We start from the raw sequence: 72,089 nt of genomic DNA on the forward strand, positions 1-72,089 counted from the left end.
AATAGTTTATTGAAATAACCTAAGCTGACGAGCAAAAGAAACATTACCAATCAACATTGTTTGTTTCTAAAAACAGAACAGGAAGATTCTTGTGTGGTCAAAAGACATGAATTAGCAACATCATTACAAGTTACGCCATGAATCAAGTTGGCCCAAAATGTACCCAACTGTAGTTTGAGATGCATCAGTCGTGAGGATGAAGGGTTTGTTTTGGTCGGGGTATGCAAGGATGGGGCTGTTGTGAGGGCTTGCTTTAGATTTTCGAATGCCTGTTGGCAACTGTTGGAGCATTCGGAAGACGCGTTTTTTCAGAAGGTTATATAGAGATGAGGCGATGTCAGAAGGGTTTGCTTCAAATTTGTGGTAATAAAATCTAAGAAATGACACACGTAATGGAACTTTTAGAAGGTGGGAACTGTGTGACTGAATCTGTGTTTGAAGGATCGACATGGAAGCCATCTTTGCTGAAGATATGCCCTAAGTTGGTGACTTGGTTTGTTCCAAAAACGATTCCATCCCAAAATACCATCGGGTGTAATGAAGGCCGACTTGTGTTTTGTATCTGCATGGAGTGGCAATTGCCAAAAGCCACTAGAACAATTAAGCACACTAAAAATATTGGCAAGGATGTTGCCCTCACCATCAACTGTATCTTCAAACGTGGTAGAGTGGAAAATATAGGCTTTGTAACTGCATTGAGATGTCTATAATCTACGACAAAGCGGTAAGAGCTATCACGTTTTTTAACCATGACCATGGAAGAGTGCCATTAAGAGCTGGAATGATATTGGCTTCTAACCCTTGCCGAACTAGGCTGGAATTTCTGGGCTTGATCGTAGCACCACCAGTGGCTATTACGAGTTAGGTCCCTCCTACGTCCCTTCTATTGACCAACCAGATTCTATCTCTCATATCACTGTAATTTGCTCCAAGCAAAATGGCGGCGCCCATTCAAAACGATGTGCTTGATATGATTGATAATCAAGATATTTATTGTAACAAAATGGGTCTTACCTGTGAAGTGTATAAAATCACTTGAGCATCTTGATTAAAAACATGAAAAGATTTGCAAAATAACCGTCGACTCCCAATTGACACTACACATGCTTTGCAAATCCTACAGTCGACCTAAATCTGCACGTTGAAATCCATGTTGTTTACGAACCGGATGTTCGTTACGCGGTTTTGATTGGACCATGCATTAGTTAGTCCAGTCAAAATGTAACTCCGGAATTCCAACCTAGTTCGGCAAGGGTGGAAACTGGACTTTTATAGTCAGTTAACGCCCTTGCCTCGAGAAGATGAATGGGTCTGGCGTCACCTGTTTCTATTTTGTGATGATTTAAGTGAGCGTGTCCTAATTCTGACCAATCTGAGGCAAAAACTGTGTACATTTTACTGTGTACTTGGACTTGTAATATTTTCTTAATGCTTTTGGGGACAAAAGCTCCATGACGTTAAGGGATATTGTTATGGTGCACAGCTAGTCGTGGCGTCGGCCAAGGCCATCGCCTCACCGATAACGTTGACGAAGAAGTAGTCTCAGTAATGGAAAAGAAGATGTGAGTACAAATATGTCAAGGTGACATAAAGGTACTATACAGCTATTTTCATTGTTCTGTTTCAAAATCACCTACATCTATCCAGTTATTATATTTTAGTGAACAGTGAGAACATTTTCACATTCTTTCCATAGGTTGAATTTGAAATGAGCCCCTTTTCTCTTTGTATGGCTAGCTTACACCAGTGAATTATACTTACCAATTATAAAAAAATAGAATACCCTCCCCACCTCCACCCCATATAAAAATATATATTCACTTTTGTCTTCATATGATATGATCCGATTTACCTGTATGCTTTGTATGCTTTATTGATTGATTCCTACTAGACAATGAAGTACAACCGCCCAACACGTGTCTTTCTGTACACAGATTACAGAAGAGGTCTCCACATCTTTCTCATTGTTGGACCAGTTATTGTGATACTCCTTACAGTAACTATACACAGACATAGCGTTGCCCCACTGTGTATGTATTGTGTGCACATATATCCATGTAACGTGGTGCTTACTTTGACTGCAACCTAGTGGGAACGACGCCAGCGGATGACCTAGAACTCTTGCCCAGTCAGATAACGCCGCCATGACAGCTACTGTCAGTCGTGTTCGAAAACTCGCGTGCGCTGGATACAGCACATCCGCCCGACAGGGCAGTATATGGTTACACAACGCTTGTCCGTTACCCCGTGACCAGAAACGTTTCGGGCTGACTTGTGCATATGCTGTTTCGAAATACCAGGTTTATTTCATAAATAAAGAATTGACTTTCACTTTGATTGAGTTCACTTAAGTGAGGGCTTAGTGTGGACCAAGTACAAGACGTCAAAATGACCGACGTGACGGAGGAGTGTTTCGAAATTGTCAATAAACGTCATTCGCCACCACTCGCCCCTTTCCGTAACCTGCAAGAAGACTCGTCCCCCTATCGATGAATGTTATGTGCGAAAATACGACAAACCAATCAGAATGCGCGTATGATTTCAAGTTCTTCGTCAAAGAATCCCTCAGAAATAATTTTTGATTTTACATATGTCTTCCATCTAAACACATACCAAAGACACAGTTAAATGTGTTCAATCATTCTATATAATCCCGCATGTCCAGATGTGCTTTAAATTGCATCTGAAGTATATACAATAAATAGGGAAATATAATGTGAACAATGAGTTGACAATTGTTTCAGGTATGCCCGTTTGCGCTAAGACGGAACCCGGTCGCAAAAATTGCCATGAGAGGGGCACGAGTCGCTTGTCGGCTTGTCCCGGAATAACACGAGTTGGTCACGAATGAATAAACGTGTGGCGATTAGGTGAGAGTCATAATTGACCGACTATTTTAATGTGTGGAATAGATGCTGAATTAAGTAAATTTATAGATCGCTGCAGAAAACTTTTGACCGTCACTCTGTCGAGGAACAGAATCAATAGTTTTAATGTCTCCGTTTTGATCACTAGGATGGAACTAGGATTCCGTCACGGGAATGTAGTCAAACACTCCGACTTTTTCTAGTATTGCAAGAAGCGGAGTTCAAGATTAAGTTCTCTTAAACAGAAACAAAGGTTACGTATTTATTCATGCTGGCGAATTCCCAGGGGTTTCCCCGGGAATGCGAAAGTAATCCGTTAGAGTTTACGTCATTTCAAAAAATGCAGTCTCGGGAGAAACGATAATGTTGTTCTTATGCTTATGAACCTCAGGTTCGCGGTCATGCGATCGGCCTCTTCTCCAGTGGGAAATCTGTAAATCGTGTAAACATCACAATAAAAGACATTATTTAAAGAAAATGGAAGAAATTTATAAAAACAAATTTTATAGTTATTCCAATTATGACATCGTCCCTTGTATGTTTTACTGGTGTTCGTCTGTGGTTACCTTTGGAATGCAATTGAATAGCTATTAATCAACTTGAGCAATGAGTAAGTTAAAATTCAACGTCGCATCGGCTTTATTTCAACCTTATAGCAACGAGCTTGGGTAATGTTTTTTTTTTTTGTAATTCAACACACTGTACATAAATAAGTCAGATGTGGCCATGTGGCCGAATGTGTTTTGTTGCAGTTACGACACATGTAACGGATATGCTAAAATTAATGTTTAGGCGGTTAGATAGATGGTTTAAGTTGAAACAATGCAAATGCCCAATAATTGTTTTTGCACGTAAGAATTGGATCGGCCGCGTTATCAAATGAATTCGAGTTATGGACAGTTGTAATGTTTATGCATCGAGGGATTGCCTGAGAGAGTGCGTGATATTTGCTTACGTCGCTTTGGCAATATTCCAGCAATATCAGGACGGGGGACGCCAATAATGGGCTTTACACATCGTATCCGTGAACCGACGAGAATTCTTGAACCAATATGTTCACAGATTCCCTATAACTTGCACCACCCTCGATGATTCACTCACTCACCCACTCACCCACCCACCCACCCACCCACTCACTCACTCACTCACTCACTCACTCACTCACTCATTCCCTATAACTTGCACCACCCTCGATGATTCACTCACTCACCCACTCACCCACCAACACACCCACTCACTCACTCGATCACTCACTCACTCACTCGCTCACTCACTCACTCACTCACTCACTCACTCACTCACTCACTCACTCACTCACTCACTCACTCACTCACTCACTCACTCACTCACTCATTCACTCACTCACTCACTCACTCACTCGTGTGAGTGTGCGGTAATGACACTGCTACGGTAACAAATGAATCATTGAAATCATATATCCAGAGTCAACAATTATTCTGATAATAGCTGGTTTAATGTACGGGGATTGATTGATACATTCTGGGCCTCACATTGAAGGAATTGCATAATCGGGAAATCTCTTCTTGCGGACATAATCACACAAGTCAGTAAAATAAGCATCTTCCCGAGGCAGTCCAGTTTGCACCCTTGCCGAACTAGGCTGGAATTCCTGAGCTCTATCGTAGCGCCACCAGTGGCTATTACGAGTTATGTCCCTTCTATGCCTCTCCTATAGACCAATCAGATTCCACCTCTCGTATCACTTGCATTTGCTTCAAACAAACCAGTGGCTCCAAGTCAATACGATCTGATCAATAATCAAAAAGATTTGGAAAATATCTAATAACAACGAGTTGGCGGTGCACATGTTTTGCAAATCCTGCAATCGGCCGAAAACTGCACGACAGTTTACGAACCGGATTTCGATTTCGTTGCGCGATTTTGATTGGACTTTGCATAAACTCGTTAGTCCAGCCAAAATGTAGCTCCATAATACCAGCCTACTTCGGCAAGGGTGGAAACTGGACTTTTATAGTCAGTTAACTCTCTCGCCTCGGGAAGATGTAAAATAAGCAGAGGTCTGCGACTTTTGGAAAATGAACGAACTTCAGGAACGTGCAGTGATCAAGTACTTGCAGAAAAAACACCAAAAGCCATCCATGAAGATAGGGATGCCCTATGCCATCAGAGAGTTTAAGCGTGGCAGGGAACCCCGCCAGGGAAGGCTTGCTGCAACACCAGATCGAGAATCTATTTGACCGACTTGCAAACCACTGAGCGTCATATTGTTAGTTCAGTAGGCATTTCTCAGGGGAGAGTATATTGTTCAATTATTACAGAAACTTTGGCAATGAAGAAAGTATCAGCTCGTTTGGTTCCAAAGCTTCTGACATTTGATCAAAAACGCACCAGGCACATGTCTCGTGATAATCCAGCACTATTTGATGCTGATCCAGGAATGTTCTTACAACGACTTGTGGCCATAGCTGAAACCTGGGTTTAACACTTCCAGCCTGAATCCAAACAGCAATGAAAACAGTGGCAGCATTTGACATCATCACGACGACCAAAGAAGCAAAGATCATCAGCTGGAAAGGTTATGACATCCTTGTTCTGGGATGCCAGGATGTCATCATGGTGGACTATCTTGCATCAGGTCAGACAGGAAGCGGAGGATATTATGCTGAACATCTGAGGCAAATACGGAATTGAAATTAAGACATGGGAAGCTAAGAACAGGTGCGCTTCTACCAGGACAAAGCGGCGAGGCCCAAATCAGTTACCATGGCTACAGCCCACCAGTGTGGCATTGAGCTCCTTCAGGGCCCGGGGTGGTCGGGTAGCCTGGTGGTTAAAGCGTTCGAAGACCCGGGTTCGATTCCCGACATGGGTACAATGTGTGAAGCCCATTTCTGGTGTCCCCTGCCGTGATATTTCTGGAATATTGCTAAAAGCGATGTAAAACCATACTCACTCACTCACTCACTCACTCCTTCACCGCCTACCTTATTTTCCTGATCTGGCTCCGTCAGACTTCCACGATGACGCCAAAGCAGTTATGGTGAACTTTTGGGACATCCAAGACTTCATCGAAACTCTGGTAAAATCCTTCCAACATCTTCTCGCAAAAGTGTATCAATGTGAAGATAGGTTATGTTGAGAAATAAATCATTTTAATGTCTAAAAGTCCATGTGGGGCCTAGAACACATCAATCATCCATCGTGTTACTGTTACAGTAATGTATGAGATTATGCTTATTTTTAATCAGGTATATAAACTAGTGTCCAAAAGAAACGATACCAACTTATTTTCAAAATTGTTTTTTACTAAGTGAATTGTCAAGTATGAAAACATGCCAATTCGTATTGCACATCCCAAACACAGCATAGTCGATAAAAAATACCGGGAACACGTGATCACTTGCGGGAGAAAACGTAAATTTCGTGAAAGTGACATTTCCCTCTCTAGCATGTTCTGCACGTGCAGAAAAACTGTATAAAACGGCTGTTCAGACACGTTGATATCACAGCAACAAAAAGAACACAAGATATGCCACGTTTGACAGCCATCGAGAGAGAGAGAGCCGTTGGAATGGTCCAACAAGGAGCGTCACACGTCGACGTCGCCAGTAGGTTGGGCTGCGCACGCATCACTATCACCAGGTTGATGCAGCGGTTACGTCAGACAGGTCAGACGTCAGACAGGCCCAGGAGTGGAAGACCACGAGTAACCACGCCCCATGAAGATCGTTACATCCGGGTATTACACCTGAGGAACCGCACCGTAACAGCGACGTCCACGGCGGCTACAGCACTGGGACACAGGATCAGTCGACAGACCGTCTACAGGAGACTACGGCAGTATGGTATCCGGCCACGTCATCCCTACCGCGGACCGCTCCTGACGCCTCGACACCGGAACAACAGACTGATCTGGGCCAGGCGAGTTCGACGTTGGCAACGGCGGGACTGGGCACGTGTTATGTTCTCTGATGAGAGCAGATTCCTCATCTTCAGAAACGATGGACGGCAGCTTGTATACCGACGATTTGGTGAACGTTTGGCGCCTAACTGTATCCAACAGGTCCGGCCGTTTGGAGGTGGAGGGTTAATGGCTTGGGGTGGCATATGTGGTGACGTCAAAACGATGCTTGTCGTAATTCGTGGAAACCTGAATGCACAACGTTATCTTGATGACATCCTACGGCCTGTTGTGGTGCTGCCCTTTATTCAGCAACAGCCTCGTGGACTCCTTTTCCAACATGACAATGCAAGGCCACACACAGCAAGATTGACACAGAACTTCCTTGCCAACGGCAACGTACAGGTTTTGCCATGTCCCGCATGTTCACCGGACATGAATCCCATCGAGCACTTATGGGACCACCTCGATCGGCAAATCCGACGTCGCCGTGTGCCTCCAGTCAACGTCCAGGACTTGGAACGATGTCTCCTCGAGGAATGGCAACGCATCACTCCCAACGTAATCAGACGTTTGACGTCATCAGTCCGTAGGCGTGTTCTGGCATGTATTGATGCTCACGGTGGACATACCCGCTTCTGACTTGACTTTGAGACGTGTGGTGTGACATTTCCCGTTGTTTCTGTGATCAGTGCTCTAACGAAATGTTCATTTTTCGACCCCACCCATCTTTAAAGGCTTGTCATATTGGTTGTACAGATTTTATTGAAATGAAATTTTTGTACAGATGTTGTGAAAGGATTTTTCAAAAGCATAACACCAATCCTAAACTTCTGCATTGTTTAGTTTTTCTTTTATGTCGTTGCAAACAGGTGGTATCGTTTCTTTTGGACACTTGTTTATATATATATACTCTTCAAAAAAAGAAACTTGACATAGATGTAAAACCCTTTTTGCCAAATATCTAAGATAATTACATTAAATGGGAACCAAATAAGTCAAACAGATTACAAGCTGGAGCAACTTAGCAAGAAGTGGCCAGGCACTTTGGCGTATCCAGACAGACAATCTCCGCACTGTGGACCCGATACAACAACACCAACAGAGTTGACGACAGACCAAGGTCAGGAAGACCAAGGGTGACAACCCAAGCACAAGATCGATACATCCGGCTGCGACACCTCCGAGACCGCACTACCACAGCCACGTCTACAACCACACAGATCCCTGGGGTACGCAGAATATCAGATCAAACGGTACGCAACAGACTGAGGGAAGCTGGACTTTTTGCACGAAGACCTATTCGACGTCATGTATTGACCCCACGTCATCTGGCGGACCGTCTGCTTTGGTGCCAACAGAGGGTTAGATGGGCACGTGCAAGGTGGAGAAATGTACTGATTACTGACGAGTCCCGTTTCCTACTCACACGTGTTGATGGGCGCGCACGTGTCTACAGACGTCGGGGTGAACGTTATGCCCCCAACTGTGTGCAGCAGGCTGTCCCATTTGGCGGCGGGAGTGTCATGGTATGGGCCGGATCTCATCACGGTGGTAGGACGCCTCTCATGCATGTGGCAGGTGCATTGACAGGTGTGCGTTACAGAGACTTGATCCTACAGCCTTACGTCCTTCCTAACGTAAACGTTCATGGCGGACAGTTCCAGCAGGACAACGCTCGACCGCATATTGCACGTGTTTGTCAGGACTTCTTACAGCACAACAACATCCAGACATTACCTTGGCCAGCCCGGTCACCAGATTTGTCCCCGATTGAACATCTGTGGGACGAGTTAGATCGACACGTACGCAGAAGGAATCCACCGCCCCAAACACTTCCGGCGCTTCTTGATGCACTTCAGCATGAATGGCAGCACATCCAACAGCATGTTATTGACAACTTGATTGCATCTATGGGTCGTCGGTGTCAAGCGGTGATTGATGAACGTGGTGGGCACAACCGATACTGACATATTCTGTACCCCTGTGACATTAACTGTATCGTGTACGTGTGTCTGTCTAGGTGACACGATTTATGTTTTGAACATTGTGTACATTGATCTTCAAACAGTGTAACAGTTTCAATTATGGTTTCTGTGTCCTATTTTGAAACAATCGCATTATATTACATCTTGAAAGTCAGTGTCAAGTTTCTTTTTTTGAAGAGTATTATATAATGACAACGGCCATATCAGGTCATCGTATCCCAATTGCCTAGATTGATACCCATGATGTCAATCACGGGATTGTCTGGTCCAGACTCGTCTATTTACAGACCGCCGTCATATAGCTGAAATATTGCTGTGAGCGGCGTTAAACAACAAAACAACCAATTATATCATGAGCTTCCGGACACACTCAGGCCCTTATATAACGTTTGTTTATAACATACTTCACTGGGATACAGGCAGGCAAGATAGTTTGTTTGAGTCTCACCTCCTTTTTACATATAAAACATTATCTCATAAAATTATCCACCCTTGGAGGTATCAGACGAAAAGAAGGTACACAACGTATTTTAAAACCCAATCATAACACCATATACTCACCTGTGACAGATATACAATATATCATGCCTGTTCAGACCATGCATGGACACTCTCCCCCGAAACGGGGAAATTCCCTAATGCAGTAACGGTTAACTATTTTAAACTCGGGCCTGTAATAACATACCTCTGTCATTGTTTGCGCATCAGTTTGCAAGTTAAACAGTCAGCAGACGCATCAATATTGATTAAAGTCTGATACGTGGTATTTTGGGTTTGATATATGTGCGTATTGTCAATGATAGCTCCGATTTATATACATTATATTTAAGTTTCAAATCTGGAGTCCATCACAGAGCATACAAGTTTCACTCTGATGGGGGGACACTTATAATTTAGTTCACTTTTATAAACAGTTAATTCTACTTAGTCACGTCATGGACAAACGAATTAAACTTTTTCTTCGACGGTAAGGAGGTTACATATTTCATCAACGACAACTGGATTTCCTTTGTGAAAATAATTTCTAAATAATGTTAAATCTTATACACGACCAACAAGTTGCAATAAACAGACAATAAAAGTTCAATGTTGTAGCCGACCTTGGCATCTGCACGAAGCTAGATTTATCTGAGTTTAAAATCTTCACAAAAGACCTGACACAAACACAATTACAAACTTAGGAATAAAAGCGACAAATCCACGCTACATTAATATATCCCTGCTAAAAGCAGAGTCTATTGTGCTATTCAGACGATATCATGAGTACGTGTTTATGAATCAAAATCGAATAGTGATATATGTTCGCGAAAAAGTGAGTGCATCCTGCCTCACCGGTGACACCCCCGATAAACACGTGCGAAGGCAAGTCATTCGTTCACCTGAAAATACAACAACGCGGGAATATATAGTACAAGTCAAAATAGGAAATAATTGCATGGGACATAGTTGTTATAACCGATGAACCGAAATAACTGAGAAATAATCGCCCCGGATGAAGATGCAATTAACTTTTGTGGCCTCACCCGGACGCCGAGGAACAGTCTAATAGTATATTTAAGGAGACATCTATAGCCGAGTAGAAAATACCCAATCAGTGTTGTGCTGTCCTTGTGTGGTTTAATTAACTAAATGTCTTATTGTTTCTGTTGTATGAAAGAAGCTTGTATCCTGGCGCGAGCCATTTTTCCTCTCATATCGCCGTGAACAGCCTTGATCGTGAAAATAGAGCCTGGTTTTATTAGATTTATGAAATGAGATAGCCCAATTAACAACAGCTATATGCGTGGAGTGACAGTAAATTTTAACCAGGGTAGCAAATTACGACTCTCTGAAATAGAAACAATTTTATCTGAAGAGAAAATGACTGAAAACCTATTTGATTAAAAAGGATTGAAAGATTGAAGTGAGATGAGAGGATGGTATTTTATCATTCTGTTTTGATCCTCGCATCATTCAAAACTAAAAAACCCCAGAGTTGCATCTGAATCTTTATTGCTGATGTTCAACTACCAGGTAATTAACCATCTCACAGGACAGCTTCCTCACTTCAAAACACGAGAGAGCAATTTCATTTCTTTGCGAAACAGAATGGTCCTGTATTGTTGTAAACTTAAATGAGTAGGTCATCATCCTTGTAGATACAGCCATACATAATGTAATCCTGAGGACATACAGTATGACTATATCCTGAGGACATACAGTATGACCATAGCCTGAGGACATACAGTATGACCGTATCATGAGGACATACAGTATGACCACATCCTGAGGACATACAGTATGACCATATCCTGAGGACATACAGTATGACCATATCCTGAGGACATACAGTATGACCATATCCTGAGGACATACAGCATGACCATATCCTGAGGACATACAGTATGACCATATCCTGAGGACATACAGCATGATCATATCCTGATGACATACAGTATGACCGTATCCTGAGGACATACAGTATGACCATATCCTGAGGACATACAGTATGACCCTATCCTGAGGACATACAGTATGACCATATCCTGAGAACATACAGCATGGCCATATCCTGAGGACATACAGTATGACCGTATCATGAGGACATACAGTAGTAACGTTGCTGTAAAAGGATGAAAAACAAACGTGGAAACTTAATCTGGTCAAAATATAAAACTGACGTTCTTCATGACGCAGGTGCTAAATACAACAGCATATTGGGATCTGTAGTGTGAACATATACCCACCTTATTTATGACTACACTGCTCATTTGACAAAAAAGCACCTGCTGCAAAACCCACGTTTACTCTCGATGTACACAAAACGCAGTGTCTGCAACATGAAAATATGATGTATGGATTTGTGTCACAAACATCAGTCATCCCCGATATATCTATACTACTTGGATTACAAGCTTGACGCACAGTGAATGACACCGTTCGTTTGATGAACATTTGGTCTGTCACACAAAGCAATGAATTATGTCCGTGGCAATCCCTTATGATTGAGAAATATATAATAGAAGTCATATATATAGAAGTGGTAATTACACGCGTTCCACCATATGTATTAAGGCAAATATAAACGGCGATATGGGTGGTTCCACTGCCATACGACAGCAATAATAATAATGATCATAAGAAAACAATAATAATATAAAGACTTAGTTAAAGCCACAAATACTTACACACCCTTTCATATTCTTTTGGTGTTGTTGATTGGACGAAACAAGAAATTCAGGGTATTGACAGCCTCATACGAAGAATCATGTCAGACAAGAGATCCCACCACCCTCGTTCTTCCTTCAATCGCTTATGTTTACCAATCCTAATGGGAGTGGTTTGATTAACGTGGAGGAGCTTCATGATAGAATTGTTTTGTGAACTTTTGCACACACTTATTTGTCTGATGATCCTCTTGTGAAGCATGTCAAGATGAAAACAAGGCCAACGCGATAACGACGACGATTATGACAATAATGACAATAATTCCTTACAAGTATTACCCTGTTGAACAGATGAATGAACTTGCAATTGATATTCTTAACTTCGGCTTATAGGTGAATTCATTCCCACCACCAGTGGCCTGAAGGTAAATGCTAACGATTAAACATTTACTGGCACTGCTACCACCCGACACCTTACAGATAATACTGTAGTGTCACGCTGGTATCCAAACCTTGGGCAAATATTAACAAGGGTATAGGTGATTTTAGACCTACCATCCGTTGCCTTGAAAACAAATATTGGTGGCACATGTTATTTCACAGTCAACACCAGGCGCCGTAAGGTTATATCAAGAGTGGTATTGGTGTTTTTACTGTTAATGCACTTCGCCATAAGGCAGACATTAACGGTGCTATTGGTGGTAGCTATTGCGCAACCTATTTATATCACGGTCAGATAATACTGCTTTTAAATGGCTTACATGTACTCTCAGATATCCCATCGCCAATCTCGGGATCATTCTGAAGGTTTGTTTGATACACAGTTTGTTGATTGAAGACCTTATCAAAATGTCTCTCAGTGCAGGGATAGGGCCTATTGTATAGCGCTCAATGGTGATTACAGAGAGATCGAAGATTGGAAATCTATGACCAAAATGAAAACTAGTCTATTCAGTGGCGCAGAATCAGCCGGCTCCAGCTAATGAAGGTGTTAGCCCCGTTCACATGCAGCCCTCGTCATGTACGCGCTCATGATGTGAATCGTGTCTACAGTAGAATGAAGCTGAAAACCTTTGATCATCATATTTGAAATGCTCGAGATTAATTATTGATACCTCACGAAACAGTGCTAAGATATAGACTCTTGACGAAGGCATCTCCGTGCACAAGCACGCAATTCCTGTTTGGGGCATGCGATTAATTTCAATAGTAAAGATTTAGTTTTACATATGATTTTACGCTCAGGTTCGAATGTTAATATGGAATTTTGCGTTGTTGGGAAAAAGCAATTTGTGGTATTGGATTCCGAGGCTAAAGGATCTCTGTACCATATTATGGAAAAAATAGACTATACAGAGAATCAGATGGTCTCACGAGCAAGCGTACCAACTAACAAACAAAAGATCATCTTCTGAACGAATCTGAGATAACCCCTAAGCTGATGATTTACTAGTATTTGATGTCTTGGAAGAATGAGTTTACGCTTATGGAGTCTCTAGTATGGTGTAAGAATGTTGTTCCCCATATACAGAAAGAGTGCATTTGTTTGCACTTATGTTGTTCCCAATATATAGGAAAAAATGCTTTTGCACAAATGGTGTCACCGATATACACGGAGAGTGCCTTTAAAGTGTTACTGATATACAGAAATAATTCTTTTGGTTTGATGGTGTCACCTATGTACAAGAAGAGTGTCTTTGCACTGGTGGTGTCACTGATATACAGGAAGAGTTTCTTGTAACTGATTGTGCCACTACTACACAGGAAGACAGCCTTGTAACTGACGGAGTCCCCGATATACAGAAAGTGTGCCGCCCTCTGATAATATCTCGGATTTATAAGAAGAGTGCCTTTGCACTGATGGCGTCAGCGATATATATATAGAAAGAGTGCCTTTGCACTGATGGCGTCAGCGATATATATAGAAAGAGTGCCTCTGCGCTGATAGTGTCACCGATTTATAAGAAGAGCGTCTTTGCAGTGATGGTATCACTTATATACAGGAAGAGTGCCTTTTAACTGATGGTGACACCAATTTACAGGAAAAGTGTCTATATACCAATATCGTCACCGATATACAAGAAGAGTGGCTCCACTGATGGTGTCACTGATTTACAGGAATAGCGTCTTTTCAGTGACGGTGTCACCGATTTACAGAAAAAGTGCCCTTTAACTGATTGTGTCACCGATATACAGAAAGAGGTCCTCTGCACTGATATTGTAACTGATTTACAGGAAGAGTGCCTTTAACTGATGGTCTCACCGATTTACAGGAATAGGGTCTTTTAATTGATGGTGTCACCGATTTACAGGAAGAGTGCCTTTCAACTGATGGTCTCACCGATTTACAGTAAGAGTGACTTTTTAACTCATGGTGTCACCGATTAACAGAACGAGTGCCTTTTAACTGATGGTGTCACCGATTTACAGCAAGAGTGTCTTTGCACTGATGGTGCCACTGATATACAAGAAGAATGTCTTGGCACTGATGGTGTCACCGATTTATAGAAAGAGTGCCTTTTAACTGATGGTGTCACCGATATACAGGAAGATCACCTTTTCACCGACGGTGTCACTTATGTACAGGAACACTTGCTTTACACTTATGTTCCACAGATACACAGGAAAAATACCTTGTACTAACGGTCCAAGGTGTAGAAAAAAATACATTTACGTGTCCTTGATATAAAGGAAGATTATCTAAGCTTTGGTTGTTCAAATGTTGGAGTTGGGAGTTTGTCTTCCAACACCGATGTCCTAGGCTGTTTCAAGCCATTGTACATCATGGCAGATGTCCAGGTTCCTGTCATGAAACTCATGATGTCCTTCATCACGGCGAGTGCATGTGGCCATTGATCGGTCTGGTATATCGACTCAAACGTGTAATCATATTTCATGCCCACCGAACGCTGTCGCAGATATTCAATAAACATACTATATTTTCCAGCAGTCAATAGCAACGGACCACAAGTGAGCACGGCTGTTATTAAGGGGAGTTGATCATAACTTTTTAAAACAAAATCAAAGTTGTACCGAAATCAATATAAAGTATGAGGACTTAACAAGAAGCTATTTACCACTCGTACTATTAAGTCATCTAAACAGGTGAAAGTGCGAGCCAATTTTAGCGACAAGACTTATTATTAAAACATCTACTAAAGTAGAGGAGCATGTCATTGTCCCCACCGAGTCATATTATTACCGCATCTATAATGATTAGAGTGCGAGGCCTTTTTATTTGCAACTCCTATTATTAAAACATCAATATAAAAGCACGTTAATGATAGTAATGACAGACCTTGTGATATTGCACCCATCAAGCGATATGGAAAAATCAACGGCTGAAAGAACATAGCGCTAAATAATTACTACACCTCATCATCATGATGTGATGAAGGCACCATGCATATAACATATCATAATGTATTAAGGCATGTTATAACACATGGTATTCTTGACCGAATTCTCTAACAGATAAATCTGGTTTTTTTCTCATTTTCAAGTCGATATTGTAAGGCTAGTCTGTTATATAATTCACTAGCTAGGTTCAATGTATATATTGAGCTATTGCGCTCGGTCAAGGCTTTTTACGTGTGAACATGTACGTAACACACAGTTTCAACCTATGCCCTTTGAATATTACATCTCGTAACATAATCATACCAGACGTAGCTATGTTCTATTACGTCCAGAAATATGCGCACGTGTTGTGTTAATTAATCCCGCCTATTAAACCGTATGAATGAAGCCCTGCGTTTCATGTGACAACCCTGGCCACCAGAAGGCCCATATCAAAGCGAGAGAGATGCCAGTGCATATATCCCTGCGATATCTCCAGCTCACAGGTTGCTTCTCTACTTAGACTGGGATATCAGCAGAGGTCAGGCTTCGCGTGTTGGATCCTTGACGATATGTCTGCCTGAATGTTCAAAACGCTCTTCAGAAGACTGCATGACATTCGTCAGGAGGGACGACGTCAGCTTTCCAATAGTCAACTTTCCCTTTATGTCGAACAATATTCCAGCATCTTCAGACTTTACTGTCTACATTTCACAAATTTGGGATACAACTGAGCATGTTCTTTCTACAAAGATTTCAAATTAAAGAGTGTCCTATGACTCTTGCTCAAAAGTTGTTTCATCACGGTTACAATATGCAAGGCCTTAGCAAAGCTTTCAAAAGGTTTTATGATGTGACGCATCAGTGACAAAAATTATGTCCGATGCAATTCCCTATTTTGACTATGTCCCTGTGTAAAAGGCCCAACTACTATACATTAAACATTTCGGACCAGTATATCCATCTTCTTATTCATTCAAACATATTTTGGACCACTAAACAGATGCAAGGCGCATGTCAGCCCATCCTTGACGCTAACTCCCATAAATACTTGTGTCCACGAAATTTAATCAGGCTGCCGTTGAATAAAGCAATCTTAAGGCTAAGGTAATCCCATACCTAAACCTAAACTTACGACAGTCGTTGCGCAAAGGTTGTTTTGCTTAAAGACACCCTGGTGAAGAAAACTGGCAATGATTCGACTGTAAAAGTGAGTTATTGAAAAAGCTCTGTGTGCTGGACTTAATAACTTCAGGAGACACAAAGATGAAGAGTCTCTATCATCTTTTGTGAAAACCAGAGATACATTGAAATCTTTTTGTAGACAGAGAAAACAACGATTTCTGGATAAAAATGAAGATATTCTACAAACGTATTTCATCTTCAAAGGAATGTTGGTTAGACCCGAAAAACACGATTTTTTTTTGATTTTTACATGATACAGGTTTAGATATAAATAAATGCTTTCAACGATCTTCGAAGTGGTGTTGAATCAAGGAAAAACTTTCAGTGGAATTGAAAAGAAGATGAGAGTTCTCTTGCCACAGAAATGCTGGATTTACCATGAGAAGAAATATCATCTGCTATTCTATATTTTGTACATTTTTTCTCTTGCCATCTTCTTTATTTTCGATGTTTTCTAAAAACAATTTTCAAAAGAATCGACATTTGAGATAATTATTCCTACACACAAAAAAAGATCAACAAATGATGTGAATGTTTACATGTACAAAGGTATTATACTCTCTAGCATTTTCAGTACAAAACGTATATATCAATAAAAGATAAAATGATGTTATTTGATTTGGGTATCTCTAAAGCATGTTTTAGAATATAAAAAATATACTTATTATTTCGATCACACATGGTAAGTAACAAAATAATAAAAGTGTTATGTAATATCTATCGAGATCTAAAATCTTGTTTTGGAAATAATGGTATATATTCACAGATTTTTATTTGAGCCTGGTGTGCGACAAGGCTGTATGTTAAGCCTTTCTCACTTATCATTCCTTATTTATGAACTTACCGCACAGATAAAATGTAAATTAATTATGAAGGGCGGATTCAAATACACCCAGATACCATGATGTAGTAGGCTTCTACAGTGTAGTTATCATAGTGTCCCTAGATGTAGTAGGTTTCTATTGTGTAGTTATCATAGTGTCCCTAGATGTAGTAGGCTTATACTGTGTAGTTATCATAGTGTCCCTAGATGTAGTCTTCTATTGTGTAGTTGTCATAATGTCCCTAGATTTAATAGGCTTCTACTATGTAGTTATAACAGTGTCCCTAGATGTAATAGGCTTCTACTATGTAGTTATAACAGTGTCCCTAAATGTAATAGACTTCTACTATGTAGTTATAACAGTGTCCCCAGATGTAATAGACTTCTACTATGTAGTTATCATAGTGTCCCTAGATGTAGTAGGCTTCTACTATGTAGTTATAACAGTGTCCCTAGATATAATAGGCTTCTACTATGTAGTTATAACAGTGTCCCTAGATGTAATAGGCTTCTACTATGTAGTTATAACAGTGTCCCTAGATGTAGTAGGCTTCTACTATGTAGTTATAACAGTGTCCCTAGATGTAGTAGGTTTCTACTGTGTAGTTATCATAGTGTCCCTAGATGTAGTAGGCTTATACTGTGTAGTTATCATAGTGTCCCTGGATGTAGTCTTCTATTGTGTAGTTGTCATAATGTCCCTAGATGTAATAGGCTTCTACTATGTAGTTATAACAGTGTCCCTAGATGTTATAGGCTTCTACTATGTAGTTATAACAGTGTCCCTAGATGTAGTAGGTTTCTACTGTGTAGTTATCATAGTGTCCCTAGATGTAGTAGGCTTATACTGTGTAGTTATCATAGTGTCCCTAGAAGTAGTCTTCTATTGTGTAGTTGTCATAATGTCCCTAGATGTAATAGGCTTCTACTATGTAGTTATAACAGTGTCCCTTGATGTAATAGGCTTCTACTATGTAGTTATAACAGTGTCCCCAGATGTAATAGACTTCTACTTTGTAGTTATCATAGTGTCCCTAGATGTAGTAGGCTTCTACTATGTAGTTATAACAGTGCCCCTAGATGTAATAGGCTTCTACTATGTAGTTATAACAGTGTCCCTAGATGTAACAGGCTTCTACTATGTAGTTATAACAGTGTCCCTAGATGTAGTAGGTTTCTATTGTGTAGTTATCATAGTGTCCCTAGATGTAGTAGGCTTCTACTGTGTAGTTATCATAGTGTCCCTAGATGTAGTCTTCTATTGTGTAGTTGTCATAATGTCCCTAGATTTAATAGGCTTCTACTATGTAGTTATAACAGTGTCCCTAGATGTAATAGGCTTCTAGTATGTAGTTATAACAGTGTCCCTAGATGTAGTAGGCTTCTACTATGTAGTTATAACAGTGCCCCTAGATGTAATAGGCTTCTACTATGTAGTTATAACAGTGCCCCTAACTGTAATAGGCTTCTACTATGTAGTTATAACAGTGTCCCTAGATGTAATAGGCTTCTACTATGTAGTTATAACATTGTCCCTAGCTGTAATAGGCTTCTACTATGTAGTTATAACAGTGTCCCTAGATGTAGTAGGTTTCTACTGTGTAGTTATCATAGTGTCCCTCGATGTAGTAGGCTTCTACTGTGTAGTTATCATACGATTATGTAGTGATTATGGTATCCCTACATGTGGTAGATATCTATTGTTTAGTTAGTTACGGCTGTGTTGATTATTCGATGCCCCTGGATGTAGTAGGCTAATAATATTTAGTTAAATGTTATAGTGCCTCTAGCTGTTGTAGGCTACTATTGTTTTGTTAGTTAATGCTGTGTAGACAGTACGGTGCCCCTAGATGCATTAGGCGTCTACTGTTTAGTTATTATGAAGTATTATACTTTGTTTGACATAGCTGATCTTTATAAGACATTCAGTAAGCCTGAATAACATGTTTCAGACTTATTACCTGACTGTGGAACATGTTGGAGCAGTTCTGGTAAAGCTTGTGCAGCTGGATGTATTTGTGTGTACATATGGCAATATATATCATATTTCTTTGGAAGGATTCATTCAGGCTTTACCGATGGTCTGTTTTTTCTTGTCAACTTTGACATTTTGTATGAAAAAGAACACTTTTTCGCTTTGCCTATATCACACATATACCTCCACAAAATTGACTGTTCTATAAAAAACGGTCCCTTAAACAAACTGCATTGAATCATTGAGGAAGGAAGTTGATATATTTCATCTCAAACGCGTCATTACGTGTATACCCATGCTAAATTGTAGAATAAGTCAGGATACAAATGCAGTATGGACAAATTTGTTAAAATATTGACTTAAAATAGTATGCTTGAAAATGTGGCTTTTTTAATATTATGCAGATCACTAGCTGGGAAATATTTTTGTGAACAGATAAATTTAAACAGGGGATAAATTTTTTAATTATTGTGTAGGTCCTTGTATGCTTTGATTGATGCTCTAGGTATCCATATTCAAATGCCAAATTGTGATGTTTCATATAATTAATATTAATGCTTACACCTCGCACTAAATAGTCTAGATACTGCAATAAAGATTTGACTTGACTTGAATTTGTTACACTGAATGGTTCAGGAAGTCCTATATGTAATAACCACAATGAATATTAAAGTGTACTAATAATATCATTCTATCTCTTCAACAGCAATCCATGTTTAACCCGTGTTGTTGACAGTGTCAATATTGGTCTGAACATAGACATCAGTCTTGATGATTTATTTGTGTCTTGGTTATCATGGTTATGTCATGGACATGTTTTAAAAGCATGACTTGTAAAATGGTTTTGCAAATCAGATAATTATTATAAGCTTTCAAAAGCTAGCCAAGCTTTAAAGAACACGCTGAGTGTGAAGAAAAACAAGAAAGACAATCATATCAACTAAATATATATTGTATCAATCGTTGAATTAATATTCAATATCGGAAGGTGAAGCAATTAGGTTACAACGCGGATCCATTTTTTTGTCTTATCTTAAATATGAAACCATGGCATATGATTCTGTTACCCGTGAGGCCATTGTGGTGGGAATCGTACCTTGTAATATGCGAAAGTTTTTATTTCGTTCCATTTGACGATCAACATCAATCCTGAAATGGACAATTTTCGTGGTTACATTCAGCGCATGCTGAGTCAGTTGTTGCTATTTAGTATTTAAACATGGGAATAATGAAATCAATACCTCTGGGCGTAGTAACATCAGGGATGAAACTACTTTTTTATCTTCCATACTAGCATCAGCTTGCTCACACAGTTCAGTGAGATCACTAAGTCTGGTGATCAGTTTGATACTATTACATTACAATTCTGAGGAGAATGTTACACCAACAGCTGGACTTATCCAATCAGTGCTTTGAATGTCATATGTTATGTAGTCACTGTATAAGTGACTGTAGCTGAGTGATCTAGGTGCCTCTGTCTATATCTCAGTGCAATCTAAAAGCACTCTCGTGGGAGAATACTTGCTCCTAAATGAATCTAGCATAGTTGCATTTACATATTCCCTAACTTGGCCAATGCACAGAAAAAATGAGAGCTGAACATAAACATAGTTAATCAGTATACGCCGAGTTTGTTGCATGTTACACGTGCAATTCTAAATCGGAAGATTCATCAACCTGCCAAATAGTATGTGAATATTGGCTTTGTCAACTAGAATACTAACACTTTGAGTTGATGAGTCGTCTGTTTGAGTGCTTGCATTAAAAACCAATAATTTCATTTCTCAGTTCGAGCTGATATAACTGGCTCTCAAAACGTTTGAGTACATTCAGTAACAGAGAAATTTGTCAACGTTTGAGAACCACAATAGTCATGATGATTGAGGGAACTTTCAGGTCTTGATGCAATTATTGCAGGCATATGTGAATCTTCTGCTGAAACATCACACCGCCTTGTATCCTCCATGTGCGAAGCAATCTCACCAGCATGATCAATAGATATCCCAACACCTTATCGAAAACAAGTCTCACAAGTGGTAACAGGCACAAGATCGGACACATTATGTCGAAGAAGATAAAATAATCAAACATCAGCTGTGATGTTTTTTAGAAATGTATGCACTTATTCAGAAGATTAACAGAATAATAACAATAACATGAAATGAAGGAAAGAAAAACCTTTTGCCACGCTAATTGTTGGAGGATTCATAAGAAATAATGAGAGTAATAAGGCTGCCATACTTCCCAAAATGTATTTATAACAACAATAATGATGCAAACAATATCTAACATCTGGGTATAAATTTTATTTATTGCTCTGACAAACTTACCGAAAGTTTGAATGTCTTGTTTGCAAAAAGCCCCAAAACATTTGGCAACGGATGAAGATTCATCGGTCTCTGCTGGCTGTCCAAATATTCCGAGCATGATCTGATGCTGTCATTTAGGTCGAAAATCTGCAGGGAACCTGTGCATAGTGATGTTGCGGCCATTAGCAAATTTCTTCCAGCGATTGCCGTAAATACAACAGTATAGCTGTTTTGACGGCATCTTGGCGTATGATGTAGTCTATGGCGCGATTCACGTCGATGGGCATATGCGCATACTATTTCTTTATAGCGGTCGCCAAGGTCAGATAACTCACGTTTTGAGAGAAGGCAACCGTGTGCCTAGATGTAATAGGGTACTATAGTATAGTAATTATGGTGTGTCTTGATGTGGTAGGCTACAATTCTTTTGTTAAATGTCATAGTGTAATCCTAGAAGTAGCTGGCTACTACTGTGAAGTTATTATAGTGCCCCTAAATGTTGTAGGCTACCATTGTTCAGTTATAAAAGGGCCCCTAGATGTAATAACTACCAGTGTTTAGTTACTATAGTGTCCCCTTGGAGCCCCCAGATGTAATAGGCTACCAGTGTTTAGTTTCTATAGTGTCCCATTGGAGCCCCCAGATGTAAAAGGCTACCAGTATTTAGTTATTATAGTGTCCTCTTTGAGCCCCCAGATGTAAAAGGCTACCAGTGTTTAGTTATTATATGGTCCCTTTGGAGCCCCCAGATGTAAAAGGCTACCAGTGTTTAGTTATTATATGGTCCCCTTTGAGCCCCCAGATGTAATAGGCTACCAGTGTTTAGTTACTATAGTGTCCCCTTGGAGCCCCAAGATGTAATAGGCTACCAGTGTTTAGTTATTATATAGTGTCACCTTTTAGCCCCCAGATGTAAAAGGCTACCAGTGTTTAGTTACTATATAGTGTCCCCTTGGAGCCCCCAGATGTAAAAGGCTACCAGTGTTTAGTTACTATAGTGTCCCCTTGGAGCCCCCAGATGTAATAGGCTACCAGTGTTTAGTTACTACAGTGTCCCATTGAGCCCCCAGATGTAAAAGGCTACCAGTATTTAGTTATTATAGTGTCCTCTTTGAGCCCCCAGATGTAAAAGGCTACCAGTGTTTAGTTATTATATGGTCCCTTTGGAGCCCCCAGATGTAAAAGGCTACCAGTGTTTAGTTATTATATGGTCCCCTTTGAGCCCCCAGATGTAATAGGCTACCAGTGTTTAGTTACTATAGTGTCCCCTTGGAGCCCCCAGATGTAATAGGCTACCAGTGTTTAGTTACTATATAGTGTCACCTTTTAGCCCCCAGATGTAAAAGGCTACCAGTGTTTAGTTACTATATAGTGTCCCCTTGGAGCCCCCAGATGTAAAAGGCTACCAGTGTTTAGTTACTATAGTGTCCCCTTGGAGCCCCCAGATGTAATAGGCTACCAGTGTTTAGTTACTATAGTGTCCCCTTGGAGCCCCCAGATGTAAAAGGCTACCAGTGTTTAGTTACTATAGTGTCCCCTTGGAGCCCCCAGATGTAATAGGCTACCAGTGTTTAGTTACGATAGTGTCCCCTTGGAGCCCCAAGATATAATAGGCTACCAGTGTTTAGTTACTATAGTGTCCCCTTGGAGCCCCCAGATGTAATAGGCTACCAGTGTTTAGTTACTATAGTGTCCCCTTGGAGCCCCAAGATATAATAGGCTACCAGTGTTTAGTTATTATAGTGTCCCCTAAATATTATAGGCTACCATTGTTATAAGGGTTCTTAGATGGAGTTATATGTTCTATGTTTACAAAATACTAAATGTATATAAAGCTTTATCACATATTCTGCATGCATTGGAACATCCCTCTTGTGTCGCGGGGAAATTAAGTAACACACAAGCAACGAAGGCATAGAAATAGCATATCGATATTTTATGTTCACCAAACTGATTCCCTATCCGGAGTATAATGTGCTGGAATGCCCAACACAGCACAACATAAACCCTCTTGTTAAATTACGAACCGAAATACTGTATTGGACAAATTTGGAAAAATATATTTGTATTCCTCAAGAAGTGATTTCGCCCTGACTGGTTTTGTGTGCGTCTGTTATGAACAAACATTTCTGTGCAAAGCTGGTAATTTAGACAATGAAATCAATAACAAAATGTCTTTTTTTCACAAAATGAGTACTTATGTTAAAGAAATTTCACTACGGCTTCTCTCACTGAACTGTGAAGAATTTCCACATATAGGCGAAAATTGATTAAATATTTCACGATGCTTAGGACACAAAGTCCCCGGGGGAAGGGAGGGGGGAGGTTATGGAGGACGATTTAACGGTAATCAATTTCAACTAGGAATATTCCAATAGCTCTAGATGAAAGCTGAGAGCTAGGTGAAATTTGAAATGTAATTAGGTGCGAGAAGAACATACGACTGACAGCTAATATGTTCCATAAAATTGAAAATGCCTGACATTTGTACCATACCGTCATCTCCAAGGTTGGAGATTTGTCCCGGGGGAACGGTAACATCCATGCCACTGCAATGCAGATAATATGGCTGTTGGGAAATTAAAGTTTTTCTTTCCAGTACTCGTAAATAATACAACTAATACTTCAGGCTGGGACAGACATCAATATTTATAGTGCATATATTGCGAGAGTAATACTTGCATTAAGTTCTAGGACACAAGTGGAGAGGCTGTTTGGAAATATGACATTATGACCACTGTTTCTTCCATCGATCGACACAATTGTTTCCGCAAGGTACATGTTGTGATCTCGGCATCTCTGTTGTTGTCACATCACAGTGACTCATTTCAAAATGATATGTTTGGTAATAGACGACTCGCTGGTGACATTTACAGCATTATTATCCATATCGCACGTGTCGGAATCGACGTGCAAAATTATAACATTGTCAGCTATTGATTTGATTATATTAAATGATCTTAATGCTTGTGATTCACCTGTTATCAGTTGTATTGTGCATTGCTTTCAGTATTCGTGTTTATGTATTTAGGGTGGTTGCCTCACTGCTCCACCTGATGTCATATGCGAATGGTCTCATGATAGCCTCATTGCTACAGCTGGTATTATATACACTGGTATCACGGTTGTCGCATTGCTCCACCTGATGTTTATACAGTGGTATAAAGGTAGTGTCATTACTACAGCTGGTATTATATACAGTGGTATAAAGGTAGTCTCCTTGCTATAGCTGTATAATATACAGTGGAATATGGTTGTCGCATTTGTACAGCTGGTATTATGTACAGTGGTATCACGGTTGTCTCATTGCAACAGGTGGTATTATATGCAGTGGTATCACGATTGTGTCATTGCTGCAATGTGTGAAGCCCATTTCTGGTGTCCCCCGCCGTGATATTGCTGGAATATTGCTAAAAGCGGCGTAAAATCATACTCACTCACTCACTCATTGCTGCAGGTGGTATTATATACAGTGGTATCAAAGTTCTCTCATTGCTACAGGTGGTATTATATGCAGTGGTATCACGATTGTCTCATTGAAGCAGGTGGTATTATGTACAGTGGTATCACGATTGTCTCATTGTTGCAGGCGGTATTATATGCAGTGGTATCACGGTTCTCTCATTGCTGCAGGTGGTATTATATGCAGTGGTATCATGGTTCTCTCATTGCTGCAGGTGGTATTATGTACAGTAGTATCACGATTGTCTCATTTCAGCAGGTGGTATTATATGCAGTGGTATCATGGTTCTCTCATTGCTGCAGGTGGTATTATATGCAGTGGTATCACGATTGTCTCATTGCTGCAGGTGGTATTTTGTACAGATGTATCATGGTTCTCTCATTGCTGCAGGTGGTATTATGTACAGTGGTATCGCGGTTCTCTCATTGCTACAGGCGGTATTATATGCAGTGGTATCACGGTTGTCTCATTGCTCCGCCAGATGTCCTATACAATGGTTACAGTGTTGACTCATTGCTCCACCGGACGGTCCATATGTAAAGGTAACACAACTGCCTCATTTCTCCTCTGGTGCTGTATACGGGTGAGGTGCTTCAGATGTTGTCCTAAGCGAACCAATACGCATCTGTTATTCAAATGCAGCTTCAAATATCGTACTGTACAACTCATTGTTTCAACTGGTGCTATACACAGCTGTGCGTTTTCAAATACCGTCCTGTACAACTCATTGTTTCAACTGGAGCTATACACAGCTGTACGGTTTCAAATAACGTCCTGGATAACTCATTGATTCAACTGGTGCTGCATACAGCTGTACGGTTTCAAATACCGTCCTGTACAACTCATTGTTTCAAATGGTGCTGCATTTTTCAATTTGTTCTGTACATCACGTTTTACTGTGCACGGTTGGACCAATTGTATGCTGTGAATTTGGTCCGATCGCCTGCATTCTTACGAATTTACAAATAAAACAACGTGGTGGTAGTGATGGTTGTCATTGTGGTGGTGGTGGTAGTAGTGATAGTTGTGATTGTGGTGCTGGATTGTGGTGATTGCAGTGGTGGTAGTGGTGATAGTTGTGATTGTGGTGCTGGCAGTGGTGATAGTTGTTATTGTGGTGCTGGTAGTGGTGATTGCAGTGGTGGTAGTGGTGATAGTTGTGATTGTGGTGCTGGTAGTGGTAATAGTTGTTATTGTGGTGCTAGTAGTGGTGATTGCAGTGGTGGTAGTGGTGATAGTTGTGATTGTGGTGCTGGTAGTGGTGATAGTTGTTGTTGTGGTGTTAGTAGTGGTGATTTCAGTGGTGGTAGTGGTGATAGCTGTGATTGTGGTGCTGGTAGTGGTGATAGTTGTCATTGTGGTGCCGGTAGTCGTGATAGTTGTGATTGTGATGCTGATAGTGTTGATTGCAGTGGTGGTAGTGGTGAAAGTTGTGATTGTGGTGCTGGTAGTGTTGATGGCAGTGGTGATGGCAGTAGTGGTATTGGTGGTAGTGATGGTTGTCACTATGATGATTTTAGTGGTGGTAGTGATAGTTGTCGTTGTAGAGATTGCAGTGATGATAGTGGTGGTAGTGATAGTTGTCGTTGTGGTGATTGTAGTGATGATAGTGGTGGTAGTGATAGTTGTCGTTGTGATGATTGCAGTGATGATAGTGGTGGTAGTGATAGTTGTCGTTGTGATGATTGTAGTGATGATAGTGGTGGTAGTGATAGTTGTCGTTGTGATGATTGTAGTGATGATAGTGGTGGTAGTGATAGTTGTCGTTGTGGTGCTGGTAGTGGGGATGGGAAGGGTGTAGAAGTGGTTAAGGGCGGTATGGGTGGTGGTAAGTGTGTTGGTGGTAGTAGTAGATTTAATCGAGTGGAGGTTTTCAAGGCAGTGGCTGTGGTCATGATTGAAAACAGAGGGAATAACATGGATGATTCTCCCTGCTTCACGACAACAGCCGACCGGGCTGGGCTATCCCGACTTGGTGCCGTTCAGTGAGAGGGAATAGAGGCGCCTTTGATGTAAGAGTAGTCGGTTGAGCGAGAATCTTAGGGAAATTGCATTACATCATTCTGACTGCATCTGCTCCACGAACTCGTTTGAGTCACGCTCAAGCTTTTCATGAGCGTGCTTCTCCTGAAACCATTCGTTTTGATATCATGTATCGGGGAAACACAACGCCAGTGTATAAAGGAGCGCGGTTTAAATGATATCGAGTGGGTTTGCAAAGATTCTGTCTGCCGCCTGAAACAAATTGATGTCATTAAGGTACAGGTAGGTATTACGCTGAGACGCTTGTGATGAAACTAGTGATGGTGGTGATGGTTGTGGAAGAAGTGGAGTGGTAATAGAGGTGATGGCGATATCAGGTGGTGCAACTTGCTGATGGTTTACATGAATAAGCCCAATGGTAATTCCGTGTTAGGACTTGTCCCCAGCAACCGATGCTGGTTATAAGAGGCGTCCTATTGGATCGGGTGGTCAGGCTCTGTGACTTAGTTGATAGCGTGTCATCGTATCCGATGGCTTAGATCGTTTCTTACAGTGTCGGTAATGATTGTCTGGACCAGACTCGATTATTTACAGGCTGCTATCATGTAGCCGAAATATTGCTGTGTACGACGTTGAACAACAAACAACTTACATACAGAAAACAGGCACCAGGCTATATTTTATATTTCTACAAAAATCCGTGTCATCCTCTTGTTGGGGAAAAGTCAATGGAGACGCAAGACGTAGACGGTTACCCATCATGCGAAATCAAGGACAGGGCTTGGTGTTTGCAGTACATTACTGATGCGAATCTGAGATTTGAAACAGCAATCAGTGGATTCCGGCAGCTACAGGATGAGTACAGCAAGTTCTGGCACCGTAGGCCATAGGGTAGCCACCGCCCTTCACCATGCACAGTAGCTTGGTACCTTCAGTCTCGTTCGACAAAACAGTGTTATGAGGTGTTTTCTTGTGTATTCTATGAACCATCTTCCCGAGGCAAGGGAGTTAACTGACTATGAAAGTCCAATTTTCACCCTTGCCGAACTAGGCTGGAATTATGGAGTTATAATTTGGCTGGACTAACGAGTCTATACATAGTTCAATCAAAATCGCGTGACGAAATCGGCGTCCGTTTCGTAAACGGCCGTGCAGATTTCGGTCGATTGCAGGATTTGCAAGGTATGTGTACCATCAACTTAGCGTCAGCAGACATTTTCCAAATCGTTTCATGTTTTTAATCAAGGTGCTCAAGTGATTTGATGCACTTCATGAAGTAAGACCTGTTTTATTACAATATAGATGTTGATTATCGATCAGATCGTTTCCACTGGGCGCCGCCATTTTGTTTGAAGCACATGCAGTGATGTAAGAGGTGGAATCTGATTGGTCAAAAGGGGGGGGGGGCATAAAATGGACATAACTCGTAATAGCCACTGGTGGCGCTACGATCGAGCCCAGTAATTTAGCATATATCATCGTCCATTAACTTCATTTTCAATCATTCATTTTAGCTCTATTTACGAACCTGTACTTGAAATTTATCAGTTTAATCTCATTGGTACACATTTGACAGTTAGTGAAAACATTATTCCATAATATGCTTTGATTAAGTTCAGTTTCCCATTTATCACACATCAGAGGTAAGTTTGTTGCAGCTATGCGTTAAATACTCTGGATCTCTTTGTGCGTATCAACAAGTCTCTCAAAAAGTTATTTATGTATAAATCTGCCGTGATACACGATCTGCCATTTACTAACTTTTCCCATGATTTAGGGATATTTAGCATTACTCTGTTGTAATCAAGTAAGGTACCTTTAATTCGAAATAAATCTTTTAAACTATGAATACCCTTATCAAACAACAACTACTACTACTACCACTACGGCTACTTCTGCCCCTGCTACTACTCTATACCTACTGGTACTACCACTACTACTACTACTACTACAACTCATACTTCTTCCACTTCGACGATGACTGCTACGACTACTACTACCACCACTATAACTACTACTACAACTACTACTACCACCACTACTACCATTTCAACAACTTCTACTACAACGACTACTACTACAACTGTTACTACTAGTAGTAGTGCTACCGCTACTACTGCTGCTACTACTACTACTACTACTACTACTACTACTACTACTACTACTACTACTACTACTACCACCACCACCATTACTACCACCACTACTACCATTTCAACAACTTCTACTACTACGACTGCTACTACAACTGTTACTACTACTACTGTTGCTACCACTACAATGCCTCTGCTACTATTACTATTATTACTGCTACTGCTACTTCTACTTGTGCAACTATAACTACTACTAACACTACTATTACTACTTCAACAACTCCTTCTACTACTATTACTATTATTACTGCTACTGCTACCTCTACTTGTGCAACTATAACTACTACTAACACAACTATTACTACTTCAACAACTTCTTCTACTACTATTACTACCACTACTATTACTACTACTACTACTACTGATACTACTGATACTATTATAACTATAGCTGCTACTACTACTATTTCTTCTTCCACTATTAATACTACTATTACTACTACTACTATTACAACTATATCTGCACCCACCACATGTATAAATGCAAACAGAACGTGTCCTATTATACTGCCAACATTTCCAACCATAGACACTACAATCTACTGATTCTACTGACACCTCTACCAACAGAACCGCTACCACTTCGACTGCTGTCGCTGCTGCTCACAACGACTGCAACGACATCTTCATCTGCTTTTCTGCTTCTACTTCAAGAACTGCTACTCTCACCACCACTACTCTAATCGGGCCGAGGGTAAATACAAGTGACAGAACCCTTTCCATATTCATAAGAAACCTCGAGTCGATTGTACAGCCCGATTATATCATGAGCATGTATTTATGAATCAATATCAAACAGAGATGATACCAGGTGTTCGCGAAATGGTGAGCGTATCCTGCCCAGCATTTCAGAATTTGCTTTCAGATTTGACAAATTGCCCTCCACTTCTGAAGATAGATAGGTAACTGTATCTACGGCCAGCACGTTTCGTTACAAAAGCCCCATGGATTAATGAAGGAAGTTTTGCCTTATGCTTGTCATGTGGGATAGTGGTGTGCCAAGTTGAAAAATAGTTTTGACAGAATTGAACTTGGTGTATTTCGAAGACCGCCTAAGTCAAGCAAATTCTTTGAGCTTTTGAGAATCCATGTGGGTACAATTTGAGAAGCCAGTTTCTGGAGTTCCCCGGCGCGATATTGCTTGGTTACTGTTAAAAGCGTCGTACCTCCACACTAACTTCCACTACTCCAACCAGCCATCTGCTACTATAAAAGAATCCATCCAGTGGCAGTACAATTACAGGATAAGGTTAAACTTCTCACACCATATTGTAATTACAGTCTATCAATCAGTTTAGATTCAATGATTTTTCCAGCTCCTGGAAATCCGATTAACACCGCGCCATTTCATCATGTCGTTCGTGGGCAAAGGAAACTGGAAAGGAAAGTTTCCCCGAATTCCCATGAGCGCATGTTGGCGCCATTCACTGATGCAGTATTGTAGAACTAATTGGGATGAATGTGGCAAGCACTGCATCCCTTTATTGTGACAGAAATATTGTATTTTTGTGTATTATGGGAAAACTGTGCAATATGAGAGAAAATATTGCGCCAGGTTACTTCAAGGCCTATTACTGAATCTGAGGGTGTTTTGAAGATTTTTCTGTTGTGATATACGTGAATGGATGATCCATAATAGGCACAAGAGTTGGAATAGATACTGCAGGCTTACTGATTTCAACCACTATTGCTGCTACTGCTACTACAACAACTACTATTACTTCTACTGTCACTACAACCACTACTACCGCTACTATTGCTGCCTTTGCTACTACAACCATTACTGCCGCTACTGCTTCTGTTACTACAGCCACTACTAACACTGCTATTGCTGCTACTGCTATTACAACGACTACTAGTGATGCTACTGCTACTACAACCGCTACTGCTACAACTACTACTACCGCTTCTGCTGCAACCACTACTGTCGCTACTGTTATAACCACTGCAACTGCTGCTACCATTGCTGCCACTACTTCTACAACTGCTACTAGTAGTTTGTTGTTTAACGCCGCACTCAGCAATATTCCAGCTCTACGATCCACGCGACTCGGATACGATGACATGCATCAACCGAGTCAGCGAGCCAGACCAGCCGATACCGGTAGTCGCATCTTACACTCTTACATCAAGCACAGTCGCCTCTTACCACAAGCATGGATCTTCACAAATCGATACTACTACTACTACTACTACTACCACTACTACTACTACTACTACTACTACTACTACTACTGCTGCTACTACTTCTACTGCTGCTGCTACTACTACTTCTACTACTGCTGCTGCTGCTACTACTACAACTACTAATGCTGTTGCTGTTGCTGCTGCTACTACTACTACTGCTGCTACTACTGCTGCTGCTGCTACTACTACTACCACTTTTTACTACCACTATCACAAATATAACTTTTTCGCCTCTTACCACAAGCATGGATCTTCACAAATCGATACTACTACAACAACAACTACTACTACTACTACTACTACTACTACTACTACTACTACTACCACAAATATAACTTTTTCGCCTCTTACCACAAGCATTGATCTTCACAAATCGATACTACTACTACTACTACTACTACTACTACTACTACTACTACTACTACTACTACTAGTACTACGAATATAACTTTTTCTTATACCACTCTTATAGCTCAAACGGGGAGATGGGATAGCTTCGTAATTAAAGCTGATGCTCGTCACACTGAAGACCCGGGTTCGATTCCAAACATGGGTACAATGTGTGAAGCCTATTTCTGGTGTTCCTCGTCGTGATATTGCCGGAGTATAGCTAAATGTGGCGTTAAACCATATTCACTCACTCACTTTAGCTCAAACAGTTACAAAAAACAACAACCACTACTATTATAACCACACATGCCTGACATAAATTAAATCGGATAAAAACCAAAACATCTCGGATGTGGAAATAAAACTTAACAGACCGACATCGCTGTTATAACCAGAAAACGTTTTAGAGGACTGCGGAAATTTCCAGACTTCTGTAATGGCCCTTCTTAAATTGAAGTACTAAGGAAATACCAATCTTTCAATAAATATTCTATCACAGCAAGGCTAGCGGCGAACAGTTCGACTGACCTCCACGAAGCAATAGACAGTAAATGTATTTTTATGATCAGCTGGTTTTCAAACTGACTGCCGCTTCCAAGTAACGGTTCAATCGTCTGGGTGAATGATTGCTTTTAAGACATACGTTTCCAACTTGTTGAGTATCGGTCAGCTGAAGGTTGTTTGCATCAACAGATACGAGGGTACTTACCTGGCGTCTTTTGTCGACTGCAGCAGCCTACACGGAACCGCCTCGGTAAGATTCGAACAACTCTCCAAGGGAACTTTTGGAACTAAAACGGGGGATTGGGAAGGGGTTGAAGAAGGAGTGAGGGGTGAGGAAAGTGATTATTTGTCACAACGGCTGTTGAGAGGATAAAACACAAGCTTACTCTTTCAATGTATTTTCTTTTCGCAATTTAGTTAAATTATTTTTTAAGATTCCTTGAAAGAAAGTATCCTGGGGGATGTTAAAAAAATGTGTATCGGTTGAAATTAAATTTCCAAACATTACACAACCAAGTCACAACAGGTAGGACATTTTTCTTATCGCCATCAAACAACGCTGACTCCCTATCCCGTTTATCGGTAAAGCGTCCGTCCCGGGATCAATGGTTGCCAACAGCCGTGGCTATGATGTAGGCTGCTACTGTGATTACCATTACGTATATAACGCCAGCCGTGCAGCTTTCAATTTCCTGCCTGCTTTAATCTCAATCTCTTGCTGTTTTCGGGTTATCGGAAACAACCGAAAATTCTTGTAAACGTGTTATAACCGTCTCTCTCGCTGCTAGAGTTTTTACAAATAAAATGCCACCCTATTTGTGATGTTGGCGAGGGACGGTAATAGGTTGTGACTTAGACACAGCCAGAGCCTAAGCCAACAAGGAGTTGAAAGTCAAATCACGAAGGGTCATCAAGGCAAATCGACGTGACAGAAGGTTAAACCGTCATGTATTATAGATTCTTCTATTCTGGGTATAAGATCCATTTTAAAATGACTGCACATAAGAAAGAGAAAATAATTACTTTTTACCTAATCCTGATTTATCGGATTTCGAATTCCATTTCAAACGAACTTTATTCATACCCCTGCGTACCACACGAATAAGCAATCATATTTGAATCGTATGTGGCCTAAGTAGCAAGTTACGTTCAGTTGAATATATTTGACATACTGTTCAATGTGGCGATAAAACCAAAAGCATTCAATTACCCTATCCGACAGCTTCACTATTGGACTGCTATATCAAATCTTTATAGGTGAGTGATATTAAATTAACACCATTACTGAGGCAAACTTGGAGGAACAAAAGCCAATAATGGAAGAACAAAACGCAACATTGGAGGAACTACAGGCAACATTAGAGGAGCTTTAGGCAACATTAACAAAAGCCAACATTGGAGCATCAAAGGGCAACTTAAGAGGAACAAAAGCCAACACTGGCGAAACAAAACGCAACATTGGAATAACAAAACGCTACATTGTAGGAACAAAAGCCAACATTAGTGGAACAAATGGCAACATAAGAAGAGCAAAAACCAACATCGGAGGAACAAATCGCAACAGTGGTCGACCCACAGGCAACATTGGAGGAACAAAACGCAACATAAGAGGAACAAAAACCAACATTGTAGGAACAAATCGCAACAGTGAACCTACTGGCAACATCAGTGGGACAAAAGGCAAATCTTGTTTATCGTGAACTGATCTTTTGTTTTAGATGCCAGATGCCAGATGCCTGGCTTTTACTACCCAGATGAAGTTATCATTCATCAATTTGTTATGATAGTAACAGTCTTATTGTCACCATATAAGAGAAACGTGACTCTAAAACTAATAGAATCACGATTCACTCCCATTCTGACACGACATCAGCCCTGCGAAACAATGCTTATTTTTCTTTTCTAATTGCTCCGTGATAGCCTCAGGTTTTCTCTGTTAGGCCAGGATACAGTGAAACGTCGTCCTGTTCGTTGAATGTTTCCTCGATACCATACCGCGTTCTATCATCAGGGTTAGTTTATCTTGTGTCAAACCATAACATACAACCACTCGCCATGACTTTATCAATAAACATGTAATACATGGATACTTGTTCCCGTTTTCTTCAAATGAGCCATTTGTTTAAAACAAATACATGTGTTTTCTGTTGCTACATTTATCGTTATCGTCAAATGAACTATTTGTTGTGAAAGTGGTCTATACTGTGGTCACCTTGTCTAGACTATACACTGCTCTCCAGATATAGGCATAAACAAAAAAGGTCAGTTGAACTAGAGCTTGTGGCAATAGACATGCCACTTGTATGTCTTCAGATTTGTTACTTAGCTTCGATTCCTAGTTTCTGTTATTTGACAGTGAGATTAAGGTTAGTGGGACACCAGCTTGTGGAATGAGCGTAATATAGATATGGATGGAACTGGGGCACTTTAGATAATTATGTGGTTTCGCTTAAAGGGCAGATCTATTATGTTTCATTTGCTTCTGTGCTTCTGAAGTACCCTCTGTTTTGCAAGACGTTGATCCATTACAAATTAGACGTTAGTTTAGGAGATCAACTTTATTACAGTTCTTGTGTCTCACATTTTTAGATTCACACAATGTTACAATAGATCTTCACACAAGGTTCAAATACATTTCCATACAATGGTACAATATATCTTCACAAGATGTTACATTAAATCTTCACACGTGACATTTAATTTTCACACAATGCTACGTTAAATGTTCACACAATGTTACAATACATTGTCACTCAATGTCACCATACATCTTTATACAATGTTACAAGCCATCTACACCCATTGTAGCAATACATCCTCTCACAATGCTGCAATGCATCTTCACACTATGTTATAATTTGTCTCCAGAAAAGTTTCATAAACAATGTCACAATACATCAATACAGCTTCACACAATGTAACAATGCATTTTCACTCAGTGTTTCAATACATCTTCACTGAATGCCACAATACATCTACGGAATGTTACATATGCACGTCTTCACACCTGTTGCAATCCATCTGTACAGAATGCTACAAAACATCTTCATACATTTTCCTGGGGCAAGGGAGTTTACTGACTATAAAAGTGCCGAACTAGGCTGGAATGTTTGGCATCGATCGTAGCGTCACCAGTAGTGGCTATTACGAGTTATGTCCCTTCTCTGTCCCTCCTATTGACCAACCAGATTCCACCTCTCATATCACTTGCATTTGCTTCAAGCAAAATGACGGCTCCCAGTTAAGACGAACTGATCGATGATCAAAATCTATATGATACGGGTCTTGATCTACGGGTCTTACCTACCGAAGTGTATCGAATCACGTGAAAACCTTGATTAAAACATCAAAAGATATGGAAAATACCTGTCGACGCCCAGTTAACAGTACACGTCCTTTGCAAATCCTGCAGGCGACCGAAATCTGTACGTTGAAATCCATGTTGTTTACGAACCGGAAGTCGATTCTGTTACGCAAATTTGATTGTTAGTCCAGCCAAAATATAACTCCATAAATCCAGCCTAGTTTGGCAATGATGGAAGCTGGACTTTTACAGACAGTTAACTCCTTTGCCTCGGGAAGATGATCTTCATACAAAGTCAAATATTCATCTTCACACAATATTACGGTGTATCTTCACACAGTGTAACTGTATTTAATTTAATCGTTACACAATGTCGTTATGTTGTTGATCTTCAACAATGACCTTTTCTAATAGGAACTGAAATGCATAGCAAAACATTAGCAAAGCATTCAATGTCTAATGTTGAGTTATTGGCATTAAAAAATAAATCAAATATTTACCAATGGTCTGATCAAACTAATCTTAATACGGTTTATCATCCTTCGAAAACATCGAATTTCCAATGTAGTGACAAACTTTTCAACTTTGTCTTGATTACAAAACAATTTACAAAACAATGATATCTCAATTCAACACCTTCAATGAGACACTCGATAATTGATCCAATTTCACTGCCTCAATTCAGAGCAAAGATCCATTTAAAAAAGAACCCCTTGATGACGCTGCTCTTAAAAATAATCTGAACAAGACTGCATATAATGGTTTTCGTGCGTACAAAGAAAACATTACTTGAAATCAATGAAGAGAGGACGTGCATCAAATCAAATGGTTATAGTACAATAGAAAGAATTGATAATGCATCGAATCCAGCTTGCTTTATGGGTATACGATATGTGAAGATTATTGAGCCTGGTTGAAGTCAGTTCCGCGTAAGCCCACGTACTTCCAAGATGAGTAATTGGAGAAAAGTGTTGTTAAAATCCAGTTTGCTGTGGAAAATTAACTTAGACAAATTTGACGAGTGTACGCGTTGTGACTAATCATGATTTCCACATTCGACCTGTCGGAAAACACTTGATGGTGTTGCCGTTTCATTCAACGTCATATTACAGAAAGGGTGAAAATGTCGGACTGAGCAGAGTACTTCATTTGGTGACGTTAAACATAATGGTTGTCACGACAAGTTACCGGCTTTGCAAGATTTCCAGATAAAAATAAAAGTCCAAGATTTATTCTCGAGTATTATAAATATATAAGGAGTTATTTTAAATATTGACCGAGTCTTTCTTTATTGGAATGTGACCGTCTCCATGATCTAGTGGTGGAGCGGAAGGTCGGGGGTTAGATCCTAGACGCGTCATACCAAAAGACGTTGAAAGATGGTACTTGTTTTTACCCTGCCTGACGCTTGGCATTAAGGGGCTAAAAGACTGGTCAGCTCGGAGTCAGTATGCTGTGTCTGAGTGGGTTATTCATATTAAACTGCGGCAAGGTATATCAGTCGGCATGCACTATAACCTCGGCATTACTCCGGACTAGTGCAGGTAGACACAAATACACACACACGCGCACACGCACACGCACACGCATACGCACACGCATACGCACACACACCCGCACGCACGATTTCACGTCGCTATGTAAGTGCAATAATCTTTAACGCGACGTTATAACCCATTTCACCTCACCACCTCATTGTAATGTCGACTTGTGTATCTTAAACAGTGTGTGACGTCATGTTATGTTATTCTATGTATCGATGTCGTGCTATCATCGTGACGTCAGAGTGTAATATAGCATTGGCTGACAACCATTCCGTAATCTGAACTTCATGATTCTGTTAATCCCCACACCATTCAAAATCACATAATACTTTTATGTGTGTCATATTGATTTTACTAAACGTCGGTCCAACTATGACGCTCACATCGATGTTATAATCGGTTGTTCGATCCCATGGCGTCACGAGGCGACAAAATGTATCGTATGGTCAGGCGTTTGGACTTGGTTAATTTGTGAGTCATCGAACCCAGACGACCAATCACTGATTATTTACAGCTTACCGCTGAATATTGCTGAACACAAAGCAAAACCAATAAACATCTTCCACATTGAAATAAACTAAAAAATCTAGATCTGATGTGAGGGAAATACAAATTGCAGTACTTAGTAAAGTAGTTTAATTTGTAAGAAGCATGTCTGAACACTAATATTCTTGAAACACATTGATAAAGTTTCGAATACTAGTAATTAATGACATGCTCCATGCAAAATTAAGATCCAAAACACAACCATACCACCCGAATCAAATATATCATTTGTAGCTACCATCAAGCATTGGTGTGTACTTTCTTTTGCCCTGCAGTTTACATAAATATGCATACTTCTTTTTCGAAATATTATATTCAACATGTATTATTCTTTTCACCCACTGCTGGTGGGCGGAACTTTTGTAAACACTGAGATCGACTGGGGATTTATGAGCCAGCTGGTTCTTGGATGTGCTTCTGCACAACGTATTAACAATGGACAAAATCTGATACAATACTCGAAAGTCCTGTGCTACGAAGCGACAACTCGACCTTATCTCCCACTTCTATTTACTACCATCACTCAACTCCACAACCACCACTCAACGTCACCTCATCTTCCACCTATCTGTACTACCACCACTAAACTCAACCTCACCTCCTACCTCTCTGTATTACAACCACTCAACTCCACAACCACCACACAACTCCAAATCACCTCCCACCTACCTGTACTACCACCACTCAAATCCACCTAATCTGCCACCTACCTGTACTACCACCACTCAACTCCACCTCACCTCCAACCTACCTGTACTACCACCACTCAACTCCACCTCACATCCCACCTACATGTACAACCACCACTCAACGCCACCTAATCTGCCACCTACCTGTACTACCACAACTCAACTCCACCTCACTTCCCACCTACCTGTACTACAACCACTCAACTCCACCTAATCTGTCACCTACCTGTACTACCACCACTCAACTCCACCTCATCTCCCATCTACCTGTACTACCACCACTCAAATCCACCTCATCTCCTACCTACCTGTACTAACACCACTCAACTCAACCGCACCTCCTACCTCTCTGTACTACCACCACTCAACTCCAAAACAACCACACAACTCCAAATCACCTCCCACCTTTATGTTCAACCACCACTAAACTCGACCTAATCTGTCACCTTCCTGTACTTCAACCACTCAACTCCACCTAATCTGTCAACTACCTGTACTACCACCACTCAACTCCACCTAATCTGTCAACTACCTGTACTACCACCACTCAACTCCACCTCACCTCCCACCTACCTGTACTACCAGCACTCAACTCCACCTCACTTCCCACCTACCTGTACTATGACCACTTTACTCCACCTCACTTCCCACCTACCTGGACTACCAGCACTCAACTCCACCTAATCTGTCACCTACCTGTACTATCACCACTCAACTCCACCTAATCTGCCACCTTCCTGTACTACCCCCACTCAACTCCTCCTCACTTCCCACCTACCTGTACTACAACCACTCAACTCCACCTCATCTCCCACCTACCTGTACTACAACCACTCAACTCCACCTAATCTCCCACCTACCTGTACTACAACCACTCAACTCCACCTCACTTCCCACCTACCTGTACTACCACCACTCAACTCCACCTCACCTCCCACCTACCTGTACTATCACCACTCAACTCCACCTAATCTGTCACCTACCTGTACTACACCACTCAACTCCACCTCACCTCATCTCCTACCTGTACTACAACCATTCAACTCCACCTCACCTCCCACCTACCTGTACTACCACCACTCAACTCCACCTAATCTGTCACCTACCTGTACTACAACCACTCAACTCCACCTCACCTCATCTCCTACCTGTACTACAACCACTCAACTCTACCTCACCTCCCACCTACCTGTACTATCACCACTCAACTCCACCTAATCTGTCACCTACCTGTACTACCACCACTCAACTCCACCTAATCTGTCACCTACCTGTACTATCACCACTCAACTCCATCTCACTTCCCACCTACCTGTACTATCACCACTTAACTCAACCTCACTTCCAACCTACCTGTACTACCAGCACTCAACTCCACCTAATCTGTCACCTACCTTTACTACCAGCATTCAACTCCACCTCACTTCCCACCTACCTGTACTACCACCACTCAACTCCATCTCACTTCCCACCTACCTGTACTATCATCACTTAACTCCACCTCACTTCCCACCTACCTGTACTACCAGCACTCAACTCCACCTAATCTGTCACCTACCTGTCTCACAGCATTCAACTCCACCTCACTTCCCACCTATCTGTACTACAACCACTCAACTCCACCTCACCTCCAACCTACCTGTACTATCACCACTCAACTCCACCTAATCTGTCACCTACCTGTCTCACAGCATTCAACTCCACCTCACTTCCCACCTATCTGTACTACAACCACTCAACTCCACCTCACCTCCAACCTACCTGTACTATCACCACTCAACTCCACCTAATCTGTCACCTACCTGTACTACCACCATCAACTCCACCTCACCTCATCTCCTACCTGTACTACAACCACTCAACTCCACCTCACCTCCCACCTACCTGTACTACCACCACTCAACTCCACCTCACTTCCCACCTACCTGTACTATCACCACTTAACTCCACCTCACCTCCCACCTACCTGTACTATCACCACTCAACTCCACCTAATCTGCCACCTACCTGTACTACCAACACTCAACTCCACCTAATCTGCCACCTACCTGTACTACCACCACTCAACTCCACCTCACTTCCCACCTACCTGTACTACAACCACTCAACTCCACCTCACTTCCCACCTACCTGTACTTCAACCACTCAACTCCACCTAATCTGCCACCTACCTGTACTACCACCACTCAACTCCACCTCATCTCCCACCTACCTGTACTACCAGCATTCAACTCCACCTCATCTCCCACCTACATGTACTACCACCACTCAACTCCACCTCACCTCCCACCTATCTGTACTACAACCACTCAACTCCACCTAATCTGCCACATACCTGTACTACCACCACTCAACTCCACCTCACTTCCCACCTACCTGTACTACCACCACTCAACTCCACATTATCTCCCACCTACCTGTACAACCACCACCCAGGTCCATATTATCTCCCACCTACTGTACTTCCAATATTCGTTTTCACATTATTCTATATAACCAGCACTTTAAACAGCATAGACTTGCGTTTCTTATCAGAGAATAAAAAGAACAGTGTCATTATTTACTGATGTAGTGTGGAATGTGAGAACACGGTTAAAAAAGTATACATTAAACATATTGCCTTTTCATACAGAACCTACATCTCGGAAAGCCCTAAGATAGTTGGTGTCCCTGTCCCTGATGATTCGCAGTCTGAGTAATCAGTGGTGTTTAGTATTTCAGACATCGCAAATAGTCTCCTAATGCATCAGAGTATGTTTTGCATTGAGCGCATATCGTGTTTATGATCATCAGCGGAATACTATTTCGGATGATTAAATTAAATATGTGCGTTTTTGTGAATTTTCTAAATGTTATTACATCAAAATACTAACTCGTTATTTGTCAAACGCATAGTGCCGTCTTAGATCATGGTCGAGATTGTGTATCAAGCTAATTACATTCTTGAAACGAAACACTGCTCGTCATGTCAATCATTAATGGGTATCCTTGGGCAAGAGGTGATGGAAAGGTCTGATTAAGTCTGGAAGAAGGATACTTTCTGTTTGCACACCAATAATAACTTTTCCTGGCGACCTCGAAAGAAAGAATTGGTGTGACCATTCAAAGAGCTAATGATCGTCTTGCCTTATGGGTAATCGCGACGAAAAGTAGAACACCTCAATTGTCAGCTTCAATCTTCAGTTATTGATGAAGCGTTTATGACTAACGTTTTAGTGTTTACCCATTCTGCTCTTTGGTAATATGAAAGTCTCGTTTTTCCTTTGCCCAGAGCGTTCTGGATCAGCTCTATTTGTACCTCATGATGAAGTGTCATGTCCATCCTTCTGGTGGCAAGGGGATAGCCAGCTAGACGCAACTGTTTACAACCCTCCAAATTGTCATTACATTAATTGCACTTTAGAAAGAGACTTTTTTGTAGCTTGAAATATCATCGGATTCCGCGTTTAACTTGGATAGTTGTTTTGGCGTGGACACGAAGGCGATCACTGTCTGTACGACAGTGAAATATTCCACTTCAGCAAAAATAATTCTGTTTTGTTTCGCAATCACCATTACATGTATGGGATACTAAGTATACATTAGCAAACTAAGTATACATTAGCAAAACTGTGGAACTCTGAAGATATTACAATACAAAAAAGCGACAAAACCCTTTCCATATTCATAAGAAATCTCTGGTGAAAGCAGAGTCGATGAAATATTTAGATTATATCATGAGTATGTGTTTGTGAATCATTATAAAATAGTGATGATACCAGGTGTTCTCGAAAGATAAGCGTAACCTGTCCTACTTGTGGTACCCGTCACAAACACGTGCAAAGGAAAGTTATTTGTTCGCCTGAAAAAAAACCCACAGAAACATTATGGTACAAGTCAAAATATGGAATTGCAAAACAAGTGAATGTACTATTTTGTTAATATTGGTTACCTGCAACATAAATAACAAGATGATGTACATCACATCGCAGATTAATAGATTGACGTGTGTAGTCATACATGATGATGGCTGGAAAGTATAAGCATGTGCATGTTTCTATAGAGGACTAAGTATAAGGCAACCTTGTACGTTTGGGTTTTTCTTTTAAGATCAGGACTAATGTTCCTCCTCATTTAGCAAATAGGGAAGTCAAACCGTATCTTTCAAATCGTCATTAACTTGTCATGTGGTCGAACGTGACCCTCGGGGAGAATGAATGTTCCAGCAAAAGTAAGGCCTGTACGTCGAGTCAGGAGCAAACAAGTGTTTGCTAGCATGAACATCTATCCCCGATGATGTCACGGGTTCTAACCACGAGATCCCCAGTTCAGTCGGCTCTACGACCGTCCTTTCTACACCCTAGGCAGCTTCCCAAGTGCAGCTTGTGTATATACATATACGTATGTGTGAATATATGTGTGTGTGTGTATTTGTTGTGTGTTCGTGTGTGCGTGTGTGTGTGTGTGCGTGTGCACACTGGCTGTTCTTTAGATGGAGACGCGTGTGTTTATTTCAGTCGTCTTTACGACTGTCCTTTCTACACCCCAGGCAGCTTCCCAAGTATACATGTACGTCAGTGGATATATATAATGTTTGTGTGTGTGTGTGTGTGTCTGTGTGTGCGTGCGTGCGTGCGTGCGTGCGTGCGTGCGTGTGTGTGTGTGTGTGTGCGCGCGCACTGGTTGTACTTGAGATGTAGACACGTGTTTGTTTATGTGTGTGTATGTGTGAATATGTGTTTGAGTGTGTCATCCCTCACGGCTAGCACGCAGAAAAATAGTGTTCAATAATAATTCTGTTTTGTCTTATTTACTTCTGGTTGTTGAGTTAAAGTTACTGGGATAAAACCTGATCACAAAATATGTGATCTGTTGGATTTAGTTGGAATCAGTGGGACTGAACGTAATACATCATCCAATCAAACACTACTCTATTGATTGCACAAACATATTGGGCTTGAAATGTTGATTCTCGATTCTACCGTTTGAAACTTCATACGCATGACATAATGTTAGAAAATGATATTCAGTTTCGGTGAATCCGCTTCGTTATGTAGTCGGTGTAAGTAGTTTTACAAGTGACCAGGTCCTAATTATATTTCCTATGCGCGTGTCCTGCGTGTCACTCAACAAATGAGCTGTTGCTTCAGTGACCAATATACGTTCTGTTTCACTGAATGTTCTGATTTCCCAAGAGTGTTCATTATTCTCGTATAATTACCAATAGCTAAATTAGTGACCAATGACTAAAAGCTAATGTACTGATCAGTGACCTAAACTTGAATTAGTGGCTGATGAAGCTAGCAATGAGAGGTAATTTTGTCTAAGAATGGACTACACTTTTATAAGGCATGTAGTTTAATTGCATAGGATGCCGTCATAAATTATATACTTAGTATAATAAAACGATTTCATTCAATGTGTAGCGTTATGTAGTGTAATAAAATCAATTCGTAAGAAACCTGTATTTAAGTTCACTTCTTCTTCCATGAATAGTCTAATTTATTGGACTGTAAATATTCAGCCTATTGGGGTGGCATTTTGTTACTGTGGGCAATTATTCCACGCTGTACTCTTCCACTGTGTTGGGATCCTTACAGCGTCCGGCGACTCAAACACGAGTTGACAGATTCATAATTAATTGTACATGTGAAAAAAAAGAAGCGAAAAAAAATCAATTTAAATAAATGGAAATGAAGGCCAACGTGCCAGGCATGCCTGGGACAAGTATGGCATTTATGAAGAAAGAGCAAGTTTATTTTTTTATTATGAAACAATCTGAAATCTGTATTAATTTCAACACAGAGCACGTCAAACTGGATTTATTGATTTCATGTCTACGTTTTCTCATAAGAAAATTCATCATCGGATTATAGCAAATCAGAAAAAGGCGATCACACAGGGATCACAGCGACAAGAAAATAAACGTTTGAGCGGACAAATGCGGTCTAGAGGGACAATGTACTAAGAACAATATGAGCTTCATGACAAAATAAGTCCCTGTACTGTCTTAGATGTCTGTCACATCATTGAAACATTTCAGGGAGATGCCATTGCATTCATCATGCACTCTCCAACAAGACTGATTAAACTGAATTAGAATTTGAAAAAGAGGACATGATGCCGCCCAAGGGATTTAATCATTACTCTAACAGGAAAGAAGTGGTTTGCATGTTTTTATACATGTGAAGGGCATAGCTATCGGCGGTCAATTTAATAACCATGTGTTCACTTAATTGTTGGAGATTACAATATATTGAGTATGGAAACTCAGCATCTGAGCCTAGGTGATTGGACTATTCTGGAAACAGCTTAAAAGTACATATTGGAAAAATGGAATTCCTATAGCAGACCTGGACGTGTGGTGACGCAGGTACAGTAGCGTGTCTCATCCAGTGGACACAACACCTCAAAGAAGTCTCAGTCAACCGATCTGTTTCCTGTGAGGTGGTCAGGCGAGGAGGGAATAAGCACCGCGTGTGTTCATGGAATATGGCACAGCGTCAGATTTTGAAAACTGTTTTTTTTCCTATCCATACAAAGGGGCATATGTTTTGCAAGCACGATTTATCACAAGTAATAATAAACACGCGAACTAAGTATGTGAGGTAGGGTGAAAAGGAGTTAACGTCGCGTTCATAAATAGAAACTTATATAGTGGCTTATATACATGTGTGTGTGTGTGTGTGTGTGTGTGTGTGTGTGTGTGTGTGTGTGTGTGTGTGTGTGTGTGTGTGTGTGTGTGTGTGTGTGTGTGTGTGTGTGTGTGTTTCGGTACTAGTCCGGGACTAATGCCGGTTTAGTAGTGCTAGTCAATTGAGATACCTTGCCGCAGTTTAATATGATTACCCAACTCAGCGATGTTTACTGATTCCAAGCCGACCAGTCCTTGTTTTAGTCCCTCAATGCTAGGCGCTATGCAGGGTAACAACAAGTATTATCTATCATGATAGATGGGGATCCAAAGAACAACCGTCCGCTCTCCTGGCAGACTCTACCCACTATATGTACACTAAGGAGGCGGGAAAATATGGGAAAATGTTCTGTTGCCATTTTCACCGATTTTTTAATCCATTTTGACATTGTAGTTTATAACGTAGTGGCATTATGTCTAAACAAGAAGAACGATGGGTTAGCCTAGTGGATAAAGCCATAGCTTGTCACGCCCAGGTTCGATTCTCCACATGGGTACAATGTTTTAAGTTAAGTTTTTCTTGTACCTATCGTGATGTTGCTAGAATGTTGCTGCAAGAGACCTAAACCCAATTCACTCACTCACTCACTCTACAAACTGGATGGGTTGGCCAGGATCGGTGATATGGCAGCTGATTTCTTGCCATGGTGTCGCGACTGCAAGGATCGTTGATCATGCCATCAGTCATTGGCTTGCCTGTTCCAGACATTTACACCTACTTATATTTCCTCGTGGAATATTACTAGAATACGGCTATCTGTGCCGTTAAATAAGATCCACCCGCTCACCCACTCACTACTAAGTGGTTTAATGACTCTTCCCCTTTTCAGATTTAGTCCGTAACTCCAAGCGTGGCTTGTACACAGTCACAAGGAGGATGTTTGTGGCAGCTCATTATAAGTTGCCAATAGAGCTGATCTCTAACGCCCCGGGCAAGAGGGAAACGTCACTTTCATATTACGGAAGAGCAGAATGGGCATAAAAACGATATTCATAACCGGTTCACCAATAACTCAAGATTGAATCTGACATTTGAGGGACGACCTACTTTCCGTAGGATCCCCCATAAAGCAGAAGATCATTACGCTTCTCGCGGAATCGTAACTCCAACACTTTTCTTTGAAGTCGACAGCAAACGGCATCCTTTTGGTCTGCAGCCACCAGAGATGCCATTTACAGACTTAATCAGGCTTTTCCCTTCAAGAAAATACTCAAAGAGACCCACTACCGCTGAGACGGCCAATGCAAAACGCTGTTTTAGCTGGACGTATCTACAACACGCCTGGAAAGGCTACAGTAACACAATTACACACACTGCAGCTCAAATCAAGGAACAATTGTTACTAGATAATTGTAATAAAGCGACACTCAATGATAACGATTGTGTCTGTGAGATAAAGCATGTTGGTGTGTATAAAGTGCAGGCATTGTCACATATTGTCTGTAGTGGTTACCAACCGTGGTCGCAGCATGCATACACGCTCCATATGGTCGAGTAATTCCCAATAGTTTCTAATGACTCGGCGTTGCGAACAACCTTGCACCTCAACTAGCTGGCTCTTGGAGGCCAACACGCCACTGGCTACCAATGGAGTCAATACAGGTCGAAGATTTCAATATCCAGTCGCTATAAAGCGTGTTAGATTCGATATTATATAAATACTGTCTATTGTATCCACCAATTCGATTTTATACACGGCCTCGCTTCATTGATTCCAGGTAGGTGTTTATAAGATATTCCTTTGTGGGAGCGTCAGCCATCACCCTTAAACTCATCCAGGTTGTGCCGTGACAGCATCCAAGGGCTCCTCTGAACTGACATTTCCTTTGAAATCATGGAAGTGAAATTTGATCAATTATCGAGTCCCTCGTTGGAGCGACTGAATAGAGATATCATTGCTTTGTAAATTACTTAGTAATCAATACACACTTTCTTTAAGGTGAATGGCTCGTTCAAACATTGTCGTAACGATGATTTTATAATGAAGAATGATCACAATTAAACTAGCCTAACCAATGCGTGGGTAAATATTAGATTTATATTTTAAATGTCAATGGTCTTGTGGTAGACCCAACGAGTATTCTGATTCAACTTATTATGCATAACACACTTGATGGAGTTGCTTTGTGTTAGGCTGTATTGTTGAACGTTCAGGTGTTTCTTACAAAGGAGAATGAAGATGAAAAACACTTTATAGTTCATTACTTTCATACAGATTCGTCTTCAGATACTTTTGAGTGCATTTACGCCATTGGGCGAATTCTCTATTCTTGTCACAGTTTTATTCTTTGACAAAGATCAAACACCAAAGTTATTTATCCAGAACCATTTGAAAATCTTTACATGCTCTTCAAAATAGGAAACTCATAAACACACACATTTAATGCATATCTGAACACTTGATAAGTAATGACATATTGTAAACAGGACAACGTCGGACAAATTTTCAACATCAAGATATTGCAGGGGAATTGATAAAGATCAAGGCCATGAGAACTAAGTATCTTCATATATATGATGTGTCCACCGTTAGCTTCAGATACTACCTGGCCCCTCCTGCCCATGGACGTAATGAGTGTAATCCCTCTAGTTGTTGTTCCTAAGATCGCTAACGCCCACCTCATTACGTTGCCAACCCCAAATCTGTCAATCTCCCGTGTACTTTTTGGTGGCATAATGACGTCGGTATACCATGCCCCAGCTCAAAGAGATTACGTTTTGTTTGTTTGTTGTTTAACGCCGCATATAGGAATATACCTAGGACGGCGGTCTGCAAATAATCGAGTCCCGTTAGGCGCGCCTCTTATGACAGGCGTGGGTTGACCATTACTAACCCAGGTCTTCAGGGTGAGAGATTGAAAGATACGTGTTGGCAACACAGGGCTTATTTGTATTTCGTATTAGAAACTGCTGCATGGACTGAAACTAAAAGGTAATGATAAATCAGTCACACAAATACTTTTGACAAACGTTTTCAAAAAGATTAATGTTATTGATGTCTGAATATATACCATGTGACAACCTGTGATGTTGACACTTCATGATTAGTAGGGTTCGTGAGAGCGAGTTCCTTTTGTGCTGACTTGAAACGTTTTTGATCAAGGGCACTACATTGTGGGACTCGATAAAGTCTCCCACTCTAAGATAATCCACCTACATGACTTGGCTGTCATGAATATGATGAGCGGATTCCATACCTAACTCTTTGTCTTTTAGGTCGTCCACTGGTCCGCATTAAGAGTATTAAACTTTAATTTAGTGTTTAATCTAACTGTCCAAATCAAAACGAAGAGAGTCAGTATGCATTTCAATGCCGCACCAAATTCACAATTCACAAGGTGTTCACAGTTTCACATTTAAGTATGATAAATATTATTTAACTTTAAATATTTCAAACACGTGGAAAAGAGTTTATCTGTAAGAAAATCATAACATCAACATGTTAGTGTGCTACTTCTTTCGCAAATCGATTTAAACGTGCAGCGATATCACATTGATGACGGTAACAAGGCGGTTGGGTAGCCTTGTGGATAATGTGTTCGCTCATGAAGCCGAGGGCCTAGGATCAATTCCCGAAATGGGTATAATTTGTGAAGCCCATTTCTGATGTACCCCGACGTAGTATTGCTTGAATATTACTAAAGACGGCATAAAATCACACTCAATCACACACACACCCTGATTGGTAACGCCGTGTCTTTGACGATGTCATTTTTTAGTCTTGGATTTTCGGCGTCCACGCTTTATATCGTCGAAACATCTACTGAGATTAGAAGACGCCCATTAACAACAGTACGAGTTGCAAAATAGTTACAAAATCAGGCCAGCAGAGATCCTCAATGTGGCGAAATGTCTTGATATCTCTGCCGTTGCACTGTTTTAGCCATTACTCCTGGATGTTTCCTTCATTGAATGGGCACGTGAAGTGATTACCAACCTCTCTTGACATTTGCAGTGATCCTAAATCCTTATTGGCATTCACTTGCAGTGCTGTTAACTCCTTCCTGTGTACCTGCAGTGTGCCACACTCAACGGCAAATGTTCATGTATGACGGCCAAGAATAACACATACCGATCCTGCTTTGCGACTTTCCGCTTGTCTAATTGTACTCAAGAAATAGCTGTTTTTAGTGAGTGAGTGAGTGAGTATGGTTTTACGCCGCTTTTAGCAATATTTCCAGCAATATCACGGGGGACACCAGAGATGTGCTTCACATATTGTACCCATAGGGGAATCGACCTCGGGTCTTCAACGTGACGAGCGAACGCTTTAACCACTCGGCTACCATACCGCCCTTGTTTCCTAGTGTCATTGTTGTAAGCGTGTAGTAATTTATCCCTGAAGATACTTGTGCTTCTGTGTTTTCCATTGTGTTTGATGCATCCTCTTTATTACTGCATGTACATTTGAAAATAGTTATGAAAAAGGGCATTTGCAAGCTTTTGTATTATTGTTTCGCTCGAGGATTATAGTTGCCGTTTGTGTACAATGTTTTCTGACAAAATTTGAAACCATTCAAGTTGTTAAAATGAAACAAAAGTTCCGATAATTCTCAGTGTAAGTTCAGGATAATACATGTAGGCATGAATAATTGACAAATATTTGTCAATTCGTGAACATTTAATGGATCGTGTAATCAATAGAGTGACGTCACAGTAGTGTGTGAAGATTTGCCATCCCCGCACTTTGTCACCTGTGACTTTGAGCCAAATCCCTCCACAGTGTATCTGGCAACATGTATCATCGATACGACTGAATCCCTTTTCAGATTAATTAAGTGATCACACTTAAGACTGCCTGTCACAGCCGTCAACGGTACTCAGTGCAGACAATGATCTCGTTTCCTGTCAACGCAAAATAACCTTTCTTATTGCCTGGTCACGTTGTTGTACTTCAGTGGTCTTGGACGTGACCAACCGGCCGCCACAAGTCTTCTTTGTCGTAAACACAGGTATGGTAAGTGCCCAGATCACATGGGGTTCGCGGTGAATCAAGAGCATGCCTGGACGCTCTCACGGAACAAAATATGGGACATGCTCCAAATGGTCTAAGGATATGTCTAGAAAGTCGAAAACAAATCTGTGCACACAGACATGTTCAGAAGTGCACGCCTTGGAAGTAGGAAGAATGTAAGAACAGTATTCGAAATATACATCGGCCCGTACGCCCGAGGTCACGAGTTCTCGAGTTTTAATTTTTAGCAGGCCCTCACGGCCTGCAGTTTATTTAAGTAATTATTTATTAAGTATTATTTAAGTTCATATTTTTACACAGTAAGGTTAGACCTTCCAAATGGTGTATGACATATAGTCGCAAAGATGTTTTGCAAGTTAATAACTTCCCAAAAATGTAGACTTCATTCATCACCACCCAGTCTCTGGGAACTCGTTGTGATAGCAGTAAAAGCTTCAGTCTGGTTGACTGGTTGTGTTTTACTTTATATTGCAAGAGTTTGTCTCCCTGCTTCAGTTAAAATGTTTGGGCCTACATTTTTTTCCACTGGGCCTTTATTTTTTTAAATGTCCTTAAGGTTCTGTTTACTCTGTAAGAATGAGTTTTTTGTGTTGTATAAATATTAGTAAATGCTGATATTGTAGTAATTTATGTTTTATGCTTTAGTTTGGCAATAATATAAATTTAAAGTAATGCTTTGGCAATACTTTAAAAAAAGAGGACAATATTAAAAATAAGACCACACGTTTTGGCAGTTAAGAGCATGTTTTTGCAGTGATATCAAAATAAGGACATGATTTGGCAGTCATAAAATCAAAAAGGCATATTTCGGACAAACTATATTCCACATATTAGACCTGCATATTTAATGGATTTATTAATAATATGTCAGATTTGTAACCATAGCGATACAGGTATCATACATATAATCATTATGTAAATCGGTAGTCCAAACGTATCGTCATTGTTACAATCGCCGAAACGCAGGCAAAATGTAGGTTACAAACATACACAGTTGCCAAAACACTTCCACGTGCATTACTTGGCAACATGTAAATGCAGTTGGACTCAGATTACAGTTACCCCTCCAACGTTTTTTCCATGCTACAAGAATAGGAGAATATAGTGCCTTATTTATATCGGCTTTTCCGTCTGTGCCATATCTTTTCGGGTGACTTGTCATAGCTTAAATTAACGATTGGACATTGTGTTTTGTTGCGATTTTTTATCCACAATTTGTACGGGATATTGACGTTAGCTTCTCCAAATTTGACCCCACGTTCAAGGCCGAAATCTTTCGGCTCGAAGCGTGCTGTGACTATTGTTGACGGTGTTTACTGCGAAATCAAGATGGTGGATTCCGGCAGATATTTTGCTTTTGAAGTGACAATTGGCAGGTTTGTCAGCATGCAAAAGGAGAACAGCCTGTGACAGATATTGACTGTGTGATTCAGTGACGAGTCAAGTTTTCTGCTGCGTGGGCTGGTGTGGGCTGAACTCTCGCACAGTGGCAGAACCAATCGCACAACGGTGCCTAGATAAAAGTCTGCAGCAACTCGTCACTCCCATTATATAGAACGCCATCAACGTATTCCAGCACGTTAAAACCAGATACACACAGCACGACACACTGCGGCATACCTTCACAACAGCACGCCAACAACACCCAGGTCCTGCCTTGGCCCTCACGATCACCAATGTATATATTTATTATGCCTCAAAGTGAGATTGAGCAATCAGAGAGCAGAACTACCAACTCCATATGACCCCGTATACTGTCAGTAAAAATCCAAGATGGTTGTTACTGACCTAAGATGAGACCGTATACCGTCAGTAACAGCCATTTTGGATTTTCCAACCTCCGCTTCACATATTTCACATGAGAATGCTGGTACAATATAATTAATTGTGATGTGCAAAGACATTATTTATTGAAGAAACTACTTTAGTGACTTTATTAATAAAAAAATATGGAGAAAAAAACTCAAAGCATAGAACATAATATAGGATGACGTCACAAACAAGAAACGAGTTGCTAATGACGTCACATATCAATAGAATAGATAGCAGCCCATCGTTAGGGAAAAGCGGACTGCTATCAAGTTACAGTGGCTCGCAGATTCTGAAAACGCGCGGGCATGTTTATGATATTTCGATCCATTTCATCCGTATTACTTGTTTCAACATTCGCATTTAGTGCATTACATATTCCATTGTTAACACTTGTGTTAAAATTACAACGTTGTATCGCAAACAGATGTACTGGTCCTGTCGTTTATACCGGTGATATTTTGACATGACATGTGCGACAAAGAAACCAAAATAGTGAAAACCTTTCGGCATAATAAATTCGTTATGGTATCTTTAGTTGCCGTATACGGTGTCATATGAGGTTAGCAGATAGACATGTTTGTCAGTCATAAAATAAAGGACATGATTTGGTAGCAAATTGGTGAAGGGCTGTTGACCATAAACTATCTGTACTGATGACCATTTGGTTAGGAAGTCATTCATTCAGGAGGTCGATTGTTTGGGTCACAGTATGCTCTTCTACAGTCTTCACAAGTCATGGATCAGGAGAAGTGTTTGAGCACTGTCTACTAGTCCAGCTAAGTGCACTTTCACCACCTTGTCATTTGGACGCAAGTGATCGTACGCATTCTCCCATATAAGGAAACGTCTTGAGCTTGGCGGACGGCAAATAGGAAGCAACTTTCCTCCTTCCCGTCTTTAATTGATATTTTGAATGCCTAAACAGTAAAAAGACTGATAATGCTGCCTCCTCTTTGTAAGGACTTGTTAGGGATGAGATCTTCAAAACTAACATCGTCCATGGCTTCAACTAGAACAGAAAGGAAGATTTTATTTGATTAATAAAGATTTTCTTCTTGTCACCTACAAATATATACGACGAAAATGTGTAAAAATCGATATTAAACCCTAGAATATATAAAATAAAGCAATCTGTTACCAGGGGTTACCCTTTTACCAATTGTCTACATTAACCCTCATCTCAAGTTTAGATAAAAGATTTGTTTGGTATTAGGTGTGATTTTGTTTAAAACTTAAACATGTTAGTTGTCAGTCATATGAACAATTATATAAATATCCAATTTCTAAAACGCTTCCTATAGTTTAAATGTTCGTAATAATGCAATCCAGTGGAGTTTATCTCACGTCATCCTATGTTGGTACTGCGCAGTGTAACGTAGTTAAGCAATATATGTCTGATTCTATTCGATAAGTAAAACCAAAATGACAAAGTTCACCATATGCTTCTTTCTTTCTTTGACTTATTTAACACAGGGATTTGATTATTGCATTGACCCACAAACATCTTTGTCACGTCACCACAACATTTACAAATCGGTGACGTATAGCTAAACTCATTTTCACAGAGCCTGGGGAAATCCACCACCTCGTTTCATCCTTGTGGGAATGACACGAGACGGTGTGTAGATGCAGCTTACTGTTACGCTAAAGTGCTATAGTAGACGAACCACAAACCTAATTCAGAATACGGTTGTTGGTCTGATGAATACCTTTGACATCGACGCCATGCGTATAAACACCACATTTCTCAAAAGTATTTGTTTCAAGAATTGTCAAGTGTCTTTTGAACTCCAAGATGCCTTAAAATATACCACGTAGGCATTCCGGGGGATATATGTACGCAGCGAGCAATGGAGGTCGTACGGGGCGACTTGATGGATCCAGTGATCAGGTCCTGACGGCGTGGATCGTTGCTCATAATATAAATCACTGGGTTTTCGGGCCGATGCATGTCTTGCGGGCGAAACCATCGACCCAATTTGTGAAAACGAACCAGTGTGAACTATAAAAATACATGCCATAAAATCATTATTATTATCTATGTACTTCCCCGTGCACTGACATTGATGGCTTTATTGATATCGGAAACTCATAATTATCACACCCTACTTATACGTTTGAAGACCATGATCCATGAATCACTCTTTTTTCAGCTAATAAGATACCGTACAGCTCATCCCCCAAGGTTGTGGAACTCTGCTATCGGGCTACTTTTATCAGTTTATGATTCCAAATCACTCTTCCACTAAGCCGAATTTACCGCCCTGTTAATCACAAATGTGATTACATCTTCTGTGCAAATCCCACTACTATTTGTGGCTGAACTGTAATGCAGTAATAAGTATTTAATGCCATCTGGATTCGCCCTAAAACGTTCACAGTGGACAATTATGCTATTAGTTAAATGTCATTGTCTGTTGTCATTGATTGCCGCTGAAACGAAGCAAATACACTCCGAATTCGTACGGTCTGGCCCATAGCCAAGCATGGACAGAGGTCATCGTCTAGACTGGCTGTCTCTGATTCGAGTCGCGCCATCCACCATCACCAGAGGCATTTCGGCCACAACAACGTCGACTACTCCCGTTCATGTCTATTTAGATGCACACGCGAGACATACTTTGGTGTGATTACCTCACTTGATAGCTCCGTGATTATATACGGACAAATGCATGGCGATCAGGTAAATCATATGCTGTGTTGGTTGGGTAAGTGTGTGAATGTGTTCGGAAAGGGGAGAGGGCAGTGATTGGAATTGACACAATCCTCTGGGGTGTTAAATGACGGGGTGAGTGTATTGACAGTGAACGGAGGTGATACGGGTTCGTGAAGGTGCATTGAGTATACCAGATCGGCAAGAATATAGGTGTAGGATGAGGGAGTAGGATTGTACGCCGTGTTTGGCAATATCCCTGCAGTTTCACAGCTGGGGACACCAGAAATGGGCTTCGCTTCACGCGTTGTACCCATGTGGGGAAATTTCGACATGGAAACGCTTTAACCCGTTTAGACCCGTTAATCCGACATTCTCGCACTCTGACTCCGTCATACAGTCCGTAACAATTGTTTTGTGTTATGATTTAGAGGTTGCATGTTTGTTAACATATTCCGCTAACAATGTAACATGACAACATGAATATTACATTTTTCATTTTTTTCATTACGTGTTTGTATCGTTACCTATCGTGTAGTTGTCCGATTTTCGATCACGAACGTTGATACTACTTAATTTTGTTTATCCGACATACACGTTAATCCGACATAATCATATACAACCACCCATGTCGGATTAACGGGACTTGAATGTATATGCAAATATATGTGTGTGTATGTGTGCGTGCCCCAGCCCCTGCGTGCGTACGTACGTTCTCGCGCGCGCGCGCGCGTGCGTGTGTGTGAGTGTGAGTGTGAGTGTGTGTGTGTGTGTGTGTGTGTGCCATCTTGCTGTCTGTAACATCTGCAAGAAGTCAGCAGCTAACGCCACTGTATATCAAATCTTCCTTATCCCCTTATAGGCGCTGACCGCCTCCATGGTCAAGTGAGAGTGTGTGGCTGAAGAGGAGGGAGTTCGATTCCCGGCCGCGTCATACCAAAAGTTACCTGCCTAGCGCACGGCATTAAGGGGATAAAAAAGGACTTGTCGACTCGGAGTCAGTATACTGTGTCTGTATAATAAACATAAACATACACACACACGCACGCACGGAGGCACGCAAACGTGCATGCACGTCCCTATATACGTGCAAAAATCGTGAACGTGAGGTTAAATCCCGCTTTACCTCATACCACCTGATAGGCCCTGATTAACATCAAAATATTCTAGGTATCAATTTGAAAACTCTATATTTTCCCCCAATATTACGCAAGCAATGGTTTACCGATCCTAACTGTGTCCATTAACTGTGTTCAGTTCTTCTAAGCCTAAACAATGTAGATTATGTAGATTTCAATTATCGGAGAATGACTACTCTCTCAATGTCCTCATTTTACCGCTGCCTGAGTTTCAAGTAATCCCGTAAGGGTGAGAAATTGCGTGTTTTCCCTGGGGACTGAGTGATAGCCCGGAGCCTTCCATCACCTCGCAAACTCAATTCCCCTCACATTGAGATGCACCGTCAGTAAGTAGCTGTGTCACCCACGTGGCACGCGCGGGGAGAGATCGGACGACAGCAGACGACACCGGCAGACATATTGAAAAACGAGGTAGTTACGCAGTTATATTGTTTTGACACTCCAATGCCTTTTACGCCAGATGAAAAGGCGGTTTGTGAGAGGTCTCAATTGGTAATACCTTTCCCATTGGACGCCTAGCACAAACGTCTCGAGAGGAGTTCCTTCTGTTCACGCTGATTGGCATTTACTAAGCGCATAAAAGATTTCTCGTACCATACACAAGTATTCATGCTATTTGCAATCTTACTGGTCAGGGAGTAATTCGTCTTTAAAGCATTGACATGGTTTGACTTTCCCATCAGATACGACTCACATTACTCGTCACAAACATGCCCAGTTACAGGATTTTTCTCTGTTCAGAGTTGCACCCCTTGGCCACGCCAGACACCTATGATTGTTTGTTCGAATCCCGGTCCGCCCTGATTACGTTACTTAGTTAGTCATCACCCTACCCGTGCTCGTGGGTTTCACCAAAGTGAAAAGTGAAACCTGCATGACTAAGGGATTTTCAGACACGCCATGATATAACTGTAATGATGGTGAAAGCGGCGTTTAACCCAACTAGCTTGCTTATCGCGTCATTCAGTGAAGAAAGATACGACAAACATTCATCAACAGACGAAACAATATGCTTTCAGACTGGGACTTGGACCTTGAAAGAAATGAGACGGTTAATAAGGTTGCTTGTTTCACAGGTACTTGTCGTTACCCTGTCTGGCGTTCGACATAAAAGGGTAAAACCGGTCGGCTCCGCGTTACCAAAATGTATCATTTGTCATATAGTATTTATGTCTTTTCTAGTAATGTACTAGTCATATGACATACTTTTCAACCGTCAATGTTCATACTTCCATGCAGGGAAAATATCAACATTTTAAGACAAGAAAAATAAATAGGTAGGATTCTTTATATAGTTTATCGTCTTAACTGAAACCTATTTACTCAATGAGACTAGCTCCAGCACTTAAGCGAAAAATCTATTCTTTGTGTTCAGAAAAAAATCCATGGTATTTCATCACAATATAAACTGACGTCCAAAAGAAACTTTACCAACTGAAAATATAAATTTCAGACAAAGTATAATTCTTTTTCGATGAAGTCTATCTAAAACACATAACCTTAATAAAACAATAGTGTATGCAGAAAATGTTAATCGTCTGTTACATGTTTGCGAGATAACACGCGAAAAAGTGAAAAACACGTGCACCACGGACAACTGCAAATGCACGTGCGGGTAAGGGTATAAAACGATTGCAACGGCAAGTCAGACATCCACAGTGATAAAAAAAAAACACAAAAGAAATGCCACGAATCACAGTCGAACAACGTGAACGAGCCTTGGGTATGGTACAGATGGGAGCCACCCACGCCCATATTGCACAAACCTTCGGTTGCTCCCGTGTTGCCGTTACCAACTTGATGCAACGTTACAGACAGACAGGGCGGACCGCTGACAGGCCAAGAACAGGCAGACCCAGGGTGACCACGCCCCATGATGACCGGTACTTGCGTACCTTGCACCTCCGAAATCGCTTCCTGACAGTGACGTCATCAGCGACAAATGCCTTAGATCGCAGGGTTAGTCGACAGACAGTGGCCAGGAGACTCAGGGCTCATGGAATCAGCGCAATTGACAGCGCAACATCGTCGTCTGCGATTGAGATGGACCCGGACTGTACGACGTTGGCAACGACGTGACTGGCAGAGGGTTGTCTTCACTGACGAAAGTCGATTCTGTATGTTTAGGGCTGATGGTAGACAACGTGAACGAACGGCGACGTGTTGCGTGCAGGAGGTCGTACCATATGGTTGAGGGAGTGTCATGGTGTGGGGAGGGATCTGTGGGAAGGAGAGGACACCGCTGGTCATCGTTGACGGAAACTGGACAGCTCAGCGTTACATGGATAACATTCTTCGTCCAGTTGTCCTACCATTTCTCCAACAGCAGCCACGTGGTGTCATTTATCAGCATGACAACGCTAGAGCCCATACAGCCAGAATTGTCACTAACTTCCTCGCAGCCAACAACGTCAACGACCTGCCGTGGCCTGCACGCTCTTCCGACATGTCCCCAATAGAACACCTCTGTGACTTGATTGATCGTCGTGTTCGACAACGACCACACTCTCCAGACAACCGGCAAGAACTGATCTTGGCCCTCCAAGAAGAATGGCGTCAAATCCCACGTGACCTCATCAGACGACTGACTTTTCTGTGCGTCGAAGAGTTTTTGCGTGTATTGAGGCTTTTGGTGGTCACACACGCTACTAATGACTTGTTATTGAACGTGAGCGATTGTCCATGATTCTGAAAGCTCGAGTTTTGTACCACACCCAACTTTGGGGGGCTCTGACGTCATTCTCGGTCGCGGTATGATTGTCATTTTCAGTGTTGATTATGTTGATATATTGATCTTCTCAATACACTTTACTTCATGCATGTATGTTTTGTTGATTTTGAGCAAGAGTGATTTCAAACTCTGGTAAAGTTTCTTTAAGACGTCAGTTTATTAGTGCCAAATAGTAATAAAATATTATTCGACTACCATTTTCCACCCAAGCGACTACAACAGCATGTTCTGAATGATAGTATTCATTTGCATTAAAATTGATAAGCACTTATTTTCATGATATTATGCCAATACTAGAAAAAACAGTATTCGATAACTTGAAACCAGGAATAGAGATCACTAGACGAGTGATTGTCAGATACCATTTATCTTAAGACGATTTCTTTCCAAAACGTATCTAACGAACGAAAGCGATAACTGGTTTAAGACAGGCACGAGTGCAGAAATCTGTTTCTTACACAAGCTAGAATCGCTTGATTTTATCATCGAATCGATGCATATTTTGTCTATTCTCATTATTGCTGTGGCGCATTAATACATAACAACGGTCGTGAGCGATGTCATCCGATTTACTGCTTATTACTCATACCTAGTGTGGTTCCCTACACAAAAGTTTCCGCTACATCTATAGATTATCAAGGCGATAATGCAAACTAGATAAGATCCATTCATAGTTACGAAACACTCTAAAACCATAATGTATCGACATATACCTAGGTGAATTGACCTGAAGCACGAGGAACGTAGTCCGTCATACTCTGACCTGGGGTCTTTACCTTGGAGTAGCCAATCGCAGACCTGCAATAATTCGATCTCACAGAAACGTTTGATACCAAATCAATGGGTTACAGGGGTGTAAGAATTATAGAAACAGTATGTTTTGTTTGTTTTTGTTTAACGCCGCTCTCAGCAGTATTCCAGCTATATGACGTCAATCTGCAATTAATCGAGTCTGGACCAGACAATCCAATAATTAACACTAAGAGCATCGATCGAGCCATTGGGATACGATGTTTCAACCGTGTCATCGAGACTGACCACCCGATCCTGTGATCCTTTTACGACAAGCATGGGTTGCTGAAGAACGGTTCTAACCCGGAATCTCCACGGCTCAGAAAGAGTATATACACAGAAACCAAAGCTTGAGAAACTTAACTGTAAAAAAACAGCAAAGTAATTTACATTACACTCGTTGCTGGTTTAGTATTGTATTAATAGTCAATATAATTATTCACAAGATTCACATTTTGTTGCACTTTGGCCATTCTGATATGATTCATAGTTTGCAATTATCTATATCCGTCTTCTGTTCTGATGTGCGATAATGGGCAGTTAGTGACTATAAACTTGCCTGATTAAGTCCCAATGCCAGATTAAGCACTACTGTTTCCTTTTGAGCAGACAAAAGGACAATAAACTCAAATGTTAATAGTGTGATTATGACGTGTATGTATATGACAAGTAAATCACTTTGACAGGTATAAAAGCCTATGATTGAGATTATGTTTGCTGCTACACTATAATGCGGGAGCCAATGTCCATGTATTAAACAGATGGTCGATTTTAAAACAAGTAGTCAGAGAGAAGTATATGTTGCGACAGCATCCTCTGAGTCTGTTCTCAGAGCCATGCCCTCCCTTTACGGGCACAGTCTTGGAATGTCAATCGTGTTGTATTAGGGGCCGACCAATTGATATTTTGGGTTTGGGTTTCTATAGAAGTGAAAAAGGCTTGAAAATTCTTGAAAACAATAATTCTGCTTTATATTGTTGAAAATGTTTTTGTCTGCCACAAGAATTACATTGTCGCAATGCCTTTTCAGAAAAAATATATTTTGGTTTACGGTTATTATTAAATAAAACTATCTCATTTTGCAGCTGTATCTGTCTCAATAAATAAATATAAAATATCTGATCTCAAGTTAAAATCCAAAGTACGTGGGACCTTTATTTCACCCCTGAATCTCCACGGGATTACAAACATAGAGAAAAGGTGGATCTCCGATCTAAGTCAGACTCTGGGAATTCGTTGAATCAAACGGTGTTCTTGACGTACACCGCGATGCTTCTGTAGATTTTTCAGATATGTTCCGCTTTGGAATATTGGCAATTTTGGCATTTTGCATCTGCAAACGTAGGTTTTTTAATCAATAGGTCGTCTACTGTGTTTTCGTCTTTGCTTAGCGCCAGCTTATGTTTTGGGAAGGGGTGGTGGAAGTTCAGCTGCCTGAAGAATTCAGGATCTCGCAGTAACGGATGGCTACCTATAGAAGCAGGGGACACAGTAAAGTGTAACTAACTACCTATACAAGCCAGGATCTCACAGCGATGGGCAGCTACCTAAACAAGCCAGGGCACACAGGAATCTCATAGTATTGGCCAGCAACCTCTGCAAGCGAGGAGCTCACACTAATGTGCACATGCCAATACAAACTAGGAGCTTGGACACTATTATAATTTGTATAAAGATATCCTCTCAGTTGAAGACTATTTATTGTATTTACCTTATAATTTACGCATTTGATTTACTAAAACCTCCAACCACCCACTGCCAATTGAAACTGGTAGATGGTAAAACCTCAACAGGGAAGATAGGCTTCGCTCTCGCTGTAAAATTAAAATTGGTGATGACTTTCATTTTATACTAGAATGCCATGTATTGGACTATTTACGAAATACATATTTCCCATTATATTATTTGAAAATATCCAAATACTGTTCTTATAAACCTCTTCTCTTACGACTAGCCCATGATGTAAAATGTGGAATGTGTATGCTTCACTAACTATTGTCTCATTTCTTTGTATGTATGTCTCGCTTGTCAACTTTTTAATGTCAACACGGTGATTCATGAGAAATAAACATCTTCTTCTTCTGCTTCTTCTTCGGAGCAACGGGCAGCTACATACACAGGTCAAGGAACACATAAATGGGTAGCTACTAGCACAAGCCAGGATCTCACACTAACGGATTGTCAACTACACAAGCCAGGATCTCACACTAACGGATTGTCAACTACACAAGCCAGGATCTCACACTAACGGATTGTCAACTACACAAGCCAGGATCTCACACTAACGGATTGTCAACTACACAAGCCAGGATCTCACACTAACGGATTGTCAACCACACAAGCCAGGATCTCACATTACTGGACAGACAACCAGACAATTCTAAAGTTGTTTCAGTCAAATCAAGACGTATTCAATCGTTGATTGATTCAAGCTAGCCGCAAATAACAGTGCTTATAGCAGACAGCTCCAATTTGACATGTTGCAGCTCCTGACAGCGCTCCTCTTACAAAAATCCATGTCACTCCAAACATGGATGAAAATAACATGCTCACGTCAACAATATTAAGTTTCTGCAATTTATAGCTAGCGGCATTCTAGACATAATCCAATCGTTAGGGGATTACAAGCTCTCATCAGGGTCCAGCTATAATGCCATCGACCATAGAGCTAAAATGACACAAAATCGAAAGTTGTCGCCCAAACTCCTTACCCTGGACAGGTCGCACATATCTGACTACTCGTTGCCCGAGATACCGACCAGGTCTAACTGCTTCCTATTTGCAAAACCACATGTCATTTTGAAACAAAAAGTTTCCTTTGCTAATGGGGTGCATTTATATGTGAACTGTAATTAACTGCGTCGCTGGCTTGTCATTCCACGTCGTGGCCTTCTGGCAAAATCTACAATGAACTATTATTCAAGTCAATAAGTGCACATTTACATGGGATTTTACCGAAAAAAGAATTATCACAGAATATGCTCGAAAAATATTTTAATGCTTGAATCTGTTGAAAAAAAAAAAACCTCCCCGAAATATATATTATTGCAGAAGGTTTTTTTGAAAAAATGTTTTGGGCGCATAGTTAATCAGCTTATAATTAAAGGAATATCTGTTTTATAGCTGTAACTGAAACAATATCTAGTTTCAATACAAAATCCTAGGCTCCCACCCTAAAATATTTCATATGGTCCCTGATCGTTGCAAAAAGATTCCATAAACCTAAATTATTCCCGATTCGAACACAAACAACCCTGTCATAATAGACATGAATCGTCATCCCATGAACACTGCAATACGATTTCCTTCCTAAAAAGCATGACTTCCAATGTGTGTACTTATATTTTCGATCATACAACTTTCTATGTCCCCTCACGGGTTAGAATCATGGAGAGGGTACGACAGTTTTGTATAAACATATTTACCGCTCAGGTTTCTAACTCGATAATTACATACATTGCTGCACGATCTAAAATATAAGTTCTGGTATTTGAAGACAAGTGTCATGTTGCATTTGTCGTTTGATGACGACGCATGCACTTTAAATGTAAAGTGCGATGCAGATTTGGATCGGAGATTTATTGGGAATACACCATACGGAAGCCCAAATTACAAGTCAATATCAAAATCGTTTAGAGAGAGCAGCACATAAATAAAGTTACCGCAGCTATATAAGCAAGGACCAAAACGCAAATGACAAGAGTGGAACAGAACAGACGAACTGCTTTTCGTCCAGAAAACATAGGGAAGTCAACTGGGGCTTGAGGGCGAGGTTAGTGAGCACTGTTGAGAATTATTAGGCTGGGAAAATGTCCTCAACTTCAGAATGAAACACGTGCCTTATCCACGCCGATAGAAACCCTTGATTATGTCACCGCCCAGAGGCCCATTCTACAGGTTCTCCTATTTCCCACTGACTCACAACGACAGTCCGTAGCATCAAGGGAGATAACCACTCATAGGAGTTGGTGAATGACTTCGCCAAACGATAATCTTCAAATACACACACCATCAATTGTTCGAATAAATGTCCGTGAAAGGAACAACTATAATAATCAGAGTCTAAAGACAGAAATAGTAATATAACTATTCAATATATTTGTGGAAGCGTGCGATGTGGGTAACTTAATATGCAGTATAACGAGATATCGGGTTGAAGTATCGAGAAACGACAGTTTAGTTCTTGAGGAAGATGGTCCGATTGGACAAACGTCATAACAGGATAAGAACCTTGACTGAAACAGTTGGTTCTACTTTACATCCGGAGATTGTGACAAGGCAAAAAGGTTTACCAAAAGCAAAGGGGTTTATAAGCAGACTATAAGCCAAATTGAAATGCGCCTTTTCCAGTACAAATCTTCCAATACTTCTGTTACATAAGCTCAAACGTCAGAACGCTTTTGACGTTAAACTTCGAATGTATCATTAACTTACCTATAGCTATCGGGATCACTACCAATATATATGGTTAGGTTGCCTAGTGACTAAAATGTCTGCTCGTCACGTAACAAAGCTGGGTTCCAAACAGAACGGGGTCAATCGGTGAAGCCCTTTCTTTCCCATCGTGATATTCCCTGGAATATTTCTAAAAACGGCGTTAAGCCAAAACCCTCCATCATTTATCCATGTCAAAACTGTATACGTATGCCATTTGAATGGCTTTCGTCCTCGGAGTTTAATTTGCTGTGTGTGGGTGATAGAGGAGGTAGTTCATCAGCTGGTGTTCTTTGCCACTACAGGTACTACGTTGCATGAGATTTCTTTTCTATTTCTAAGCAGGCTAGTTATCTGGGAATATGTAACATATATTCAGAGTTTTTCATCGGCAAAAAGAGGCTCAGCAAGAACGTCAGATTTCCGCTTCATTGTCTGATTGAATGATGAACAAGGTGCAGAGAGGTAACGTAAAATTGATTTGAGACTGACCTACAAAGAAATATGCAAATAGGCAGCGAGCCATCAGCTGATTGAGGGGGTATCTGCTTTACTTTATAGACTGATGCTAAATACGTTACCGGGATATACATGTGTGTTTAAATGTTTAGAAGCCCAAACGCGTGCGCTGAATAGGTAGATTTCACACTTGCTGTCTGTAGAAAGCTTTATATACAGTATAAGGAAAAAAATTAGCATTCGTAGGATTGGACGAGCAGATGCACTTTGCAGTGGTGCATCGTTACAGTCAATTGAAATCCTTATTTACATCCATAGGGACCCTGGTTATTACACATGGCTGCGTCGGCTCAATCCCATAAATCATTTTATTCGAGTATGATCCACATGTTAACATGCACTACTCAACTTTTGACAAGGATTCCACTTCATGTAAATATACACTTGACACATTGTGAGAATCGGTTTTGTTTTATCATGAAAAGATAAAAAATAATCATATCAAAATTTGAGTGGTATATTTAACATTTAATGACACATCTGACTACTTACACATCATCAGAGAAGGTAATTTTTTTTTATTTAACTTATAAAGGAAACCGTGAGAGCGATATTGTTTGCCGTGAAACACTGTGACGCAGGAAGAACCAACGTGCATTCATGATAAGGATTCGGAAAGCCATGAAGGCTTTAAGACATCCAGTTAGCGTTTTCTTTGTCTTTGTTGTTGTTTGTTTGTTTATTTAACGCTGCACTCAGCAATATTTCAGCTATATGACGGCGGTCTGTAAATAATCGAGTCTGGACCAGACGATCCAGTAATTGACATCATGAGCATCGATCCACGAAATTGGGATACGATGGCAACCAAGTCAGTGAGCCTGACCACCAGATCCTGCTAGTCGCCTCTGACGTCTTCTTTGTGACGAGGGAACATACCAACACGATCGTACACGATGTTATTGTACTAATGTTTAACACATATTTGTTGACATGACGTTCATCGTGTCTGCTTTCGGGAAGGTTACTTTACAGAGAGAGGTAAAATGTCAAAATGGAAGAGATCTTGTGTTCATCGGACATGCAGCTGATTCTGTTGAACAATGTTCGAGCAGATTTGATCAGTTGTCAACAGACATACACGGACACATCTTGTCGATATTAGGTTTGTCAGCTGCCTGTTCCCGATGGTCAGTTGGTCAGATGGTCATGATGACTCGGTCACCCAGGGTCTGGCTGTCATCGTACATTGATGGTGTGCATACACTGCTGACCACCGCTTTACGTCGTCAGTTATCACATTAGGTTGTTGTGGCATTGCTATAATATGGTGTTGTTCTTTGAAATATTGAGCTCAATGACGTCAACCCAAAACATCTTCGTGTTATTGAAATATACGCGTACATCTTTGTTTCATGTGGATCCAACAACGACACTGATTGAAGGATTTTTAATTAAAGTGTACCCTCCCACCACTGAAATCAACAATTCCCTCCACACCACACTCCTGCCACTGAAGTTAAGAATTCTAAATTTTGGCACCTTTAATAAATCCTGAGAAAGGCTCTGTTTTCTGAGCTGACAGTTTGAGTAGTAAAGTTGTGTCTGTTTTGTTCTTCAACGCCGCACTAAGCAATATTCCAACCATATGACGGCGGTCTGTAAATAATCGAGTCTGGACCAGACAATCAAATGATTGACATCATACGCATCGATCTACACAACTGGCATACGATGGCATGCATTAATCAGGTCAGCGAACCTGACCACCCGATCCCGTTAGTCGCCTCTTACGACAAGCATAGTCGCCTTTTACGGCAAGCATGGATTGCTGAAGACATATTCTATCCTGGATCTTCACGGGTCTCTACTTACAAAACATCATATCAAATGCAGTATTGATGACCCTGGTATTGCTGTTATATGATGTTGTTCTATTGAAATGTGGACTTCAATGACATGAAACTCCCAAACATCTTTTTCTTATTGAAAATATACATTGTACACCATTGTATAATGTGGACCCCTTCCGCCACCCCAATGAATTTTGAGATAAGGAAAACATTACCCGACCTCCAATGAAATCAACAATTCAAATTTGACTCAATGTTCAATCATAAAGGACATTATACGTGGAAATTGACAGGCAGTCGTACATGCCGTCTATACCATCAGCCGAATATGTGGACAAAAATCCAAGGATAACAAGGTCCCAGTGTTTGGTGACCGAATGATGACAGGTTTCTCAACATAATAATACATGTCATGCACCTATTTTATCCCCTGTGCCTCTTTGAATGTAGGCATACATGTGAGTTCAAAAACATCACCATTTGAGGAAAGACCGTATAAAGTTATATAATGTTTTAGACTAAAAGATCGTCAGATGGTCACACCAGGGACGACAGCGTAATCCCGTATCAATAGCTCTACTAGCTTTGCCTCTCCTGGACATTTTCGTGCATCACTGAATTAAGTTTTTTTTCAAGTAGGCTCTGGCTAAATCTAACACAATAACGATAAATGTCAAACATGTATCCTGCTCCACCGGTGGCAACCATCAGACATACAGACAAGTGCAAAGACAAGTCAAATGTTTACCTGAGCAAACACTGTAACACCGAGAATGATAAATAAATTCTACATACTGACCATAATACATGTCGATAGAAGCTGGTAGACAACCTGATAATTTCAGAAGAAAAGCATCTGCCTGATGAGAAGCAAATGAGCTGTTGGATTTAAACATGGGACCTTTAGACGTTTTTGTCTAGTGCATCACAACGAAAGTATGGGAACTATATTATGCGATGTAACACGTATTTTCCCAGCAGTCTTTCGCACCCAAATGGTAGCAAAAGTCAATCACACTTTCAAAGTGGCTTTCCATCGGGGAGAAAGTTGATTCAAACTTACATGAACAAGGTATCCGTTTTTCCAAACGGGTGAGAAGCATGTTCGCTAAAGTAAGTATTTAAAGCCACAGAGTTTAACCTCAGGGTGCCTGTGTTGAGAGACAATTATCACATGGAAGATATCCCATTACCACCACGAGGCGAACTAGCTGCTAGCATGACGGAAGCCCCGACCAACGCACTAGGAAGTGACAGCCTTTAGAAAACTGCCGCAATGCCTTTCTGCAACTAACTTCTTCCACGATCTTTACGCTAATGGCTCATCTCAGACCATCGCAACTTTGTCCTTTTCTGTGTCATAATGACCGGCTCCGACAGTAAATCCAGTCTTTAAGCACTGCTTGGGACTGTAGTGAGCTCCTCTGTATATTGTCCCAAACTGTACCGCGTCCTTTGAGCAGTGTGAGTTCCATCCGGCCGTGGCTGTCTCAAACTACCTCAGAGGTTCTGTGTGTGGTGTTGATAAAAGACCTTTGATAATTCGCGTCCCCATTGTAATGATGTTTTTCAGGAAACTAAGCACATGTTAAGACAACATTATACCCTAATCGACTTACAGAATCTAAATTATTGACTTTTCACAACCAAAAAATGCCACAGCTGAATCGTTTACCACCATTCCAGCATGTTCTGAAGGAAGTTGGTCCGATAAACCAAACTTCATATCAGGAAAAGAACCTTGATTGAAACAGTTGGTTCTACTTGTCAACCCTGTGATGACAGGAGGGCAAAAGGGTTTACCAAAAGGCGAGAAGGGGTTTGCGAGCAGTGTGTATACCTTACTGAATGCGTCTGAGTACAATTCATGTGAAAGTCCCCTCAAGGGATCAGTGAGGGTCCCTGATCAATACATGCACCAGCTAGAGAACGTTCTCTCTTCTCGCGAGGCCTCTTGGTAATACATTCGGACATTGCATCGCCACACACGGGAGGGGCGTCGAAGATTGTTAAATCAAGTGGGAATCAATGCAGGCACTGCTGGTAATCACCCTATGTTTTCTGTGTCGATGACATGTTACATAACTTGTGCGGCTTCACCGAAATACCCTGCAATGCCCTTTCATTGGAATCGCAAGTGACTTGGGATAATTCTGACATGACCATATGTTAATTTTGTCACACAAGTATATTTGGTTAGTTACTGAATGAAGTTGAGATTCCAGCCAGCAGGCTGTCATTGACATCAGGAACTATTGCAGTCATAACCAAGGTCGAATCTAGCTGCTGGAAGTGTTACCTTCACTGTCATGAACGTAACATGAAATCAGAGCATGACATATTTAAAGAGATTATATGTCTAAAACACTTGAAGATAATATTTATGGCCCCATTTTACGTCAACAAGATTGTTTAAATTGAATATGAAGTGCTTTGCCAACTAGGAGAAATCAAGACATGTAGGTTAGATATCCATTTTTCAATATTAGATTCAGGTTAAACCAAATCAATTGCTTAAGATCAAAAGTTGTTACGATTCAATATCAAAACATATCTTTCACACGCTGAATATATTTGTACATAATCTGAAATACATTCCGAAATAAGGTATTCTACGTCTATAAAACTATCGAGGTAGCTGCTCGACCTGCTACACTGATTTTAAAGTACGCAGTATTTCAGAAACATTTCCAACATGGCGAAGAAAGATTGCACAATCAAATGGCCCGGCTGCCTTTATCACTTGAAAGTAAATTGACTTTTACATTTCAAATTTCACGCTAAGATGGCAAAGGATTGATCTTAGGGCAAAGAATGACGAAGTGATTACAGACTATGATAAATCTAATCAAAGCACTTGCATTTGAATTAATCATGTTCATGGATTACACTGTAATGCTATATAATCCTGGCCTAGAAGCAATGAATTGAGACAAAACCTTACGTTTACAACCGACTCACTCAGTTTTGTGACAGTGTTCTAAAACTTATAATTACAAACTACGTTTTAGGGCGAGCGTTAAATTCCCTTAAGGACATCATTTTGCTGTCCACAACAGCGATGATGACGGTAATAGTGATCCTTATTTTGACTGGAATCAATGAACAGGAAAGATCTCCTTCATTTAACTTTATTTAACTCAACAGGATCATTATCATTATCTCATTATATGCAGGAATAGAATATCCAGCACAAGACGGATTCCAGTGTAATGATTCCCTTCCGCCCTTCTGGCTGTCACTTCACCTTCAGGTGTTGGCTGGGCGCCGTTCTGGAGCCAACTGTTGGTTGGACGCCGTTCTGGAACAAATAACTTCTATAACTTCAATAATGATGTTCCCCGAGTTGATATACACATTGAGGGGTCTCGGGGTGAAAAAGAGCCGGAGCTTTAGGCTATACAGGGTACCCATTACCCGCAACAATCCCAGTAAACGTTGGAAAACAGAAAAGTAAATGGAGCTCAAGCACAACTTCATTGTGCACCTGGAGAACCGCTACAATTTATCAATGTGTTTCAATGCAGTGATTCCCTTCTCACCATACCCCCAGTGAACGTTCGAAAACAGAATATATAAACGAGATTGAATGCAAGACAGCAGCTCAGCTTCATTGTGTACCTGAAAAACTGCTTCAATTTATCAATGTGGTCTCACCTTGTCAGTTCTTACTGTTTTAATGGGGATATGTATAAACAGAGAAGATATTCAGCCAAGTATACCCCATAGTTCAGTTGTGGCAATTGCTTATGAATAGCAGATACAATTTACACAGATGAAGATGATGTGTGTACTTCGACAATAATGTCAATTTAGACAGGAGGAGAAAAAGTGTATAACGTGACAATTCTATCAATTTGGACAGCTGAACAATTATGTGAATTTGGACAGACGACAATAAAGTTTATACTGCGACAGTAATGTCAATGTGGACAGTGTATTGTTGCACTCAGGTGAATGAAGGGGATGATAGTGATTGATGAAAGGAAATAGAAAGATAAATTGTTAAAACATGTCTATTTAGACATCTATGGCTTAAGTACATATTCTGACATATGATTCTACATATCACATGACATGATCTATTCGTTGATAACGTCATAGTAAGCGTGACACAACACTTGGAATGATCAACGGACTCATACATATTAAGTGCTTAGTATAGTTAATGAGTCCAAGAACATCAGTACCGACTGTCCACTTGACCAACCGAACACCAGAAGCGACAGTTTCCGGAAGGATGGCTGCCACTGTAGGTTGGAGAAGTCAGTTTCTCTCTATAGGCAATTTATGTCTGAAGGGTAAACTCCAGACAGTACAAACACGCTGTGTCCCTCCCGCAACGCCCGCCTTGAACCATGATATGTTGATATGGCATTCAGAAAGGTTACGTACAGAGGTAAAATGTCAAACTGTTCTGCAATCTGTTTCATAGCAGATGATCAATTATAAGAACTCTCGGTGGTCAATTGGTCAGATGATAACCATGTCCCAGAGACTTGGTCACTCTGAGGTCTGGCTGTCATCGTACATTGATGGTGTGCATGCACTGCTGAACACTGCTTTCCGTCGTCGGTTATCTCATTGGGTTGTTGTAACATTGCTATTATATGGTGTTGTTCTTTGAAATATTGAGCTCAATGACTTCAAACCCCCAAACATTTTCGTGTTATTGAAATAAACGCGTACATCTTTGTTTCATGTGGATCCCACAACAACACTGAGTGAAAGATTTTTAATAAAAATGTACCCTCCCACCACTGAAATCAACAATTCCCTCCACACCACACTCCTGCCACTGAAGTTAAGAATTCTAAAATTTGGCACCTATAATAAATCCTGGAAAAGGTTCTGTTACCTGACCTGACAGTTTCAGTAGAAAAGTCCTGTCGCGAAACGAACACAGGAGTGAACGAACTAATCTGGCGAATGTATCAATATATTATATTATATATGATAAGTGTGTCACTGAATGTACGGACAAGAATATTTCATACACACCATGTATACACATGCACAAAAGTTAAGCGCCACCATATTCATATTCTCCTGATTTCACGTGTGGGAATCAGAAATACGAAATATGATGATGTATGACTGAATTAGGCTTCCATAGTTTCATGAACCCAAATTTGTCCAGATACCACAAGGAAAGCGTGCTTGACGTGTTGCTGCAGTTCCCCTACCCTACAAATAGTGAAAGTCAAGTTTCAGACACGTGGTTGCATTTTGCTCCTGTGTGAGATTCCCCTTCCAATAGAGGTTTAAAATCAGCCATGGTGAGGAGAAAGTTAACGAACGCTGAAAGATGGCAAGTGATAGGCATGAAAAATGCTGGCATGTCATGCAGGGCCATTGCAAGACAAATGGGTCGTCATCACAGTGTTATCACTCGTTTGATTGCAAACATGGTCAAACCAATGATGCCAATGACAGGCATAGGTCTGGTAGGCCAAGAAAGACCTCTAACAGAGAGGATAGACGTCTTTTCAGGATAGTCAGACGAAATCCATTTGCCACTTCAACAGATTTAAGACTGCAGTGGATTACCCATCAGAGACTCTCGACGATGACCGTAAGGTGTCGCCTCAGAGCGGCTGGTTGTAACGCCAGAAGACCAGTAAAACGTCCTCAACTGACTGAGAGGCACATGCGGAATCGTCTGATATGGTGTCGTGCCCGTAGTCGATGGAACTTGGCCAACTGGAGAAGGATCCATTGGTCTGACGAGTGTCGAATGCTGCTACGAACTGTTGATGGTCGAATACGTGTTTGGAGGCAACGTAACACTCATTTTGCACCAAGGAACATCCAGAAGACCTTAGCATGTGGCGGGGGGTCTGTCATGATATGGGGTTGTGTTTCCTTCGGCTGCAAACTTCCGCTGGTGACAATTCGTGGAAACCTGAATGGCCAACAATACCAAGATGCTGTTCTTCGTCCAGTGGTAGTCCCTCATTTTGACAACCATCCTCTTCAGACAAGACCTGTTTACATGGACGACAATGCTAGACCACACAGATCTCGGGCAGTTTTGGCTTATTTGCGTCAAAAAGCTATTGCCACTCTTCCTTAATCCGATTGAGCATCTCTGGAACATTCTTGGCCGGAAAATCAGACATCGTGATCCCCCAGTTCAAAATCTCGCTGGACTTGATCCGTTTGCCTCAGAGAAGCATTCAACGACTTGTAATGAGTATGAGGCGTAGGGTTGAAGCTGTGGCCAATGTCCGTGGATCATACACACGTTACTGACGTTTTTGTCTTGCAATAGACTCTGCACACCCTA

The 72,089-nt window shown here is 40.9% G+C and overlaps 1 protein-coding gene across 1 annotated transcript; it reads left to right on the top strand.

Moving 5' to 3' along the window:
- The first annotated feature begins 5,357 nt into the window (after positions 1–5,357).
- Positions 5,358–26,779, top strand: LOC125372263. Its single transcript, XM_048381568.1, has 2 exons — positions 5,358–5,484; positions 26,037–26,779. The coding sequence occupies exons 1-2, from the start codon at positions 5,358–5,360 to the stop codon at positions 26,777–26,779; spliced, it is 870 nt and encodes a 289-aa protein (XP_048237525.1).
- Positions 26,780–72,089: the final 45,310 nt, after the last annotated feature.

Source organism: Haliotis rufescens, unplaced genomic scaffold (assembly GCF_023055435.1).
Source record: "Haliotis rufescens isolate VD_foot unplaced genomic scaffold, xgHalRufe1.0.p SCAF_4, whole genome shotgun sequence".
Taxonomy (NCBI): Eukaryota; Metazoa; Mollusca; class Gastropoda; order Lepetellida; family Haliotidae; genus Haliotis; species Haliotis rufescens.

Coding starts and splice junctions, on each gene's coding strand:
- LOC125372263 (XM_048381568.1), top strand. CDS start 5,358: ATGAAAACAGTGGCAGCATTTGACATCATCACGACGACCAAAGAAGCA. Junction 5,485..26,036: donor GGTGGACTATCTTGCATCAG/GTCAGACAGGAA, acceptor TGGTGATTGCAG/TGGTGGTAGTGGTGATAGTT.